The 72,089-nt window shown below is 42.9% G+C and overlaps 3 protein-coding genes across 5 annotated transcripts in view; 2 read left to right on the forward strand and 1 right to left on the reverse strand.

Moving 5' to 3' along the window:
* xpo5 (exportin 5) overlaps positions 1 to 484 on the reverse strand; it is an 18,773-nt gene extending 18,289 nt beyond the window's left edge. The window contains exon 1 of the mRNA XM_080017027.1: positions 314 to 484. Within this exon, the coding sequence (XP_079873153.1) occupies positions 314 to 415 (102 nt within the window). The 5' untranslated portion in view covers positions 416 to 484. The remainder of the gene's footprint in view (positions 1 to 313) is intronic.
* Positions 485 to 5,387: 4,903 nt separating this feature from the next.
* Positions 5,388 to 45,352, forward strand: tp53bp2a (tumor protein p53 binding protein, 2a). 3 transcript variants are annotated; one of them, XM_080016694.1, is made up of 21 exons: positions 5,388 to 5,442; positions 5,830 to 5,965; positions 18,632 to 18,779; positions 19,547 to 19,660; positions 21,810 to 21,880; positions 23,929 to 24,030; positions 25,618 to 25,792; positions 25,957 to 26,138; positions 27,430 to 27,594; positions 27,994 to 28,032; positions 29,798 to 29,845; positions 30,478 to 30,661; positions 34,205 to 34,327; positions 34,701 to 34,822; positions 35,000 to 35,405; positions 37,872 to 38,722; positions 39,792 to 39,929; positions 40,551 to 40,684; positions 40,873 to 41,039; positions 43,287 to 43,486; positions 44,047 to 45,352. In XM_080016694.1, the coding sequence occupies exons 2-21, from the start codon at positions 5,939 to 5,941 to the stop codon at positions 44,086 to 44,088; spliced, it is 3,438 nt and encodes a 1,145-aa protein (XP_079872820.1). In that variant the 5' UTR covers positions 5,388 to 5,442; positions 5,830 to 5,938; the 3' UTR covers positions 44,089 to 45,352. The 3 variants fall into 3 exon arrangements, with proteins under 3 accessions (XP_079872820.1, XP_079872821.1, XP_079872822.1); XM_080016695.1 differs by lacking the exon at positions 27,994 to 28,032; XM_080016696.1 differs by lacking the exons at positions 27,994 to 28,032; positions 29,798 to 29,845.
* A 6,172-nt stretch (positions 45,353 to 51,524) lies between these two features.
* Positions 51,525 to 72,089, forward strand: part of sema4ga (sema domain, immunoglobulin domain (Ig), transmembrane domain (TM) and short cytoplasmic domain, (semaphorin) 4Ga) — a gene marked incomplete at both ends in the record, with an annotated part of 31,060 nt that continues 10,495 nt past the window's right edge. Inside the window, 7 exons of the mRNA XM_080017028.1 lie at positions 51,525 to 51,642; positions 62,045 to 62,193; positions 64,071 to 64,133; positions 64,319 to 64,417; positions 65,333 to 65,426; positions 65,511 to 65,624; positions 70,233 to 70,387. Of these exons, the coding sequence (XP_079873154.1) occupies positions 51,525 to 51,642; positions 62,045 to 62,193; positions 64,071 to 64,133; positions 64,319 to 64,417; positions 65,333 to 65,426; positions 65,511 to 65,624; positions 70,233 to 70,387 (792 nt within the window). The remainder of the gene's footprint in view (positions 51,643 to 62,044; positions 62,194 to 64,070; positions 64,134 to 64,318; positions 64,418 to 65,332; positions 65,427 to 65,510; positions 65,625 to 70,232; positions 70,388 to 72,089) is intronic.

The following is a 72,089-nucleotide window of genomic DNA, read 5'->3' on the forward strand; positions in this document are numbered from 1 at the left end:
TGTCAACATGTCTGCTATGGAAATTGGGGTTTGGGTAACAACAACGCGCACTGGCCGGAACCGTGGATTTGGCAATTATTGAATATGCCAATTCACTGTGAACTGAACAATTTGTCTGCGTCAAAAAACTTAAAAGTTGTAGTTATTAGACAAATATTAGAAAGTCAGTGGGCGGCTACGCTGCTAATTGAACAGCTATGTACCGAACGGCGTGTGTAGGTACACACAGTGCGTTCCTATGGAAGGCTAGCTTCCCTGCTCCCGACACATTTACAACCGCTTGGCGAACGTTAGCCGGCTAGCGGTGTGCTACCTTCAGGGCCTCCAGTCGTATGATCTGGCTGGTTCCCGCATCCATCATCGCGTTCACAGCTTTGATAAGCTGCTCGCACATGGCGGCCACCTCGTCGGACATGATTTCAGCCTCTAGCCTCCGGGATTCCTGCAAGACGAACGGAGAGATGCCCTTATGCACGGTGCATGGAGGGGGACTGCACGCGTCTTCACCAGCGGAGCGTACGAAACGTGCCGCGGGGGCACACTGGGCCGTTTGGCTCGCCGTAGCTGGGGAACTCTGGGAGTTGGCGTTCCACGGCCGAGAGTCTCGTCAAGAATAGCAAGGGGTCCGCAGCAAATGTATTCTTATTCTTCTTATTCTTATTCTTATTATTCTTATTCTTATTCTTATTCTTATTCTTCTTATTCTTATTCTTCTTATTCTTATTCTTATTCTTATTCTTATTCTTATTCTTATTCTTATTCTTATTCTTCTTATTCTTATTCTTCTTATTCTTCTTATTCTTCTTATTCTTATTCTTCTTATTCTTATTCTTCTTATTCTTCTTCTTCTTCTTCTTATTCTTGTTCTTCTTCTTATTCTTCTTCTTCTTATTCTTCTTGTTCTTCTTGTTCTTATTCTTCTTGTTCTTATTATTCTTCTTCTTCTTGTTCTTCTTGTTCTTATTCTTCTTGTTCTTATTCTTCTTCTTCTTCTTCTTCTTCTTCTTCTTCTTCTTCTTCTTCTTCTTCTTCTTCTTCTTATTATTATTATTATTATTATTATTATTATTATTATTATTATTATTATTATTTTTCTTCTTCTTCTTCTTCTTCTTATTATTATTATTATTATTATTATTCTTATTATTATAAATAGCTTTTGATTGACAGGTTTTCGTACGGAAGCTTATTGGGGCCCATCATACAAATATTGATATTGCCATGTCAAAAACTTGATTTGACCTGAGGGATTGACGTCAGAATGCTGAGCGTTATGTCAGAAAGAAGACGTCAACTCACGCAAAGATGACGAGCAAGGCCGACGCGTTGCACGTCGCTAGCCGTCGGTCCGGTGCTGCCTTCAAGTCGTGTGGGAATTTTGGTACGGAGCGCCTGCTCGCTCGAAAGAATAACTTCACGCCCTTGTGTTTGAATTGGTGGTGCCACGCCTCTCGTATGCTCAGCTTTGTAGAGTTGCGTTATGAACGTGACTTTTCTTCGGCCCCGTCTTTGATTTTACTTTAATTTGGGTTATTTTGTCGTATGTGCTCGTTTGCTCTGCTTCCGGGATTCAAGCATCGAGTTAAGTAGTAGGAGTTAAGTCAAATACAGACGAAAAAAATGGAGAAATGCACTTCACAGAAGCCATTTTAGACAAGGATTGCGGTGCCAAAAAAAAGGGTTTATGTTATTAGATTAAATAAACCCTACTATCTTTAAATTTGTTAAATAATTTAGAATTTCTTTGTTTATATTATCGATTATCGTCACATGCTATTATTTTATATCACTATCCTATTCATTACATTAAGAGGAAACTTTATATCAAAATGTTTTGGCTATTTAAAATCTGTTTAAACTTTGTGGCTTTTTAAAATCTGTATTTATGAGCATGCTAAAATCATAATATCCTAACAAAAAGATAAAAATGTTGTATCTTCTGCGAAAGGGCCCAATTGTTATAGTTCACTGTTCACTGCCATTGTTATACTAATAATAATAACAACAACAACAACAACAACAACAATAGCTGCAGGCGGCAATACACAGGGAACATTTAGTCGTGTTTGGTACGTATTACAGTTTCCCAAAATTTTAGTTACAAAGAAAAACCTTTCCTGCATTCCGGTGAATTTTAGTGCATGTGACTCAGATTAATGAGCGAACAACTGCTTACTACAATATACTGTTGTGAAAGACAAATAAAATCGAAAGGTACATATCATTAAGGACACAGACAACAAAAGCACCAACGTTTAACCCATATTTATTCAATATTTACTAATGTACTTAGAAAATACAAAATAGAGGTTTCAACATCAGTTCGTCAGTGGTGGGTGCAGGGTCAGGGACTGACTGGGACTAAGAAATGGTCCTGGACTTTTTTACCCATACCAGTCCACCACAACCAGCCTGCGGATACTCCACCAACCCCGCTGCACATACAAACACACCAGCTCTTGATAGCACCGCTTCCAAGCATAATGGATACTCTAGGCTACTGTAACAAAAATATTTTAAGAGCAAATGTTTGTTGCCAGCAGGCCACCACTGTGAGGATACCATGATTGATTCAGGCGGTCAGTGTTTTATGAATGTCTTTGAACAGCCTGTATAATCTATTTCAACACAGGAAATAAATCAGATAATAATACCATTGCCAATTTGATCACTTTAACCTTGAAAGGTGAAGGACTTACTTTTCAAGGCAGGTCTATAAACAATATATAATAACAAACATCAAGTACTGACTACACATTTCTACTTTTAAGTGCAGTCAAACAATACATATTTAAATAAACAAACAAACTCTAAATAATATCTAAAATTGAACAAAAATGAAGTACTGTTCATTTTACTTGTACATATTTCTACTAGTGCTCAGGTATTGCTGGTCCATAAATTATAAAAAATAATATCAAAATTTGATATCTCTGACTACCTTTGAAAAAAATCCCTCACAACTTGGAAAAGCAAATGCTGTTGCGCATCGCTTACAGTGTTAAAGGACAAACCATTAATGTTGGTGCATATTCCTGGGATAAGGAGAATCCTAAACTGTGTGATTTCATTTCATGAATGGATAGCTACGTGGCTGGATTATTTGGAAGAGAGAATTGGTAAAAAAAAAAAGATATTTAGCGGCTGATTCTACGTTTTTTCACCACCATTTACACTTTTAATCGTATAAGACTTTATTAATCTATTAAGTATATGTTTATAGATTCGGATGCTCAAATCTGAGAATTTGCTGCTATTCTGTTGTGTCAAATCATCATAAATTATATATTTGAGGTTTTCTGTCGGTGAGACAAAACAAGGCAGTTCTAAAAGTCACCTAGGACAGTTTTCCCGACATTTTACAGAACAAAAAATGATTTACTTATTTATTGAACAGCACCGTGCACGGTGTGAATGAACATTCAGTACCACAACCTACGCATTTATAGTACATTGGATGAGGACGTCACAAAGCGTCCAATCCGTCTCAGGTTTTTGAACGTTGCCGTGTTGGTTAAGCATGAAGCACAAGAGTTTGGTCAAATTTAATCGGTTTTTCACTCATTTATAATCTGTATGTGGATCGATTTGGACAAAGAAAAAAACATGAGATGTCTGTGACCTACTGGTTCTATCGACACCTCAATCGTGGCCGTACCTTTAGCGATCGTCCTGTTCTGACAGCCACTGATACTTTTAGCCCAATAATTATTCAGAGTATAATAAAAATCAATAAAAATTGTTAGGATTTATTTTTGATGGAGCTTTAAATAATAATGAAAATAATAATAATAATAATAATAATGAATAATAATTCATTTAAATTATAATGCGCCTTTCATTGGGGACCAACCTCAAGGTGCTACAGGGGGAAAAAAATTAAGACTGGAACAGCAGAGAATAATTAAATAAACTGAGATAAAAAAAAAAGAATAAAAACAAGATTAAAAAAAAAAAACAGATCAGACAGCTATGCTGTAAAAAGAAGCTTTCCTCAAGGAAGGCTTTCAATAGAGTGCTAAAGGAATGAGGTATTTTTTTAGGCCAACATGGAAGTTACAGTAGCATTGCCTTGGTTCCCTCGACAAAAAGCCAGTGGGATTTTTCTATTGGATTTTGGATTATTACAGAAAATAAGCTCTGTGGCAAACAAATATTTATGACACTTACACTTTATTCAGAAAGATAATCTTCACAAACAGTGTGATGGCATTTAATGTCCCTGAAAGCATATGTAGTCTCATTTAGCCGCTTGTAAGCAACTGCCTTTTTTAAGACACGTAAAAGCTTCAAAATACACGTGTGGGATATTTACGTACGGCGTATTTCACATTGTAAAACAAAACGTGGAAAATCTCTTAAGCTTGTGTTAACCACAGACCTTATTTTAGGCATCAAACCAAAAACCCATTCAAAATCCCATTGACTTTCAGACCGAAAGTGCCAAAATTTAAGCTTATTTCCGGGTTTTAGGATTAATTCCTGCGGCACTCTACGAGAGTAGAGTCTTGAGGCCGGTCTAAACAGTCCAGAGACTGGTGTGCCCTTAGGTGCTCAGGGATGAGGTTCACAGGCGCGAAATATAGAAAGTCTAGATTGTTTAATGCTGTCGCGATAGTGTTCCACATCAGCGGCAGCCATCTTGGCAAGGTCCCTGAACGGCGATATCAGACCGTTCCTTGTCAGCGGCAGCGCTCTTGGTAAGGTCCCTCAACGGCAAAAGTGGATTCCACAGACCGTTCCACGTCAGTGGCAGCCATCTTGGTGAGGTCCCTTAACGGCGATATCGGGTTCAACAGACTGTTCCTAGTCAGCGGCAGCCATCTTGGGAAGGTGCACCAACGGCTCTCCACTGCATCGTCATCGTATCAAACACGCCCCATATTAGATAAACAGATGGAATCGAACCGACCCTGGCAAGGTCGGGGGTAAATCTGTTTGAATAGGAGGGCGGCCAGACGTATTCTGCAGTGCAAATGAAACAGGAGCGGCAGATTTGTCTAGTTCCCAGTTGCCGTTTCCGTAATTGCATTTGAATTATATTTATAACAGGTGCCTCAAACTAGAGGTCCGGGGTTTATTGTGTTTGTTGTGACCCACTACATAGTTGTGCAATATATAATTTCGTTGACTGCTGCCCACAAATGAATTTTAAAAATCACAATGCTTAATATTGTGTGATTATAATTTGAACCGTTTTTCCAAAAACAAAATAAATCACAACAAAGACCGAACGCTGCGTCCAAACCTGAAGCTCGTAGTTCCCATCTCTCCCGCGCGACGCGAACGCAGCGTGGGAGGAGGCGGAGCTTGCAGCCCCCCCCCCCCCCCCCCGGAGCTAAATTCTCCAATTCCACAGCGTTTCCTCCCACGACGTCACCGTGGGAAAGGCTCCGCGCTGCTCGGCAACACTGTCAACGGGGTTTCGGTCTCAAGCCTGCGGTAAGTGTTCCGAAACAACTACTCCCCTCCCACCCCCAGAAACGACCGAAATAGCGCCGTCGACCAGAATGTCCGAAGTTACTCACTGAAACGCGGACGCCGTGGAAAAGTCCGTTTGTCCGTGTGTGTGTGTGTGTGTGTGTGGGGGGACGCACCGTCGCTCCGCGAACTAAGCGATTCCACAAACAGTCGCCGCGGAAAGTTTCCTGCGAAGGCCGCATTATCCGTAGCAACAGGTCCGCGGACCGGGCTCGGGAATTGTGATTAACGGGTCTATTTTGTTTTATTTTTGTAAGCAGACGAATTTGGTCGAAACAAAAAAAACAAAACAAACAAACAAAACAAACAAAACAAAAAAATACAGCTTCCCTGTGTTTCTGTGGACAGGGCAGGACTCCAAAGTGGAAAGAGGCCGTTGCGGGTGCTCGGGCTCCCGGGTTCGAGCGATCGCATTCCCGTCGCTTTCGACGAAACCAGCAGCAGCGGGACGAGCCTGATGCGGTACGAAGCTAAGATGATGCCGGTGAGTGCCGATTTATTTTGTATTTTTACTATTAGGATGAACTTTTTCGGATGGGGGGGATATGTGTCTCCACCCCACCCGCCCACCCACCGCCGCCCTCGGCGCCCGGGTGAAAGTTAAAGCAGCCCGCGGTGTTGTTGTGCCTGGACATTTAAAACCCGACGTGGCATCGCGCTGTTTTGGAGCCCGGTCTTCTCCCGTCGCAGAGACATTTTGCTATTTAAGGTGTTTTTCCTTTTCCAATAGTCGTTTACATGTATGCTGTTTATTTTATTTATGCCTTTTATTTGCTGTGTGTATATTAGGCTAGAACCCTTTTAAAGCTGTATTGTATTTATTAATGGCCATTATTAATATAACTATACTATAGTTACTATATAACTAAACCTAAAATGTATTCTATTAATTTATTTATATTATGTGCATCTTGTTAGCTTTTTGGGATACTATCTGTGGTGTATGACAGGTGCCATACGAATAAAGATTATTATTATTATTATTATTATTATTATATGTGTGAGTTAAATTGGTGTTTTATTTGTCAAGGTCACTAATGTGTCTATCCAACCAGTTTCCAAATCTGACAGATAGTTTTGGCTCTTGCCTATAGTCATTGTCATCATCATGCATCGTATCTTATAGCTATGGCCTTTTCATATCAGGAACCCTTAATTTTATCCGCGTTTAGCCCCCAACCCCAGTTTATCCCCATTGACAGAGTGAGAGAGATAACAGTTGCACTGTGATCAAACAGTCTTCATTGTACATTGGTGAACGTTGTGTAATTGGAAATAATGGTGAAGTTGAACTATTAATCATTTTACTGGGGGCCACCTGAAACCTCCTGGGGGTCTCAGGACGGACTGCTTTAGAGTACGCAGAGGGGGTTGTTGCCTTGGGCTGATATTTTTCTAGCTCCTCAACTTATTCGAACTGCCTGCTGTTATGGAGAGCTGTCATTAAAAATAAAAGTCCAAGCGGAGTGAGTCAGGATTGCTAACTGGTTAAGATGTGATGTAGTGCTTAATTATTCAGGGTGGCATTCATTTGCTTGAGAGAATTGTCTGTGTCAGTTATCTGGAGGTTAAACCTTCCATTAATGCTAAAAACGTCTTTTTTGTTTTTGTGGGTGGTTTCAATTCATGTGGGATCTTGCTGCTTTGAAGTGTGCAAATCAGCACGGCGTAAAGCAGCGTGTTACATTCAGTTTCCATGGATTTTGTTCATAACACACTGCAAGAATGCCAAGTCTGATCCCACCCCTACTCTCTGCTAAACCCCCCTTTCCAGTAAAACGGCCGGATCAGTGAATTAATCATATTGCGGGAGAAAGACAGAGTTGCGTTGAGATGAGACCTGTCTGACGCATGGCCCAGCTCTGCTGCGATGACGCGATCTTAAGGACGTCAATTTATAATGTCGATGAAGGCATGTTTCTCTTTTAGATCTCTCTGTCAACAACACCAAGACCTTGGCCATTTAACCCCTCTACTCTCCCTGGATATTTTTTTTTTTTTTTTTTTTTTGGTGGGGGGGGGGATGCTATAGCTTGCCTCTTAAGGAGGAGGGGGTGCTATACCTTGCCTCTTTAGGATGTTGTGCTGTCAGCTTGATCAGTGGAAAGTGCTTCTGCTATAGCCATGTTTGACATGAGGTATTGTCTGAGCTTGTGTAAATATCCCATGACCCTGCTTGGGCGGAACAGAGGCTCACCAGGAATTAGAACCTTGGTGTCGTGTGTGTGTGTGTGTGTGTGTGTGTGTGTGTGTGTGTGTGTGTGTGTGTGTGTGTGTGTGTGTGTGTGTGTGTGTGTGTGTGTGTGTGTGTGTGTGTGTGTGTGTGTGTGTGTGTGTGTGTGTGTGTGTGTGTGTGTGTGCTGATAAGGGACACTATTGAACAGTTGCAGGCTACAACTCTTCTCAACATGTTTTGTCTTTATCTGCAGTCAAACCATCTTTTGTTCTGCTGTTGAGTGATGACTTAAACATTGAGAAATTATTTATTTATATATTTAGGGTTCTTTTTTTAGGCAGATAGTGTTGTTTCTGGGCTTCACTTGCAGTTGTGGGAACACACACATCTTTGTTATGCACATTCTTTGTTTTAGACCACAACAGTTTCATAGTCGAAAATTGCTTTCCTGCCACATATGGGATTTCCAACATAGAATTAGCTTCAGGTCAAAGTGCAATGACATGATATGCCAGAACATTTAAACTAAACCGAACTGTCAACAACTGATACATGTAGTACAGAACACCCAGAACTTGCAAATAGTGAAATTATAGACTTTGCGGTGGCATAGAGACAATCGTGGTGCACGATGCAGCTCTGGAAGGCTTTGCTATCTTTGTCAACACAAACCTGAGCAGGGTTTCTCTGTGGTCACCACAGGACTGGTATCGGCTTTTAAGATGAATGGATTATAAAACTCTCTTGATAACGTTCTGCTTATGTGAAAACCCATTTCTAAGGCCATTAGTCATCAGCAGCACTCTCTAGCAGTTAGTATCTTGTAACATTATTGTGGTGGTTGTGCAAGATTGGTAATGGAGCAAAGCAATTATCCCAAATAAATATTGTGAATAGATAAGTCTGTTTTCCATTACTCTAATGCTAAATCAAACCAGTTTCCTATGAGCCTCTTTTGAAGAGACAACATACCACTGTGTAACCTGAGCATGTATTCTTTTTACCTGTTTGAAAATATCAAGTAACTGAGAACCGAGTAACTAATTTTGAACTTCCAAGTACAAAAACAATTTAAATAAATAAAAGATCCAATACCAGCAAGGCCTTGCATTTACACAGTAAGGACATTGTGATAGTTAGGTCTGAGGCTGAAACATTAGTCCGCCCACGGGGAGCAGAGAGTCCAGCGTTGAGTCCACCATAAATGATCTGGGTATTTGTCTGAAAGAAGATGATACTTCTGTAAGATTAACAAGTCTCCCTCTATTCACCCTTACACCAGCTCCATGATTTTTTTTTTTTTTTTTTTTTTTTTTTTTTTTTTTTTTTTTTTTCTTCTGAATCTGATAAATTAGGTTTTTTCCAAATGTCTCGCTCCAAGGAATTTATTTATTCTGTTTTGGCCAAATTAGGAGTGTTCAAAATGTTCAGGTTAGCCTCAAGTTCACCTTATCTTTTTAAACCAACCTTATCTCTCGCAGAAACCCCATAGCTTAGGCTCGCAACAGCAGAATTTTAATATTTATAGATGATTAAATGCTACACCAAGCGCTGCAGTGCAGATAAAGAGAAGAGCATGTCCTAATCAAAAAGTCACCACTCACTGCAGATTCAGGAAAGCACACAGTTTGTGGAGCTCACTAAGTGCACCAGCAAAACTGTGTGCTCTGTTCCCCACAACGTTCCCTTGCCCGTTACCACTGACCCTTTCTCCCTCACTTCCTTAACCCTCTAATGCAGCAGGAAGAGCGAAGGGAGGAGATGAAGAGGAATAATGCATAAAACTGTGAGAGACTTCTCCGCTATCATGCGTATTTGAAGGACTGCCCTCCTGGAGCAGTTTCAAGTGGGCTGTTTTGAAGCCTCGGCTTTGGCAAGGAGGGCAGAGGCGTGCACAGGGGGAGCTGCTGCCGCAGTCTCTGGAGCCGCTTGTCTTTATAAACTCATCTTTATCACATTCAAGAGTGACACATTCACTTAGTTGACCCCAGTGCGTGCATGTGTGGACCCACAGCACAGGTTTAAACTCAATAGATTATATATTGTCATGGCGACAATTAAAAGTTAAACAGTTAAATTGCATATCGTTATATGCGTATACTGTATATGCTACATATCTTTACTTCTCATCCTTCACTCTTTCCCAGTACCTGGAAATCAAGAGTTCTGCAACTTGGCTTAAATTTAAGCACTGTATTTGCAAGAAAGATTCTTACGGCTCTCGCCCAATTCAGTACCATCCTACAGTTTACTAATTGCTAAAAGCTTGCAATGACTCTCATGGTCGCATCATTGCCACTGGTATTGATTTTTATTATCTATAATGGACTTTTCATTTAGTTGTTATCCTGAAGCAGCAGTGTAATTCTATTACATCCATGGTGCTGTGTTATTTCTGGCCTTGTGAAATGGGGATCTGCAGTGACACAGTGTTGTCCACTTTTCATTTAACTCAATGACGAAGCAATTGAGTTTGACCTTGAGAGACTAGACCAGAACAATTGACCCATACATGGAGACAATGAAAACAAGGGGCCATTCTATCCTATAATACAATAGGATATAACCTTTCCAAATTGACATACGTCTGAGTTTGTTGACCCACGTTGTTAGTTTTAATACACTTTTACATGCCAAACGCTTGCCTGCGGGTAGCACCACTCTTGTACACACACGTGCATATTATTGGAATAATTGTTGGTAGTGCCGTTAACACACACACACACACACACACCACTCAATTCTTTAATTGGCTCTGACTTAAATATATATCTTACTGTACTCAGTCGTGTCAAGCCTTTGCCACAGTTACCCAGAGACTCCAGAAAAACCTGTTTCCCCAAAGATTGCCCAATGGGTAATAGCAGAGAGTAAAAGCACAAGCATCTATCTCAAGTATTCCAGCAATCTGATGTAAGAGGGAAGCCAAGTTGGGGTTGCAGTGTCAAATTAATGACTGTTATTAAAATGACACTGTTATGAATCACTTCTTAAAGACGGATGACTTTTTGAGCTAGTGAAAGTCGACAGGACATTTTTGTCACATTTCAGTTTCATTGTAGTTTTTTGTTTTTTTTTAATTTTTTTTATTTGTTATCATTTAAAATTTACAATACCTTTCAGGATACAACTCTCAGGTGTTTAGTACGCCAAATTAGTAGTAATTATTAGTGTGTCCAAAACCATAGTATGTGGAAATACCAACATCACATGCTATAGCCGGTGATAATTTAAAGACTGCATACTGTGCTGTTAAACGTATCCCACAATGCAGTGCAAAACGGTTAAAGGTTTTTATGCAGTGCTGTCATCAACCTGCAACGTGCTGAAAGGAAATGGAGCGGCTATCCGATGATTTGATATGCCCAAGAAGCAGTCATTTTCCACTTAAAGGATACTTTTTACCCACATACTTAAGGACGCTGGATGATAGTATGAATGTGTAGTATGTAGTACTCCATTCTGGACAGATCACGGGACATTCTCTTGTTTCAGAAAAGTTAGATGGAAATCCAAACATGTGTTTGCTAATCTCATTACAATGGTTTTTGTCGAGGGGTGGGATATATTAGTAATACTTCTCATGAATTCAGTCTTCTTAAGGCCAGGCATGTGCAGTGGCGGAGGTTGCCCATGGTGACCTTTTCATCAGGCGTGTTGTTTTTATTATTTTTTTTTATGTGTGAATGGGCATTGAGGTAGCGGATTGTCTGGACAAGATATGCATATTCATGAGGAACGTGTCCATGGTGCGCCCGCGATATGCGCACAATGGAGCGCAGGTCGCGGCCATCCGTGATCTGCGCTCCACTGTGCAAAAAGAAAACTAAAGAAACCTCCCGTCTCCTGTCGATAGAGTGCCCAAATGCGTAAAACTGGAGCTGGGGGGTCCATGTGCCTTTTTTAATTTTTATTATTTAGTTTTAAATTTATTTTTATTCTAACCATCTGTTAGTCTCTGGACAGTCCTGCTTAAGGCAACATATAAATTACATTTTACAAAAAAAAAAGAATGGCACCAAATGAAAATGATGGATCCCAAACAAGAAGTTCAGTTACATAACACCTGCATTTTGCAAGAAAAAACAAAAAAAACAAAAAAAAAACAAAACAGCCTACCCACCCCAGGCCCTGGTGTTGTATAGAACTATGTTTCCCGGTCGAGATCTGTTTTCCTCTACCCCTGCCCTCGTCCAAACTGCGACGGAAGCGCGTGTTCACAAAAGGATGGTTTTCTGTCCTAAGTACACTATGATCGCAATTTATCCTTGTCTTAAAACCACCTCCATAACTGTATAGCAGGGAAAACACATCCTGACTTCTGAGAATGTTACTGTCAGATACTCTTTCCCCCTGTGTTCAATAAGAAAGGAAGCTCAACCATCTGTCAAATTCAGGTGTTTCCCCACAATTTTTTATATATTTATTTATAACTTATCGTATATCATATGAAACACTAGGAGGGAGCAAGAATTAGTGTGAGAGTGCGCGAGAGACGGAGAACTGAGTTTTTAAAATGTGTAAAATCTTATTTCATTGAAGAGCTACATGCATCTCACACACACTAGTGTTGTCACGGTACTGGAATTTCTAAAAGAAAATTGACAACATTGAGGGCATAACATTTTTATTTTTTATTAAAAGACAAATATAACAAGGCTATAACATGACACTGAGGTACGACTTTCCTTTTCTTGGCTGGTAGCAGGGAACAGTAAAATGACTGTAGTAAACATTAACAATAATTACAACTTTTTTTTACATTAATAATCAATATTCTTGGGGTAGTTCACTTGTTCAAAAGCCTCAGATTGTCAGTGGTCAGATACATTCAAAAAGCACCAAAGTGCAAGTAAAAAAAGCAGAGCATTCAAGTGCATTTTCAAGCAACAAATCAGTAAAAAAAAAAAATCGAACAGAAGTTATTACTATTCTTATATGCAGACCTGCTCTACAGAGGTGAGCGAGAGTGACAGCCATTTTCACCATCGTCCCGAAAAAACAATTTTTACCAGTCCCACAATCAAAAAAATTGTTGTTGTTCTCAATGTTATCCTTTTACTTTGTTATTGTCATCTATAGTGGTTATTTGCATAAAAACACACAATTAAATCATTAGGATTTTCGTTTATTTAAATTTAAATATTTGTGGGAGCAGCCAAAAGGAAGATTTTCTTTGATTTATAATATATATATATATATATATATATATATATATATATATATATATATATATATATATATATATATATATATATATATATATATATATATATATATATATAGATAGATAGATAGATAGATAGATAGATAGATAGATAGATAGATAGATTGCATTAGTAGTTTTAATTATGTATTATAAGGCGCTAAGAACTAATGTTGGGGAAGTTAAACAGGGCATAATTCCCTCTCAAATATCTATTTTATGTTGCCGTGAAAACATCAACAAATTTCTCCTTCAAACAACTATTTATTCAAGTTTCTCGCCAAAAACAACATTTTACAAGATTACTTCTGAACACACCATAAGGTTCTAATGTACCTTTGCCCAACACTCATTTTTACTCAATAGGGCTTGAACAGTACATCTTAATGTAACTCAATGCAACCTCCTCAAGAGAGGAGACGCTCAGTTGTAGTCAGCCCCTGTATTCGAAAAAAATACTATCGCTATCGATGCACAGTTGATCCAATTTGTAATTTTGTAAGTGATACGCAAATAATGATAATAAAATCCCTGAATTCCCCCCGCGTCCTGCGGGAGATCTCTATTCGTCCCAAACACATTTTCTGTTGTCTCTGGGACGCCGTTAGTCAGGGAGCCCTGGACAATACACTTATCAACAGCAGTTCAAGGGGCCATCTTGTTTAATGCTCCAGTGACCGTCACTAACCTGCTCGAAATTCTTTATATAGGGTGGCCTGTCGGTCCTTCAGGTTCTTTGCTAAGTTGGTTGTATTAGCACCTTTAGTTACTACTGCTGCACTGCTCTGTGGCATTGCTTGCGTATGGGCTTGCTTGTGTCTTTTGCCTCTCCTTCAACATTGGCTTCAAATGCAAAGTACTTCCAAAAAGCACTCCTGCTATTTTCCTTGTCAACCAAAACTGGTCGCGGAGGCTCTGCACTTGCCATCTTTAATTAGCTAACAGTGTACAACAAGCCGGAGTGAATGAGACGAGTGACAAGAAGAAGACAGCACTGTGAGTGAGGAGACGGGGCTATGTGGGCACTCGCTGTCAGAGAGAAGAGAGAGCGAGAAAGCGCAGCTGGTATCAATACTGCGGAAAATGAGTATTGAAACTGTTTCATATATTCAGAATCTATGTATTTAAAAAAATCTATATTTTTGCAACCCTCACACACACACACACACACACACACACACACACACACACACACACACACACACACACACACACACACACACACACACACAATGGACCCTGGTACCACTATCGCACCGGTTCCTATACGATCGGTATCTACCGGACTGAATCGTAACGCAGAGTTCGGTGCCATGCCGAGCTGCCCAATTAAAATATTTGCCCTCCAGTGCTCCGAAAGCACCACGGTGCCTTCATTAAACAGTATCATTGGAAGCGGCCCACTTGAAATCCTCTGTAATCCTCTGTATGACGCACCGCCGCTTTCCTCTCCCATCCGACTCGAGCCAAACAGCAGCGGCGCTCGTCAATGTCACATTATGGTCATTTAGCCAATCAGATAAAAGGTGTGTTGGGAAAGTTTTTACTATTGATAATGTCCGGTTCATACAAACTGTCAGTTATTTGTTAACATGTGAGAAGTATATAAAAAAAAAAAAAAAAAAGTGATCAAGGACAAATAGGTTTAGTTCATTAAAAAAAATTGTTTTCAGTCGGGAACACCAGTGCTACTAGTGGAAAAAAGTTAGTCTGGCGCCCTGCATTAGCACAATATCTTTTGTGAATCGGACGCTGAGACGACACAGACAAATTGGTAAAATAAATATATATATAAATTTTTTTTTTATTTTTTTTTATTTTTTAATATTATTCTTCCTCGGCCACCATCAATTATGGAGTCCAATGTCGACATTTTGATTTATATACAGTTGTATATTGTACACGTTGTGTGGCCCAACATACAGTGCATCGCAGTTGCGTGCTGTGTGTTGGGGCTGCGTAGACGCAGACCGGTCAGTGTCCTTGCTGACCCCTGTCCACCACTGAAAGCACCTACAATCGGTAGGTGAGCATCAGAACTTGACTATGGAGCAATGGAAGAAGGTGGCCTGGTCTGATGAATCACATTTTCTTCTACATCATGTGGATGGCCAGGGTTAGGGTCCGATCAAGCATCTGTGGGATGTTCTGGAACAACAAGCTCGATCCAAGGGGGCCCCACCTCACAGCTTACAGGACATAAAGAATCTACTGCTAACGTCTTGGTAGCAGATACCACAGGACACCTTCAGAGGTCTTGTGGAGTCCATACCTCGACGGGTCAGAGCTGTTTTGGCGGCACAAGGGGGACCTACACAGCATTAGGGGTTATTAGTGTTGGTTTTAATGTTGTGTGGCTGATCTCTAGAGATGTTTCGATCGGTAGATCTTGAGACCTCTGTGATTAACTTCCATATAAATAAAAACTAAATATGTATATACATGAACGTCGTTTTTATTTACATGGAGGATTAAGTTAATCCTTAAAAGTTAATCCCAGAGATATAGGTCTTATGATCAAGCCTCATAGCTGCTCTGCTATGAGGTTCTCAACAGCTTAAACTGCATTATTGTTCCCAGTGTGTGAATGCTGAGCTGTGACACTTTGTCCTAAAGCCAGAGAAGCGATGCTCCAGTAGATGAGTGTGTAAAGGAATTGACATTCAATCGCTGTGGTACACCGCAGCTGCAGCAGTAACCTGCGCTCCTTCTCTTTTCCCAAAGCTATCGCCTTAGACTGTTGCAGGTAGGAAGTGTGATTCAGGAGCTGCCTCCTCCGTGCACAGTTGCTGATCGATGTGACATGACTGCAGCACATTCTGCCCAAAACTTTCAAAATTGTTTCAGGCCCTTGTTGTTTGAAGCTGCTGAAGGTGAAGTTCTCTCGGAAACTGTCATCTTACTATTTCTTTTTGTGTGTGTCCCGACTTGTTTCTGTCTGGTCGGCTGGGCCTATGAAGTTCTTATTTCCTTTTTTAATTCCGTTGCTGTTGTGTCAACCGGGAACATTGAGAACGAGTGTCTGGAGGCTGTAGACTCTCCGTCTTGCTTAAAGATTCTTTATTTGTCGCATCCAGTTATACAAGTATGCTGCAGTGAAATAATAAACATTTGGAGGACAAACTCTGAAGGTTTTGCAAAACAAAGTAGGAAGAAAATAATCGAAATCAGATAAATATATTCATAACAATATGCAAGGAAGCAATAATAAAAGCAAATAAATGTACATAAACAAATTTACTTAAATATATTTAATATGTATGCATGTACTGTAATATAATTACAGTATTAAACCTAAAGAAAATCTTACCTTAAAGGGATCTTTACTGAATTTTCCCTGCAGGGAAAACGCAGTGTTATCTTATCTTAAAAGTGGCATGAGGGTCTGCAGTCAATCTACCTCCCCGGAATTGTTTTAATGGTGATCGTGGCAATAAAAAGCATTATTAAAACATAAGCTGAAGCGGTGACTATGAGCTTGCCTTCTGCTAATGTATTCACTATTCAGTAGTGTCTCGTAAGCAGTAGTTTTGTCGTTTTAGTGCACAGAGAGCGCCGGCAAGATTGTGCGTAAGGTGAGTGAAGGTCGGCAGCAGTTGCACCAAACTGCCAACTCATCTCGATGGAGGCTGGGAGTGGCCGATCGCAGCCCTGGATCATTAACTTTAGTGCTGAGTTGGATGTGCCTTTAACGTAGCCGATGCCTCCTCAGAGTCCCCATCCCCCCCTGCTTTGGCTTGTTGCTGTCTCTCTCTCCTGCTACTCTCTCACACTACTCTCTCACTTTGTCCCCTCTCTGGTTTCACCCCTTTACTATACAAATATGAACAGGGTCATTTGGATGTCCTACGTGTCCTGGGAAGTGGTGAAGATGTCAGTTGCTCTTGCCTGATCTCTGAATGACTTTTGTTGACGAAGCCAGGTTGTTTTTGCTTTTAGCGTGCGCGATAAAGGACCCGGCTTTCTCTCCCCAGCACACGCAATCTTACAGCAATAACGAGTTCTCAATCAGATTTGGCGGGGTGGGTCATTGTTCTTCGCGGTTGCCCTACTCCCCGTTACTATTAGCTCTCCCACTGGCCCTGAGGAAACCAGTGGAAGGGGAGGGGCCAGATCTATTTACAGCTTTTGTGTACTGTAGTTTACTGACCAGGATGACTCACTGCTCATTAACCCCACAGAAGAGATCAACCATTTGCATCTGAACGGGACAAAGCTGCTGCTTGACTCAGATCCTGTGACTCAGACCACCCCCTTTGTCTCGCACCTGCAGAGAACACTTGTCCACATTTATTGTTAAGAAGATGTAGGATCCCCAACTTGCTCAAAGTTCCATTGGAAGCCCAGAATTGAGGGACGCCGTCGAGGAGTGTTGCTTGCAGGCGCTTCTGCTCGGCACTCCCCGGCTTCTAAACTCTCCCGACTACCTTTGTTTACCCGTCATGGCTGCATGCAGCTGCTCTCCTGCCCGGCCCCTCGGCCCTTTGTGCCCGCGACCCCGCTGACCTGATGTTCCCAGCATAGCCCCCGTAGGCCTGGCCGTCCACGGCAGCCCACTCAAAATAGAAATTCTAACAGTCCAGTTTAGGGTTTGGGTCATTAAACAGGAAGAATTGACAAAATACCGACGACAACTTGGATTTTCGTTGTTTCGTTCTACTGTCGGGGCTGTTTTCTGTTTAGTTTTATTTTTATTCTTTAGTGTCTTCTCCGTTTTTAAGATTTCAAGCTTTAAGCCGTCACCACAGGCCAAGGCCTGGGGTGAAATAAGCTTGTTCCGTGCCCAGGGGCACACAGTTCATCATGTTGCTTTTATTAAAGATTTACCAAAGCTCTTCTTCCAAACTGAGGGACAGATTACTAACATGAGAATTTTCCAGTAGGCCTTCAAGCTTCTTAAACACACATGTGAAACACACAAATGGTTTTAGATTTAATGTCTAATTATGCAGTCGACTCCCCTGTGCCAATAAGCAATGCAAAGTCCGTACAGCGGTGGCGCTAGCTGATGGGCCTTCCCTTTTTGACTCCAGAGTTGTTGCTTGGAAGCAGCTGGATTTTTCACGTGATTCTACTTCTATCAGGGACGGCCTCGTTGAGATAGCCCGGTCCTCTTCAGATAGCTGCAAGTCAGTCGGAAACCATCTGTCTGCCAGTTACAGACTACTCTCCAGACGGGAGTCTGTGGCACACGCCTTTTTTGTGTGTGTGTGTGTGTGTGTGTGTGTGTGTGTGTGTGTGTGTGTGTGTGTGTGTGTGTGTGTGTGTGTGTGTGTGTGTGTGTGTGTGTGTGTGTGTGTGTGTGTGTGTGTGTGTGTGTGTGTGTGTGTGTGTGTGTGTGTGTGTTGACAGCGCACATTTGAGTCAGGCAGCCCGGGAGGAAAGGAATGTTGGGTTCCGATCCTCTGGTTTCTCCTGTTGACAGAGAGGAATGAAGGTTGAGACAGCGAGACTGATGTCAGTGAAACAAGGCAGACTGGCATGCTAGGGCTGGGGAATATATTGTTATAATATCGTGACATGAGACTAGATATCAATGGGATTTTTGATCATTGTGGTGTAGTTTAATGTTGTTTGCATTACAGTAATGTGTGTGTGTGTGTGTGTGTGTGTGCGCACCAATCAACAATATTGTGATATTTAATTTTGTTATAATCATATTTCAGCATCAAGGTCACCCTTGCCATTTAGCACTTACAACATTTTCCTTGCGCTAATTCATTCTTTTTTTTTTTTTTTTTTTGCTGTGTTACTTCTGTCTCCTTCAGGTGTTCTTGACAGTGTACCTCAGTAACAATGATCAGCATTTTACCGAGGTGCCCGTTACCCCGGAGACGCTGTGCCGAGATGTGGTGGAGCTGTGCAAGGAGCCGGGAGAGGCGGACTGTCACCTGGCGGAGATGTGGCGAGGGTCGGGTGAGTGTTGGCTGGGTTTATGAACCGCGCTCGTAACGCGCGCGCACAAGCATGGCTTGGTTTTGGCTTAACCCCAGTTGGTTACCCAGTGATTGGATTTCTGAAATAAATCGTGTGACGGACTGATCCTTTGCCGTCTTGCGGGTCTGCAATGCAAATCAAGTAGAGCGAAGAGTGTCGACAATTCAGGAACTCTTCACAACCTCGACTCAAGGAGCGAGGCTTTGCAGCTGTTTCCATGGTAATGCTGCCATACAAGAGAGAAGTGGAGTGCTATTTACTGTGAGAGTACGTTGGAGAAGGAATCATCACGATGCCTTTTAAGGAGGCTGCTGACTACTGGAAAGAGTAAATTTCACGCTCATTTTTACTGCGGGCTGTTATTTTTAAAATTTCTCTGAAACTATCCTAATTTGTCTCGCGTAATATTTGGATGTATTTCAGTGAAAGATGATGTTGTGCTATTGTCCAATTTTACTATGGGGTTGATGCAGTTCTAAAAATCTGTAATGAGGTTAATGAGATGTGTGTTTCATCAATGAATTTACGAGTTCTCTGGCTTGGAACCAGACGCTTTGACTGACGTCAGATCACAGCCGCTGCCTGAGGACTTTCGCTGGGAGCATCTACCAGAGACAGACGCTCTTGTAAATGAACCTTGTCGGAACGTAGGCCAGCTGAGTCAGGCTGGGGCGGTTGGACAAGATTCGCAAATGCTTACTTTGAATGGGTGTCGTGTGAATGGGTGTTGTGTGTTCCGACCGCAGAGCGACCTGTCGGTGACGGGGAGAGGATGCTGGACGTGCTTCAGCGATGGGGGCAGCACAGGGCCGAGGTGCGCTTCTTCCTACGTCACGACCGAGCCCCGAGCAGGGAATCGAGTGAGTTCCTACCTACGCAAGCACGCACACACACACACACACACACACACACACACACACACACACACACACACACACACACACACACACACACAAACACAAACCTGCAGGTGTAAATCTGAGACCACTCTTGCATAACAAGCAAAGCATGGGAGGGTATGTCCTTGGGGGGGAAAAGGTGGATTTGACAGTCTACTTTTAGGTTCTATAAACTTTGTGACACACACATGCGTGTGCACGCACCTGGCGGCAATGCATATGAGTGCCTCCTTTTGAGGACTTTAACCCTAGAATGCATATTTGGAGTCAAATAAAATTACCTGTTTTTCTTTTTTATTTATATATATATATATATATATATATATATATATATATATATATATATATATATATATATATATATATATATATATAAAAATGTGAACACATTATTTCATGTACAGTAGACGCTCAACATTATATATCAATAAAATATTGTTTGAAAATTAAACCAAGAAAACCATTATCCAGGTCATTTTTGACCCACTGTATGCATTCAAGGGTTAAACTGCCAGCCTCTTATTTCTCTGTACAGTACAAAAAGTGTAGTCCAAGACTTTAGATTTATATTAGCTCGCCTCAAATCCCCCGGCAAGTCTTATTAAGCCTTATCTCTGAAGGTCTGGCTCGGAGGCAGGGTGTCCCAGTCACGTCGTCATAAGCCTGTTACTTTTCCACTTTTCAACACAGAAAACTCTAGTATTTTGGTCCCGCGCTATCCTCTCAGACCCCGGTTGCGTAACTAAAGCCTCTTACCCCTCACAGCTTGAGTCTGGCACAGGGATTAGATGGCTGTTTGTCCTTTCCTGTTATCTTAGCCTACTCTTGTTTCTCACACCGCTAGCTTAGTCCAGCCCAGTCTTTAAAACATTTATTGCTTGATTTTTCTTCATAAATGTCACTATTGGTAACCCACTTCCCCCGTTGTTATTCTCATGGCTTGTGTGTTTTGGAGCTGGACTGTGCAGGTTGTGTTTCATAAACTTTGTATGTTAAGCAAACATCTTGTTGGATGTGGTGCTGTGCAACCATGTTCTTTCTACCAAACTAAATCTGTGTTTGGTTTGACTTTGTTTTTGTTTTTTTTGTTTTTGGTCAAGATAAACATCTTCACGGCTTTTCCTGCTAAGGGCTTGGTTGTCTTTTTTGCCTGACACTGTCCCAGTCCATATATGTAACATATGTCAAGGGTCGTCCAAAACCATTATGTAAAACACAGGGCTTTTGTCATCAGCCGCCACTTGTGTGATAACATCTGCTCCGTAGACTGCCTAAAGGCCGAATTCTACTTTCCGTGTCCGCAAGGGTCCGCTTGATGTAGATGTTGTCATCTATTCCCCTCTGCGCACCTCCCAGATTTTCTGACCACGCCTAACAGCTACTACGACTATGAAGACTACACACGTGCTCGAAAAGTAAAATAGATGCTCTCACCGGCAACTCTTACAACTCGTCTCTAAAGGAGTTTTATTTTTTCACTTTAACTGATGTTTTATGGTTCTTGAAAGTGATGTTCTTTGGCAGGCTTGTCGCACAGAAAACAGAATAAATAAAAAATAAATAAATAAAAAAAAGGGTTTTCTGAGTCTTGTTCAGACATCAGACAAAGGAGCTCTTGGTGTTATCAAGAGATCGCTATTTAAAATTCTCATTCGCATGTGTGGAATGCGTCCAGACACCAAAGTGTGGTATATACAGAACCCCACCCGTGGATTGTCTGCGTAGGCAACGCGGAAAGTATATCAGCGCCTTAAGACCCCCTCCTCCTCCTCCTCCTTGCATCATAGAAGCTTATAGCGCGGCTGACCATACACACACACGCGTACTGGTACACAGTTAATTGTGGGACTCACCCGAGAGGATTGTGCAGTGAGGTAAATATTGAGATTATGGCAAGTCACAAAGCGCCGCTGATCCCTCTTTGTCTCCAGGAGGGGCTAAGCTCTTCCAGCACCAGACGCCCCATTTCCCACTGACCTGTCGCGATGAGGCTGTGTGGCTGGGAGAAAGTGGCTGCTTGTTAGGCCCACCTGTGGCTGACTGGAGCAAGCGGGGGGGACAACCACACTGATGTCTGACTGGGTCTTTTGTCGTGTTGACGGTTTTTCAGGCAGCTCAAGAGGCTCGGAGCCTAAGAGAAATGGAGTAAAGGGCCCACCGGATAGAAGAATGGAGAACGGGGTGAGTTACCATGTCGGTCTGTTGCCATATTAAAAGCCAAATGTCCACGTCAGATCTTTTATTTATTTATTTTTCTTCTTGTATCCATGCCAACTCAACAATGAGGTTATTTTTGCCTGTGGTAATTAGACTTTTTAAGGAGAATGTGGTATTTAACAAATCAAAATACAACAGTAGTTATCCCGTCCTAAAATGATTGTTCTGTCGACTTTCTTGAAACTGTGACTTGTGGAATGTAAATACATCGTGAAGGGGAAATTAATCCTGAATTTGAAACAGCATGTGATATCCGGGCTGTCAACAGCACTGCAACTCCCTGGGATGGATTTATGATTCCAAGTTGCATTTTGTTCACAAACTGATAAACAAGTGGGGTGCAACTGATTTATTACTTAGACTACGTGTTTTGAACATAAATTTCACTGCACGTATATAATAATATTTTGACATTGAATACAAGTAAGAATCATTTTGATTATTCATATATGTTTATGACAATGATAGGCTGCTTTCCTTTTTAAATGGATACAATTTGCATTTGAACATATTGTTTACCCTTTCAAGACTCCACTTTACTTTCCTGTTGTTTAACCTTTTTTCCTGTGAGACTGACGGGAGAGTGTTGAAATGTCTGTCGCAAGAAAGCTCATGTTACAATTTACACAGAGACTCGACATGTGCTTTAGAATGACGACATTTACTTTGGCTGTTTTGACTTTTGGCTTGTTTGAATGTAGGGAGTCAAAACACGGTTTTCGGCACCTTGAATTTTAAATGACTGCGTCGCCTACATACACCTGCTCACACTTATAAAGTCTTAAAATGATGTAAATGAATTTAAATTTATGAGGCCTTAATACCTACCTACTACACATACCTGTTCTTCATGATCCCAACTCACTGCATACTAACCTGTAGGGCGAAATTCAAGAAAATCCTTATACTTACCTTTTTTTAATTTATTTCAATTCCTAATAACTTACCTTGCTTCCTTGAATGAAGCTGGTATAGTAAAAGTTCATTGAATAATCAAGTTCATAACCCTCCCTATGTCTATCTAATACTGACCTTTGCCCTGTATTAGGGCTGTCAAACGATGGTCCGATATTTGAATGCTAATGAAGTTGGAATCTGAAAATTAACATTTGAAAGAATGTTAGAAAATTTATTATGTTTATAAAAATGTTGCGCGCATTTGTCCACATACATCCTCTTGTGGGCAAGTGAACTCTGTGTCTTCCGTTAAAAAACATTTTCGGTTTGTTATTTTTTTTCTTTTCTTTTTTTTCTTTTACATTTTTTGGGGCAGCTTTCTAAAATCTCATAACAAAGGATAAAGAGCAGCGGAGCAAAATAAAAGGTCCAACCCCCCCGGTCCAGGCCTCGGCTTCCCGGAGGCCAAGGCGGCGGCTGGCGGTCGCAATTGGACGATTGAAATTTTGCACGACTGCACCACCTAAAGTTGGTCAAATTGTCAAAATGTATTAATCTTGTAATAGATATTACAATATATTCAAATTTATGTGTTTTTTCAGAAGGAATATTTTATTGGGATTTTTGGCCATTTTTTACAACCCTACCCTGTACCAAATATATAGTACTTACCTGCAATAATTTATTGAATAAGTGAGGGGATTTGTCAAAAAATCATATATTAAATTCTGTAAAAACTAGTCTTAAAAATGATTAAATTGAACCATCTGATACCAGCCTACACTGTGTTTTTAAACAGACAAACTAGTGCCAAGTGTACGTTGGCCAAATGTCGACCGAGAACGACCTTAAAATTCAGGGAAATGTTTGTGTACTAATTATGAACCCGATGACAATTCATGAGAAGGTAGATCCGTTATCCATGCAAAAGGTGAGAGTTAATCCTCCAGGAAAGTTATGGAACATCTGAATGAACGAATGCCAAACCTACATACATAACAATATCAGGGTACAGTGTGTATTTGTTGTTTGTTCATTTTTATTTATTTTTTCACACAACCGCGCACACGTGTGTTCTTCGCTGAAACCCAGAGTTTTGTTCTTTCATTTACCAGGTGGCCGTCCCCCGGATGGACATGACCCTGGCCGAGTTGCAGGAGATGGCCGCCCGTCAGCAGCAGCAAATTGAGGCACAGCAACAGCTACTGGCTTCCAAGGTACATAGAGGGAGGGAGGGAGTGAGGGGGGTGGGAGGGGAGCTGAGGGAGGAGCTAGGATCAGGCAGAGTTGAGCTGATGGCTGGAGAATGAGGTTGAAAGAGGGGGAGATGAAAGTCCAGAGAAATGGTTGAGAGGGAGATGAACAAAATGTAGCGTGATCGAGAGGGCAGTTAAGTCGACGGAGGAGAAAGTGGGCAGACGGCGCAGACGACAAACACAATAAAACAGAATTGGTGCCGCTCTGAAAGGAACGTGGAGTGGTGGGGGGCAGATGAAACCAACTGCAGAAAGCGGCTGGTTCTGTCTTCGCTGTGGCTGAGTTTTCGGGAGTCGGTTGCGTGTGCTCTGGTTCTTGGTGCCGTCAATCTGTCCGTCCCTTAACAAGACTTATTTCTTGCTAATCTCTGGGTTTACTGTGTCTACTGCGACATAACAGAAAACTGCAATGATATAATTTACTGTGTCGCAGCTCTTTTTCTTGTTCTTTCGCCCTACGTGTGTGTGTGTGTGTGTGTGTGTGTGTGTGTGTGTGTGTGTGTGTGTGTGTGTGTGTGTGTGTGTGTGTGTGTGTGTGTGTGTGTGTGTGTGTGTGTGTGTGTGTGTGTGTGTGTGTGTGTGTGTAATCCAGTGACACTTGGCTCTCTTAAACAAAACCTTTATTTGGCGTCAGACTTTGTCAATCTTATACTGGCGCCATCTCTCTCTCTCCCTGCTCCCACTGCAGAGTTGAGTTAGTTCACCCACCGTGTTGTTTAGCTACTCCAGCCGGTTTGAGTGCAGCTCAGCACACTGATCGCTCGTAGCCTGGGGATAAGGTAGCGAGCCAGGAATGTAAGCTTGAGCACCGATCTACACCATGCGCTGCGTAAACAAACAGGCATCCTCATCTCCACGCAAGACACCAGATAAAGACTGTATTGTTCTCACCCGGGGAAGCTGTTCAGTGCCATATGACACACACACAGCCGAGCGGCTTTGGGTGATACAACATGGGTTATGGGTTAACAACATGCACGGTCATGAGCAGCAGCAGCAGCAGCTGAGGTTGGTGGGTGGTGGTTGGCCGCGGCCCAGTTCTGCTACAGCTTTGTGTTGTTTGCCACTACTATTTTGGAGTAACTCCAAGGCTCCACATCAGTGTTTGTGAGTTCAAAAGAAAATTCAAACTTGAATGTCTGAAGTTGATGAATCAGAGACTTAGAAAAACTCACTTTGTACAAATGAAAAAACAAATAATACAAATAGTGCCTAATTTAAACATAATGGTAATCTGTCCAAATACTTTTGGTTCGCTGAAAAAGGGAGACTATGAAAGGGTTGTTAGTTATGAAACCAATATTCATTGCAATACTCCAAGTAAGAAATCAAAACTGGAAATCTGTACTTTAAGCTCATATTTAGTTGTTTGATTGTTAATCAAAACATTAAGAGTGCAGAGCCAAAACAACAGAAAATGTGTCATTGTCCAATTACTTATGGGCAGCACCTGTATATATCACTATATTGATATTGGTATGACGACTATTGAATAATTTAGCATGATGCTCTGCCGTAATGGTCATTCCGTTCCTCGTGTGTGTCCAGGAGCAGCGTCTGCGCTACCTGAAGCAGCAGGAGCAGCGGCAGCAGCAGCAGGCCTCAGAGCAGGAGAAGCTGCAGCGCCTGCGGGAGAATGTGGAGAACCAGGAGAGTCGACTGAAGAAGGTCCGAGCCATCAAGGGCCAGGTGGAGCAGAAACGCCTCAGCAACGGCAAGCTAGGTGAGCTCACGCAGAGGATGACGCCACTTCCACCGCTGGTTGGAAGAAAGCATGGGGTGATATTGTGCTGAGCTAGAAGCTATATGCAAGGCATCCCAACTATTAGGTAGGTAACGGAGACTTCACCGATAATCTTTCTCGTCTCTCCTGCCCTCCTTGTCCAGTTGAGGAGATCGAGCAGATGAACAACTTGTTCCAGCAGAAACAGAGGGAGCTGGTGGTGTCCGTGTCCAAGGTGGAGGAGCTCAGCAGGCAGCTGGAGATGCTCAAGAATGGAAAGATGGACGCCTTCCACGAGAACCAGAGCTCCGTGGCCGAACTGGACCGCCTGTATAAGGAGCTGCAGGTGTGTTTTTGTGTGTGTGTTTTGTGTGGCTTGAGGTACGTACATTAATATCTGAGGTCCAGCACAAGAGGAGATTAATTGATTGACTAACATTACAAGATTCAAGATGTTAATTTGTCATATACATTCATACATATATGAAGTAAAAATGACATTGCAACGCACCTGGAGATGATGCACAATAAGTAGCTAACTGCTCAGTAACTAACTGGCACAACACAACATCAGTAGACATCACGACTGTACACATTTTTCCTAACAAAGCTTGAGAAAATAGGCAATCTTATAATCCACCGTCCTTTGGTAAATAGATGAATAAAAAATGAAGACGTGGAAGGCGTTCCCTTGCCTGACGTTGTCATTTTTCAATGCGGACCTTCTGTTAGGGGCCAATCTCGCTGATAATTTGAGGACTGCCCAGGGCTGGACGGTAACTGTTGCCCTCAGCAACCAGATTGTCAATTAGCAACCATTTTGTGGCCTCTATTGCCTCCTTTGGCAACTTTTTTTTTTTTTTTTTTTTTTAATTTTTTTTTTAAACAAGAAATATGGACGGCAAACAGCAAAACTTGCACCCAAAAATAAGTAAATATCTTGCATTACTGATATTTAAATATTGCGGTTACAGTCGGAACCAGAGCGCTGCACATGCATTGGTGTGTTCACTCACGTGCACACCCACAGTCACCTGTTCTACAGACAATGGTGAAGCAAATGAAGTTGTTTGACTGTTGACCCGTCAACATCTCAAAGAATGCAAGTTTATATAACTGACAAAGATCCAGATGAACCCAAATGAAAAACAAAAAATAAATCAGTGGGGAGGCCTATCTGATTTGGTTCGACTGACAAGCTACAGGATGGATCAGTTAGCAGGAGGTAACGTTTGCTGTACTCACTTATGATAGGCTAGTTTACAGTCACCATCCGAGTATGTTATATGGTAGGGCTGTACCCCACTCAGAATATTGTCAGTAAAATCTGATTTGGCTGATCAATACAAAGATTAGGCTATTCTTTCCTTTTTTCACTTCAGCGCCACGAGAAACTCCTATATCAGCCTACACGAGCCTCATGTTTTACCTATAAGACTCACGTTCTAATGCCTTCTTCGTCATTTGTGACGTGAAAACATCAGATTTACACAGCGAGAAAGTAAACCCATGAGATTTTTCTAGATGTCTGACCTTTCAGAAAAAAATTAAATACAATTAAATTAAAAAAATTAAAAAAAACAACTGGTCTGCTAAAAATGTAAACTATGCTCTGTCCTGTCTCATGCCACGTCCAGTTGAGAAACAAGCTGAACCAGGAACAGAACACCAAGCTGCAGCATCAGAGGGACAGCCTCAACAAGCGGAACCTGGAGGTAGCGGCCATGGACAAGCGGATCAACGAGCTGCGGGATCGCCTGTGGAAGAAAAAGGCCGCCCTGCAGCAGAAAGAGAACCTGCCGGTGAGTTCCAACGGCGATATGCAGCTGAGTGCCCTCGCACCTCATCTTCAGTGGTGATCAACATTGCTCAAGGACCACACCGGTCTCAAAATGAGTTTATCCCATTTACTTTTCAGCACGTTTCACATTACCACCGATGTTTTTCCTGCTCATCGCTCACATTGTTCGATTTTTAATGTTAACCAATAAAAAAAAAAAAGAATACAGCAAAATGAACCTTTGACAAAACTATGTGTTACTCTAGTTGTCAGTGGGGCCTGGAGATCATTTTAAGCAAGTTTTCAATTTGTCACTTAACATGTCAACTTGTTTGGTGCTGCACGCTTGTAGTTTTGCTCAGAGCTCCCCTTAGAGGTCAGAGGGAATAAAGTCTGTTTGTCTCTGTCTGTTTACCACAAGCCTCAGAACTCCTGGCATACAGAGCTGACTCACACCCACGTAAGGTTCCTGATATCCTGCCCGTACAGGGAAAACCTAATGACCGCCTGACAGGAGGGGGGCGCCCTGTGATCCTACTTTTTCTATCTGTTTTTTTATTTTATTTTTTTATCTTTGATTTCTCCTCCCGACGCATCCGAAACGGTTATCGGGGATTGATGGTCGTTTTGATCGTGTGGCAGCGTCGATGCGCTAACTGAGTTTACACCCCCACTTCTTCTCTGCTGTGTGTGTACAGCTCAGATTGGCAAAAAAAAACAACTCCAAAAGAGGAGAGAGGAGCAGCGAAAGCAGGCAGACATGTCAGGAATACCATGGGAGATGCTATCTTTTCAGGCTGGGCTAGGAACCAAACAGGATGCTGATAACAACCAACTTACCCTAACTTACTTTTGTAAACTGAGCCTCTCTGGAAGACAAAAAAAATAATAATTTAATTGTAGCCAATGATATTTGGCTCTGGTTATTAAAATGATGTGCCTGGTGTCTCCCTGCTCCCTCTTCTCCCTGGAGTTGTTTTTTAACAGTGTTGCCATGGGATTACTAATTCAAAGTAAACAAACTCCTCTTCCAAATAGTTTGAAGAAGAGGAATTAACATAAACAACGTCATCCATTTTGGATGAGAATGTGTGGCGTTGTTTTCTCCTGTTGGTGAAAAATGTAGAAGAATGTGTAAAATGTAAAAGACACCGCAAATGGTTTTCTCTGTTCCTTCTCTTAAAGGATATGTTTTTTTTTTTTTTTTTTTTTTTTGTTTGTTTTTTTGCTTTTATTAAAATGGTGTTTCCCGTCACTTATAACTCTTCATGGGACAACCTCACTGAACTCTATACTATTGACAAACTTACCACTCTGCCGCAGCTTCTCACTGTGCTTGAATGCAGAGCAGTAAAGGCATCAATAGTGAGATGTTCGGTGATTGTGCTTAACATTTTAATAAGGCCAGGGTTGAGTGGCGAAAATATAATCGAACTAACATCACATATTTGATGCGTCGTCGTCTTCATCTCGGCCCACAGATCTTTACTAATTATTGACTTTCTCAATCGGATTGACTCCCTGTCAATCAGAACAGTGGTGTTTTTGGTGAACTGCGTCGTTGATTTGTGTTTGATTGTCGCCTCCTCTGCTTTACGATGTTATAGAACAGCTCTGCATGATGGTCTGCGGCAGAAAGCCCTTGAGCTGTGTTATACCTCACCCTGCTTTGTACGCCACGCCAACAGTTCATTAACGCAAACATCCAACTTTTTTAAGTGCCTCGCAAATTGAAACCCAAGTCCCGAATCACCTAATTGATATTTACATCACCTCATTGAAGCCAGACAGGAATTGTTTTTAACAAGTGAATAACAAAGACAAATGAGAAACCCGCCTTCCACAAAGCTCACCTTGTCTTTTGATGTGCCATTTAATGAAATTGTGTGTGTGTGTGTGTGTGTGTGTGTGTGTGTGTTGAATAGTGCCCCCGTCAGGAGGTGGTTTACCCAAACTCTGCCTAGAATCATAATGAGTGGGCCTTTTTCACTCCGGCACAAAGACACGCTCCGTCAGGGTCTCACTGACATCATCCAGCAAGCACGTAGAGCCCAGGCTCCCAAAGAACCAGAGGTGTTTCACTAACCCACTGCACTCGCAGTCCCACCGTCCAACAAACGAGCACATGGGGGATCGCACGAAAATGGGACGAGGGGGATTGTGTGGGATTCTGAACTGCCCTTGAAAAAAAAAAAATGTTGTGGTTTTTTTTTTTTTTTCTCAAGAATGGCTATCCTGTTAAAGAGAGGGCTCCAAAAGACACTCAGCTCCAGGTAACTAGCCTTGAGTTAGATTTTTCCAATATTCTCTCATGATCTGATCTGTGCAGCATGTCTCCACACGGCACAAGGGACTCTTGTTTTTATTTGTTTTTCGCGGGGAAGGTGAATCGAATTTGTCCTGTCTTAAAAGGCGTCACAGCTCGTCGTCTTAATCTTCTCCGCTGTGCAAGATGAATTCTGTTAAAGTAAATAAGTTCTGTATTTGTTGTTGTAGTTCTGTGGGGGGGCGGGGGGGTAAGTTATTCATTCTGCACATAGGACTTAAGGGGTGGGTGAAAGTAGATTTAGTCTAAATTGTTTTGTCTTCACAACTTTATTTACAATACATCTTTGTATTGTTGCTGTTTCTGCTGTCCACTGAACTGTCTACATGATGGCAGTTATTTTTCATTACGCTCAGTCAGAAGAAATCATTATCATAGGAAGTGAGTACATACTTGCAGTTTTTGCCAACTCCTGCATTTTTAATGCAAAAAAAAAAAAAAAAAAAAATTCAAAGGTTCACTAATTGCATCACAAGTTTTGAGAAAAGCCATTGTGAAATTGAGCATTTTTCGTAGCAACAATCCTATATAAACTCTGAAATCCTCGTTAATAACATCTCATCCTCTCTGTCCACCCAGCTGCCCTCTGACGGCCCCGTGGGACAGCAGTCGGGTCCGTCCCGTGTGGCGGCGGTCGGTCCCTACATCCAGTCTTCCACGATGCCCCGGGGTCCAGTGAGGCACGAGCTGCTGGTCAAACCCGCCTACCCCGACGGCACGGCCACGCTACCGGCCCATGACCCGCAGAGCAAGGCCAACGTTGGTGAGAAAGCACTTGAATTGAGTTTTAGCTCATTTACTCGTCGGCTAGTAACTATTTACATGACCCCCATTTTCCTGTTGAAGATTTTTAATCGTGTCACCTTTTGGAAAGGTTCAAATAATATGGTGAGAAATTTACCTTAGAGAATTAGATCTGTATTCGATCACCCACAAGCTGGATGGAAAGGTTTCTCGAGCACAAAGTTACAAGAAAATGATGGTGTGGATTTCAATATCAGGGCGATTAACTATTCCTGAAGCCATTTCTTTACTTTGTTGCCACCTGCTGTTTTCATTCCTCAAACAGTATTTTTGAGCGGTCTCTCAACAGAGAGTTGTGCCTGTTTCCCTAATGCTGTGTTCGAAGGAAACTTGGGCGTTCGGACGACAACTTGCATGTTCAATGCAAAGCTTTTATTTGAAAGTTCAACTGGAGGGATGGGAAAACGACTTGAAGAGATTGGACGCACCGGGCCAAGTGAAATTTAAAATTTCTCAAAATAAAAGATGAGATGTGGTAATGAAGCACAGCCGTCATAGGACGTTTAGCCGAAGTACAGTCTTTGCCGAAGTACAGTCTTGCTTTTTCTGCAGCACAGGAGGGATTAAACCCATTAGGGACTACAGTGTAACTTTCTTCTGTGTTTGGGTGTTTGAGTGCGCATAAACTGTCTTTGCAAACATGACTGGAGTGCCCCGTTCCCCATCAGGAGCAGACGCGTCTGGGATACCCTCAGGTTGGGATGTCACACTGAGCTCAGAAGGTAGTTAGTTGCCCTCTCCTCTCCTGGATACTGCTGTGGATATACTTTGTCTTTAAGGAAGCAAATACTGAATCTAGACGAAGGCTCTTGTAGTTCCTGACTTTCCCATCACACTTTGTTTTGCAGTGAGTTTTATTCTGAATTGACTGCTGTGGTGGGTGGATGTATTTGGGCCCTTCATTTCTACTCTTTCAAGTTTCATTTAGCCATGCGAGGAAAAAAAAAAAAAAAAAAAAGTATAAATGCCCCAAGTAGTGTTTCACTGAAGCTTGTAATGCCCTATACTAGCACCAGATGGGGATAGAATGCTAGTCACTTTGAACTGATAGTAGCTAGTAGTGGTAGTGGCTGTTTAAAATCACATTAGGCGTTACAACCTGATGCACACATACCCTTACGGGCCTGTTTGAGTAAATTTTTATTCCCAGTAGAAATTGCGAAAATTTGCAAATATTGCAAGTTAAAAAAAAAAAAAAAGTTTTTGTTTTTTACCTCTAATCAATGAACGGAGCACATATGATGATACACTTTCTACATATAACTGAAATAACCTTATTTTCTCTATAAAAAAAACAAAAACGTGCGCTCAAAGTTACCTGCAAAGAAACATCTGTGCTTTTGCCTGGGTTTTAGAAGGAAGTCTCTGAAGTAATCTTTCAATTCAAATAAAATCTTCCAGTGACATCGCCTCTGTTCCTTTTGACGATGAGTTTAAACAGTCTGTTGGTTTTGGATTTTAATACAGAAAAGTTTTGGTTGGGTTTGGATTCACTATTGCGATTGCAGAATTACAAATTCCTCCTGATGGAGGAGAGGGAATCCTGGGTAAATGGATGCAGCAGTAGAGTAGAGGAACATCCTATTTAGAGTCTTGATGACATGAGCCTCGCTCACAAACTCATTCTCCAAGCCCTCTTTAAAAATAACTCCCCCAGTGGATAGTGGGCCAACGAGAGAGCCTGTCTTCACCAAAATTAGTCATTACAAAAATGACCCCATGCAGGGTTCTGAGGGGTTGAGAGGGGGCTGGAGTAGATGGGGACCTCTTCTCTCTCTTCCCCCTAACACCTCAGAATCCCATGTATTCCCTCTCCTTATTTTGCATTTCCACATCAGTTAGAAGCGTAGAAGTAATTTTTTATTTTTTTGTTTTTTTTGTGGTTTTTTTTTTTTTCTGTTCTGCTGTGATGTTGCATGCAATCATTTCCGCTTGATGAGGCGATATGCAGTGGGAGAAGAGGCGGAGAGGCTGGGGGTGTGGGCAGGGGACTTGGTTGCCGAGTGCTCCCATCCCCAGCTCCTCTCCGGCGGGGCGGCTTCATAAGGCGTCAGCCGGGTTTCTGGAGGCTGCACTGGTCCCTGCGTGGCCCCTTGGGGGGGCCGCCGTGCCCGGGCTCTGCCGACCTCCACGCCAAGAACAAAAGGGGGCGATCCGGATATTTAACACTTCTTCTTCTAAGGTTTTCTTGTCTCGTGTGCGCCTTCTTCAGAAGCCATGTTCTTGCTCAAGCCTCTGAAAGAGCTGCGGGCGAAGAGAAAAGGTACACTGTCGGAGTTAAATGCTTTGCGTGTTCGCCGTATGCGTGGACTCTCCAATCCTGTCTTTCACGTGTCCCCTCTGTTTGCTATGAATCATTTCTGCATTGTATCTTTCAACTTATCCTCTGACAGGATTGCAATGTTGTGTGTTGATTTCTTCTCGGGTTCTGTGTGTTTGTTGTGCTTCTGTAGGGTCCTGTGTGTTTGCTAAATGGGTCAGTTGGAACAAACACATAAGCTTCAGTTGAGCTGACGTTCTATGTGGATTCTGACCAGCCCAATCAAGTCTCTCGTGTGTGTGTGTGTGTGTGTGTGTGTGTGTGTGTGTGTGTGTGTGTGTGTGTGTGTGTGTGTGTGTGTGTGTGTGTGTGTGTGTGTGTGTGTGTGTGTGTGTGTGTGTGTGTGTGTGTGTGTGTGTGTGTGTGTGTGTGTGAGATTCTTAAGAGGAAGGACACACTTGGCTGCAGTGCACTGAAGATGAAATGGCAATCTTAAAGTCGGTATAAAGCAAAAATAAATGTGTTCTGAGTTTGTCACACCAGAGAAAAGTGTGTTATCAACCACCCAGCCAAATTTGAATGACTAAAAAAATCTTCAAGTGTACAAAATTTGGTTTTATTCTGAAGTCGTAGCATGGTGGCTGTTTCGGCTCGCCCGGGGAGCGGGGGCTCTGTTCTGGCTTGCCCGAGGAGTGGGGCGCCATCCCAGCTCACACAGAGCTGGGATGCCATCAAGCCACCATTTCAGACCCGCCCAAAAAATCCTGAACACAAAAATGGTGAAAAACTGTTTTAACTCCATGATTCAGTACTACATACAGTAGATTCAGTCTTTTTACATGTTTTTAGCAGTGATTTTCTTACATGTAGAATGTCTTTAGAAACAAATTGCTGAATTAATACTTTACACATACTTTAAATATACTGCTTCCCTAGAGCGCCCAGCACATCCTTTTTATTTTTCTGTTATCTTGCTGCACAGACAAGGCCATTTGTTTGTGTCATGGGAAAACAGTTGCTGAACCAAGAACAAAATTAGCAAAAAAATAAAAATTTAGAATCCGGTTCTGTATCCTCTGCTGCTCTTTGCACCATAGATGCAGGTGAAAGCAGAAACTTGTTTTTTACATTTAGTATTTGGTTTCCCCTTTGTCTCCACGGGAGATCCAGAGCCACCAAGAAACTTCCACACATCAGCTGCGTCCCTCCGTCTTTTCTGACCTTTTTTCTTTTGTCCATCAGGCCTCCAGTCTTCCAAGATGGCTGAGTGGGGAACCTCAGGTCCAGAGTCCAACTCCAGTGGCCATGGACCGGCCTCCACGCTGCCACGCAGGACCTCTCACCTGAATCCCAACCCGGAGCACGGTAACGCATGCACACACACACACACACACACACACACACACACACACACACACACACACACACACACACACACACACACACACACACACACACACACACACACACACACACACACACACACACACACACACACACACACACACACACACACACACACACACGCATGCGCATGCACATAGTGCTCATGTGGTTATAGTTTACTGGGTTTAACATATTGTTTGGCATGCAGTTCGGATTGAACTGAACTGAATTTATTGATTTTATTTTTTTTTTTCTCTCCTGCACAATTAATGTTGTTTTTTTATTGCATATTTTTCTTTTATCTTAACTACTGTGTGCAAATAATGAACTAAATGTCAATGTTTTTGGTCAGATGATGTAGAGCTGAAGCGGGATAGGAAGGTTCGTCCGTTTTCAATGTTTGAGCCCACTGAAGCGCCTGCCACCTCTCTCCGCAAGAACCAGAGCAGCGATGACCTTGTTCGAGATGCACAGGTGAGTGAGTGAGAGAGAGAATAAGAAGAATTATTACAATAATACAAACAACAATACCACTATTTTGTAAAAAAAACATTTGTACACGTTGTGATCAGATCTAATTTTACTCATGTTTTGTGGATGACCCCAGGGTCTCTAACTGTCTGTTCTGATCTCCTATTCCAACTCCTCCAGGCTGCCAAGGCCCCCGTGAAGGTGCCCCCTCCGGTCCCCACGAAACCAAAAGGCCCTGCCGGAGCACCCTACTGCAAACCCGCCCTCAACACTGGTACCTTCCCTAAAGCCAAGCCCTCTGGCCAGCAGCCCCAGGCCGTCCAGGGCCGCGGGCCGCTGCCCCCCTCTCAGAGCCAGACGCTCCCCCTTCCCTCGAAGCAGGAAGCACCTCCCGCTGCCACGGTCAGGCCCTTCACGCCTGAGCTGCCGTCCTCTAAAGACTCCAGCCTGAGTAAGCCCCAGACCCTGGCTGCCAGCTCCATCTACTCCATGTACACCCAGCAGCCCGGCCCAGGAAAGCCCTTCCTGGTTGGCGTGCAGGGGGCTCTTAACAGGTCGCAGAGCCGTGGCAACGGATTTATCAGCGGTAAGAAGATCTTCTTTCTTGTTTCTGAACTCATGTTTGTGTATAATTTATGATGCTGTACCACTTACGTCAGGGGCTGGAGGTGGGGACAAGCAAGCCTGAGCAAAACATTGTGACGGCCATTTTTTTATTACCGCTTCAGCAGTACGGAATTAGTGGGCGTAAAATCTGGTCCGTCGAGCTCTCAAGTGGACAAATCAAGATGAAATATTGTAAAATATATTTATATACAATATATTTTATTAATTTGGAGCACACTTTTTTTTTCTTGGAATTATTAGAACGCATGACCTGCGAGCCCACTCTAACTCCTGCAGTCTGTGGAGCCCGTCGCTCCAGCAGCTCGCTCCAGCAGCTCGCTCCAGCAGTGGTGGCGTTGCCTGAGCTCCAGGCTCCGGACTGCCGGAATTCGAGCCCACTCCTCCCCTGGTTTTTAACCTTCACTACTAAATTGTCCTGGTTTTCACCACAATTAAAATAATAAAAATAATAATATTATACTTGTTTTCAGCGCTTACATAGACCATTATTATGTTCTGTCCCAGTCATTGCCTAATCCAATAAGAAAAAAAACAAAACGGTGCACCAGGAAACATAAGCCATAATAATAATTGTCCCCCATCCTGATGAAAAGACGTATGCAGACGTCTACAGTGACGTAATTACGTGGCTCTTGGACCCGTTTTTCTTGTGGAAAAGCAAATCGGTTCTTAAAAGATTTGTGAGTGGAGTGCCTGACAAGCCTCAGATGGTGCAATTAAATTCATTACGCCCAGCGGTGATGCTGCTATCTTTAAATAATGCATTGAAATGAAAAGCTTGCATTGTTCCACATTAATTAACACTCCTTTAGGGTGAGGTGTGAGCCGTGTCATGCACACATTCCTCCAGATTGAAGCCTCTGTCATGAGGAAACAGTGGAGTTGTCAAACTGCGTTCAAACGATGTCCAAATGTGCACACACTTTAATCCCATAACCAGTTTCCCTCCTATTCCCCCACTTCAGAAAGCTTTTCAGTTTGCTGAAAAGCAAATGGATCGGTAGAAGATGTGGAAGATGATTATCAGGGCCCTCGGCAGTATTTGGCAAACTTCACATTACATTACAGATTCACTTTTTTGCAGAAACATTGCTTAATGCTGCTTTAAAATAAATGCCTCTTGTTGAATATACACGTAGATCTATTTATATACCGCTGAACAGACAAGCTGTTCAATTTGCCCTTTCCCATGTACTGTTGTGGGCTACTGTAGATTCTGGAATAATTCCTACTCTTGAGTTACTCCATGCATATGCAACATGATGATGCTAATTTGCGCGTGCCGTTCTGATCTGTTCCCTCAATGGGAAATGCTTCGCTATGCCATCCTGTTGCACGTCTACAACACAGAAAACTGTTCACAGGCCGCTGAGCAGAAGAGCAGTAGGAAGGGCTGAGCCATCTGTTCAGCTTCCCTTCTCACACACAGCACATGCAATTCTCTGGCTCAGTTGTGGATATGAAATGGAGAAGACATTTTCTCCAGCCCTCAAGGGCTCCAGACTGCGACCATTTAGTCGTATTTTGCGACCATTTTTGGGGACAGTGCAACTCAATTTTATAACTAGGAGCACCAGTGTGACTTGCAAATATGTTTCTTTTTTTTAAAAACCATCATTCAGCACCATTCAACACCAATTTTCACCCCCATCTAGTGTTTCACATGATATATCATGTGAAACACTAGGAGGGAGTGAGAATTGGTCTGTGTGAGAGATGGAGAGCTAAAGCTTTCGCAGTGTCCACAATGACATTGACCGCTGTCTATTGATTTTAAATTTTTATTTATTTTTTACATTTTAAATGGGTTAAATATAATTTCATTGTAGAGCTGCGTGCATCTCTCTCACACACACACACACACACACACACACACACACACACACACACACACACAGGTATTGGTGCCATGACGCGCTGCCACTTTCCTCTCCTGTGCGACTCGAGCCAAACAGCAGCGACGCTCGTCAATGTCACATTATGGTCGCTTAGCCAATCAGATAAAAGGCGTGTTGTGAAAGTATTCACTATCGATAACGTCCGGTTCATGCAAACTGTCACTTATTTGTTAGTATTTGTTAACGTGAAAAGTATATGAAAAGTATTCAAGGACAAATGGGTTCATAAAAAAATCTCTAAAATAGCGCCGATCTTAATTAATTTGAAAAAATGTAATTAAATCGTATCAGAGTATAGTTTTTATCTATTTTTATACCCAGCCCTACTCTTAAATTATAAATTAAAAGGAGTACAAAGAAGAAATGACACAAATTTGTCATAATAATGACTGTTATAACAGATCCTTGTATGAGTTTCTTTACGTTCAGGCAACTTGTTTTCCAGAATTCCTCAGTGTTCTTATCTTCTTCTTATCTTAGTAAGTAAAGAAAAAGTAAAGCCAGTCTGTTTGCCTGTCTGTCCACAGTATACGGCAAACCAGTGATCCCCGGGGGTGGGTCCCAGCACCCAGAGAACCCCTACCTGGAGCGTCGCTCCCCAGCCCCAGAGTCTGAGGTGGATCATGGCGGGGTCCCCCTGGGGGGTCCCAGCCCGTCCGAGGGCCCTCAGCCGGAGACAGAGCGCATCCCTCGGCCTCTCAGCCCCACCAAGCTGCTCCCCTTCATCTCCAACCCGTACCGCCACCAGAGCGACGGAGACCTGGAGGCCCTGAGGAAGAAGCTCTACAACGCTCCGAGGCCCCTCAAGAAGCGCAGCTCCATCACAGAGCCTGAGGGACCTGCAGGGCCCAACATCCAGAAACTGCTCTACCAGAAAACCACACTGGCCGCCATGGAAACCACAGTGGTCACGCCCACCACGCCTACATTCCCTGGGGAAGCGGAGAGAGCGGCGGAGGGATCAGGGAGCTCAGTGGTTCTGGCACCGCTGAGCTGCCTGGAGATCAGCCACTCAGAGGGCAGAGAAACCCTGGAGGGAGGACAGGCTCCAGCAGAACATGCTCCCGGTCCCAATGTCCCCCTCCCGGCCCCCGCCGCCCCGGCCTTGGCCTTCACAGAGAACGAAGACATTACCCCTCCTCCTCCTCCGTCCCACCCGGCCCCCAGGCGAGACGATGCTCTGTTCCCTCCGCCGCCCCCCGCTCTCCTGGAGGAGCAGACGCCCAGTCTGCCCCCTCCGCCCCCAGAAGGCTTCTTGGAAGAGTTCCCCCCTTACCCTCCACCCCCATATCCCAGTGGAGCAGAGCAAGAGAGCTTGGGGGAGGACACCTTCAACATGAAGGCACCAGAGGTCACCGGAATGGTCACTCTGCCCCCGGTATGGAGCATTATGTTTAACCACTGAATGAGTATATTGGCTCCTATAGAGTGTCTGCAGGTCCTTTAAAAAGTCTTAAATTCGGTCAAAATTAAGTTCTTCTGCATCAGTCATTTCTGATGTTCTAAAACCCAAAGCCTACCACTGAACCTAATGAGCCTTTATACAACCTGCTACACTGACTGATTTATTATTTTCAGGGCATTAATTTGTCTCTTGCAGGCACGGCTCCAGTACTATGCCCTGACACCACCAGTAGAGATTAGACTTGTGTAACACATAACCTTTCTGCTTATTTAACTGCGTCGGGGATCATGGCCTGTTTTGGTAGCCAAGGTTCCAGGCTACAGAGCCTCTTTTGTTGATTAAATGTTGGTCAACAGCGATGACCTGTTCTGATGTTATGTAATAAACTAATCCCCACTAAGTGCTGCTATTGTTTCGTTAAAAAAAATAATAATAATTGAGTCTGTTGAGCTTTTACTAATCGGATACACCTCTACGCCCAGTTTCTAGCATGCTCAACTTTATCTGCTTTCTGTGTTAAAATAAACACAAATCTAAAAGAAATGTGGAAACACGCCCCCCCCTCTCTCTCTGGACCATGAGGCAGTTAAATTTTGAAGTGGCAGGTCTCGAGAAGGGTTTGACTAATGAGAGGTCCTTGTTCTGGCCCATATTTGTCCTTTGTGGTCCAGGCCACTTAAATCCCCTTAAACTCATTGAATTGAGACTGATTTAAGATGTTTTTTTTTTTTTTTTTTTTTTTTTTTTTTTCTTAAACCACTCGACTATACGGGAGCCAAACTTAATCGGCTCATGTTTTGGTGAAATCGAATATTTTCATATAGTCTGCAGCACTAAGTGGGATTAGAACAGTATTGAGGGGTGGAGAAACTAGACCTGATCTTCTGTGTTGGGACCAGAGTGAACCTCACTCCACCACACAGGCATGGAGGAATCTGCTGTTTTTTTCAAATTTTATTTTATTTTTATTTTTTATTTTTTAAATCGCTGAGGAAAACAATTATTTTGCTTAGCTGCTGTTTGTTTATTTATTTTATTTTAGGGCAAGCGGACCAACCTGCGCAAGACTGGTTCGGAGCGTATTGACCACAGCATGAGGGTGAAATTCAACCCGCTAGCTCTGCTTCTGGACTCCTCTCTGGAGGGAGAGTTTGACCTAGTCCAGAGGATCATCTATGAGGTGAGACACAGAATTGAAGACTCTGTTTAGACTCCGTTTATTATCTGTAATGGCAGGGATGCACCAAAAGACATTCAAAAGTGTGTGTGTGTGTATGTGTATGTGTATGTGTATGTGTATGTGTATGTGTATGTGTGTATGTGTGTATGTGTGTGTGTGTGTGATAATGTGGGAGGACTCTTGAAAATAAAGGGATTTATTTTAAACATACATGTTGGGCTTGGTTAAAAAAAATCTTTACTCTAATACAATTCTATTTTTTCAATTTCTCAATCAATTACAGCATTGTAATAACAATAATTCCGAAGTTATGCCACCAGTATTCGTCACAAATGAATTTAATTTCTGTATTAGACTAAACTGAATTTTTTGCATGAAATATTTTTGTGATGCTCGTCAGAGGAACTGAAAGGTGGAAGAAATTGTCATTATGTATCAAATGTCAATATATCTTATTGAATCGACTCCTGACTCTTTGTATTGAAATGGAGTCGTGAGATACTGCCCAAACCCCACCCCTACGTATTATCTTTCGTATAAGAACCAATATTGGTCTATAGTGGGAGGGGAAAAAACACCCGAGGATGTATTAAATCAAAGGGTTTTACATTGTTCCGCCAGGTGGAGGATCCCAGCCAGCCCAACGACGAAGGCATCACCGCTCTGCACAACGCCGTCTGCGCCGGTCACACGGAGATCGTCAAGTTCCTGGTTCAGTTCGGAGTCAATGTCAACGCTGCCGACAGCGACGGCTGGTAGGTTCCCGCCTCTCAATCGGCCTTTTGTCGCCATGGCGATGATGAACCTACAGTACAGTGACGGGGCAGCAAATGGTCCCAGCTGCACAAAGAATGGATTCTCTCTGTCCAGCCGCAGCAACAATGCATCTTTCAATTCAGTCTTCCCTCACCCTCCTCCGCCCTTCTCTCCCCCTCTCCACCAGGACGCCGCTCCACTGCGCCGCCTCCTGCAACAACGTGCAGGTTTGCAAGTTCCTGGTGGAATCTGGGGCAGCGGTGTTCGCCATGACCTACAGCGACATGCAGACAGCGGCTGACAAGTGTGAGGAGATGGAGGAGGGCTACACCCAGTGCTCCCAGTTCCTCTACGGTCAGTCTGAGGCTATTGAAACGCTTTGGACATGTGCATGTGTTGGAAGTGAAATGTGGATCCTTTGTTTTTGTTTTGTTTTTATGATTTTTCTTTTTTCTTTTTGTCTTTTTTTTCCTTCTTCATCGGTGGTATCGACTCATTTATTTAATGAGTTCAAAGTTCAAAGTGTTTTATTTGTCAAGTGTACAGTACAACACAAGGTCATTCGGTACAATGAAATTCTTGGGGCATGACAGGCAACAACTCCGTAGCGGACATAAAAAGATAAAATAACAAGGCAAATATAAGGAGGAAATATTATTATTATTTTTAATAAAATAATAGTCGAATTAAAAAAAAAAGTGTGTGTGTGTGTGTGTGTGTGTGTGTGTGTGTGTGTGTGTGTGTATATAAAAAGTTATACCTATGAGAATCAGGCAATTTTTAATTTAGCTGATTTATTAAATCTAACTTGCATCATGGTTAAATATTCAAGGGGGGTCAAATTTAACTGTTTATTGAAATTAATTTGAAATTCATAGTTTGTTTTTTTTATCACTAAATATTCTCTTTTATAAATATCAATAAGTCAGCAGCACTTAAGTAACAGAGTACAGTGTGAGATATTGTGCTTAAATTTCAACCTCTCCTGGGGGGAGGAAAAAAAAAAAAAGTAATTTAAGACTGTGCATTAATGCTTTGGCTTATTACATGCTTGCACTGTTCAATTACTACCGATCGAGATTTATTTGCATTCTCATTCATTCATAAACAAACTGCACCTTCTCCGATGTGTTCCTGAACTCAGAGTGAGTTTTTGGTACGACATTGAGAAACGTCATTATCATTTAAAGAACGGACGCGCCCACTCTTGGTAACAAATGATAAAAGGAAAGGTTTTGCAATGTTTTTGCTCCCACGTCTTTTGACAGACGCCTCATGAATAGAGGACAAACCTCTACACAACATTTGAAAGCCTAAAAGGCTGTAGAAAGAAAGAGAAAACCTTTTTAATGCCCGGGTGGGGATTTCGGGTTCTGTTTATCTCGATTGCAGATTGACATCAATGACAGACTATTTGTTTTATACTTTATTTTTTATATATCCGTCAGAAAAAGAATGCAGGCATTGAAACGGTGTAAGTGCGGTTTACTGTGTTTTGAAACCGACCCCACGGCTCTGAATCGATCAAGGAGGGAGGGAGGGAGGGAGAGAGGGGGCAGAGGGAGAGAGTGGAGAGGCTTTCTCTCTCGCTTTCTCCACTCCGCTCAGAGCTCTTTTGGAGTTATCGATTATTTGTAGTGTTCATTGTGTAAAAGTGTTCTTGTATTGAATAATTGATGTTTTCCCTCTCTGGAAGTGTGTTGTCTGAATAAACTACGGCCACAGAAAGGGAATGTGAAGACTTAAGCGGGCCCCACTTCCCCGCTATACACTATATGCAAATCTAATGTATTGTGATTCTAAATATAGCAATATACTGTAGAATATAAAGTCATAGAGAAACGTTTAGATGTATTTCTTTTCCTTAGTTTCCTACTCTTGTGGAAAATGAAAAACGTAAACCGACTCAGAGAACTGTTGTTTCTGAGCCAGTGTTTCTGCGCACTGCCCGGGTTCCTGACTCCCCGTGCCGGTTTTCTTGTGTTTTTATTTTAGGTCTGTTTATTTTTGTTTGTTTCCAACATGAAACAACAATTTTGAACACAACCGAGTTAAGGGACTGTCCTGTTTCGTCCCCTTCCCAAAATAACCTGTGTGTCCTCAATGTCCGGTGCCGCGCCACACAAGTCTCCGCGTTGCTTTCCATTGCTATGGGACTAGAAAAAGTAGATGTTTTTTGTAAATACTTGTAAATAATAAATCCTGCACTTCTGTAATGGAGACCGCATTTGCCAATATCAATTTTAGTGTCAATATCTCACTAAAACAATTTTTTCGAATTCAACTCTTCAAATATTTCAGACCTCATCACGTGATATGTTCTTATCATTAATGCAGACTTAATACAATGCAAACATTTAATGCAAACATTGTGTATCAATATTTCATTGTCTTAATTTTCCTGATGCCACCCCAAAATATGATAACTGATAGGGGAGTTTGGTAATGGGATATAGTTAGACGTTGTCATGGCTGCATTACAGTCAAGTAATGCAATTTTCCCCAAAATCATGTTGGACGTTGTACCTGAGTCACTACCCAGTCCCGTCCTCCAGTGTTTGTACTGAATACAGCGTGCTTGTGTGTTGTGCCCGTGTGCAGGCGTGCAGGAGAAGATGGGCATCATGAACCGGGGCGTGGTCTACGGCCTGTGGGACTACGGCAGCGAGAACCCGGACGAGCTGACGTTCCGTGAGGGAGACTGTATGACGGTGGTCCGCAGGGAGGACGAGGACGAGGTCGAGTGGTGGTGGGCACGCACGGCCGACACCGAGGGTTACATCCCCCGAAACCTCCTGGGGGTGAGCTGCTGCCAAACAGCCTTTTCTGGCCTGTCCTTTACTCGGGAACATGTGTTGTCAGTCATGAATTGTGTTCCTTGGGATCATCTGTGTTGGGTGGATTACACGAGAAGTTCCAGAATTCCATTCCAAACTGCAATTTATTTTTAATTTTTTCCTCAACATCCCGGTTTACCTTTCGTCTTCACTCTATGATGGTCAAATTCTTATAGCCCAGGTTTGTTGAAAATGTTGAGTTCTCAAATTCACCAGGGCTAACTTTCACTTATGCGTGCCCGATCTTTGCATTCTTGCCAGGAAAGGCGGACCCTGCCCCCAGTAATGGAGATGGCATATAGAGGAGCACATGCAAAGCACAAATATACTTATTTCTTGAAAAGTGCCACCTAAATAAACAATCAAATATGATCATTTTTAACAAAATAGTCTTAGCTTAATTTTTTTTAATTTTTTATTTAAAGAGATTACAACTTAAAATGTCATTTATTTCAAAGTATTATTATTTTTTTCAATCTTTTAGTGTTGTTTCTTACTAATGCGTCTTTCTGTTTTCCTCACAGCTGTACCCCAGGATAAAGCCCAGACAGAGAACCCTGGCGTAGTCACCAACTCATCCAGGGAAAACGATCTGCTGTGTTCGTGGAAACTCTTTAAACCAACATACTGTTCACCTACACACTCTCTCACACACACTCTCTCACACACACACACACACGCACGCACGCACGCACGCACGCACGCACGCACGCACACAGACACATGCAGAGGCGCTGGCTTTAACAAACTAGCAAAGAAAAAGCCAACAATCAAATGAAGGATGGAGGACAGACCAAACTACATGAAGGATCTCCAATGAACTATGAACTACAAATGTTAAACCCTTTACCACGGATGGGCCTGTATTCTCAAACTGTCCGGCTCAACCTGCACTTTTTTTATCTCTGCGGGAGAGGATTTCCATTTGCTTGATTGCTTATTTTTCCGCACCACTCTGTTAAGACACTAATGGCATTATTTTACTCTTTTTTTTTTTTAATTTTTTATTTTTATTTTGTCATAATCCATTTATAGCGACCGAAACGCCATATATTTAAGTGGCCGAAATTCACATGTTGGGATGTAAATGGAACGAGCAGTATTTTAATGCTGGAAAGTGATTTACACTACTACTTTAAAGCCTGTCACATCTTCCCCATTGCGCATTATTTCCCAGTCTGACACGGCTGAGGCTTGACCTGTTTGATGTGGTGGCCGACATTTACTATTACTGTGTGCTTTTTAAATGCTTAGTTCCTGTGACCGTGACCATGACCATCTCTTTTCAGTCACGATGCCTCAGCATAACTGCAGCCGATGAGCAAAGCTTGAGCTCTTTCAGCAAATTGAAAAATTTTTTTTTTTTTTTTTTTTTTTTTTAACAGACTGGCAATGTGGTCGAGATGCCATAGCGGCAACGTCCAAATGTTTTATTGTTGTATTAAAATGGAAAACAAATTACACAGTCAAGATACAGGTTTTTGAAAATCAAAAGTTGAATAGAAACCTGTCGGAAAAAAGGAAATGTGTGATTTAATGACTTTATTGCAGCGGTTCCAGAAAGAGAAGATGAGCTGAGGAGGCCATTGCCATCCTGTGTCTTTTAGGTGTAAGATCACACAGAGCAACGTGGTTCGTAAGACTGTTTGGTGCAACCTGTCATCGAGTCATTCATGTTTTTCAATCTCTACTTAAAGCATATCACTGTCAACGCAGATGTATTTATTTTTGTTACCTTTTACTATTTTTTTTCTTATTCTTTTTGTGTTAAAACAGCATTATAACCACACATGTAGGATTTTCAGATATTTACAATAAAATAACTTTGTACTAAGAGTACAGTCTATTTGCGTGGTTTCCCATTTTGAAAGTGTTCTCCCAGTTATTAAAGTCTTTAAATACCAGTTGAACCCTGATACCGATAACAATATATTTTTAGGAAAGTGCCTTGGAATCTAAATTGCATTGGAATTTGTTGGAGAGGGTTAAATGGGTTTCTTTGGGGCTACTTTATAAGCAGGTCATGGTTAATTCAGAATGTCGTAAGTAAATAGATGAGAGGATATCGCCTTTCTCAAATAAAACTCATTTTAACAATGGAGAAGGTCTCAAGGGAAACAGAACGACCAGAAGTTCTCTTAACGTCAGCTTGGATTAAAACAAAGTCTGTTAGAGTATAAATAATGCATAGCATGAGGATGACTGCAGCTTTTAGAAGTGCATTTCAAATTTTTCTACTTTATCAAGAGAGTAGTTGCTGTCTAGGCCGGCAGTATTCATACAAAAAATAAACAAGTCAGTTGTACAGTTGTTACCCAAACAAACCATGATGATCCATGATGCCGCTGGTTGCAGTGGCGGGAGAAGTTAAAAAAAAAAGTAATTTTAAGTAATTTCCCCCTGGGATTATTAAAGTATTTCTGATTCTGATTCTGAAAAGGGATTGTTAATGAAATCCCCGACTCAGCATTCTAAAGGTAGTTGGTTCTGTTTGATGGACTTGGTTCATTGCCACAAGACACACCCAAACAAAGTGTGAGTTAATATGTTGAATAAACATTTCTAAACTGTGCAAACTACTTCAAATAAAAAGTCTTCAAGGCAGAAACATTTTTGAAAGTACCACTGCAAGATGGAAAATGTAAATTGGCCTGCACACAAAAACACATGCACCATATTGTTTTATGTGTGTAAATTGTGATCAAATGAGCTTCTAACGGCATTCTTGGTTTCTAATGTCTGAAGTATACTCTAAAAAGATGAACAGTTAAGATAGGACTTCTTTACAAAATCAGGTATTCCTAAAATGGGGTCCGCACCCCCTAAGAATTGCAGTGGTTTGAAGTCCAATTATTTTGTATATTGTTTTTCTTCTTATTATTATCATCATAGAATTAGATCCTGAATCTCAGTGTAAATATATTTTGTGCGAAAGACAAACAGACAAAAATCTCACAATAAAAATCACTGACAAGTGCAGTTGAGGAAATATACCCATAAAGAAATTGCATATAAACAAGATATAATAAATATTTTTTTCCATATGGAATTTTTAAAACATTAACAGTATAAACTGTACAATATATGTTTAAAATAGAAAAAAAAAAAAATCATATAAATATACTGAATATTTTTCTCTGTCGCCACAGGGCAGTTTGCTGCGTAGTTCCCATAATAAACAGTAGGTGTCAGCGAGACTTCTCCTAATAATGCAATGGGGTGGTTCACGGTGCACTTTGCGAATATCACCCACAACAACAGGCTTGAGCGTCTCCGACACAGAACGCGCAGGAGTCCTCGGGGAGACACCGGGTGCCGCTCGGTACAGCGGGTTAAAAGGCCTCGCCCGCGGGGCTCCGCGAGGTTTGCCGGCGAAAAGTGAGCGTCGTCCGTGAGGGGAGAACCACCTGTGACGGGGATGATCCCGAGGGACCGGCGGCTGTCCGGGTCCGCGGTGTGGACCGGCTGAGCACACGCTCCACGTCCGCTTGGGAACGTGCGCGTAAAGAGCGCAAAGTCCACTGGGATCGTGGCGTGACCGGTGGACTTCCCCACCCGACAGCAGTGCCGTCCCACACCTTGCCCGATCTAGGTAAGACGCACAAAAGAACATTACGGTGATGTATTGTCTGCGTATATTTTTTTCCCACCAGTTTTTTTCCTAAAGGTTTATAATAAGTAAATACCATGTGACATATACACGAGGCTGTAACTGCGCTCGTAAATGCATAAATGATTTACTTGAATGTCTGCCCGATTGTAAACCGACTGAATGGCTTCATTAAATGAACATAATGCTTCAGTGGCATTGGTATTTAGTCTAAAACGCGGGTTCCCAAACTGTGGTCCGCGGCCCCTTATAGGGCTCCTGGCAGGAGATGCAGGGGGTCCGCAGCAAAAATCTTATGTTATAATAATATTAATAATGTTGAATTTATTTCCCCCCCCCCTACATATTCTCATTCAGAATCTAATTCGAAGAGTGAAGTCAGAATTACCCTTTTTTTCCCCCCCTCAGAATTGGGGTTGGTATATGGCCATAAAAAAAAAAAGGGTTTAGGAACCTCTGGTCTACAATATGGTCTGTGAGGTATGTGACATTGTGTGTTATTATCTTAACAATACTTGAAATGTTGACACAGCCCTTTGCGAAGCTCAGATATGCAGCGATGTGTCTCGGAATTAGTATCTCAGAAATGCATTATAATGAAGAATAGGCATCTCTGAGTCACCAAATCCCTAAAGGTGCCCTGGTGTTTCATATAACAGGGTGCTGGGATTATACAGGAGGTTGGCGCGGACGGCTGCACGGTTAAGATGTACGATTCATATTAAACTCTGTCGAGCGAGATGCCAGTTTGGCATCAGTGATTAAGAAAATCAACTGTTGTCCGCCGTCGATGGCAGAGCCGCTGTTGACGTTTCTTACTCACAGAAAGGCCGTGGATTGGCTTTGTCTGATCGAATCACTTTCGATCAGATTAGTCCTTTGGATAGCAAATCAAATGCTCCATTGAAAAGGAGATAGTATTTGGTACCGTCTTGAGCAGCTGACCATTCATCGCTTGTCCTCGCCATGTTTCGTTGATAAGAATCAGAATGGCCGCGTTGTGTGTGGTCAATTGAGGGGAGAAAAAAAACAAAAAACAGTGTTGGGTTGACAGCCATTTTGCTGTGTGCTCTAAATGGGTTTTGGGAGGTGATATAAAAACAAAGTGAATATCTGAGCGGAACAGTTAGAGTTCAGCACCGAGTCAACTTACTTTTGTCTGTGTGGAACAAGGGCTTCACAAAGGCGTCAGTCTTCCTATTGAAGCGCAGTTCAATGGCTTGGACTGTCCGACCTTTTTGCCATCTATCTCTCTTTTTCTCCCTCTCACACACAGCACACACATGCACGTACAGTACATTCAAATGCATATTAAGACCAATAAAAGTGCGCGCACACATTCACGCGTGTGTGCACAAGAAGCGCTGCTGAGCTCACTCTAAATGGGACAAGACAGGCCTGTGATGTCTGGGTTCTAATGAGCGACGGGTGGAGGTGCTTGTGGTGCTGGGAAGCCGTTATTTGGGCTGTCGGAGCCAGCAGGGAGGTTCTCCACTGTGTCCCGTACATTTAAGACCGTAGATAAGGTGAAGTGTCCCGATTAATATCAATTTCTAAGAATAAAAGTCAGGGGTTTCTCAGAGCTGGCATTGGGAAAATAGCCGAGAGAGGTCAGAAAGGTCCACGGGTGCATCAAACTGTCATTTCTGCGGCGTCCTCCCAGTTTGACTTTGGACACACCGCATGTCTTTCTGGGAACATCCGACGTTTCCCCTTCTTTTGACCGGTGACACACGTGCACGGCGGCAGATTTGAGAATTTCAAAGCCAGGCCCGTCGGGAACGAGTCCAGGGACGAGAGGACGACGTTGAATTAACCGCGCTCGGCGATAAGCGCTTCCTGTCTGACGATCCCCGTTCCCGCGCCGGCGTGCGGGAGCGGGGATAAATGACTCGCCGAGCGCCGTGACGAGACCCGGAAGGCGCCCCGGCAAACCTCCGCGGCGCTCCCGGGGGCGCCCTTGAAGGGGCAGCGAGCTCGGCATCGTCGTTTCCCCGCTGAACCCGGACGACGCCTGCCGTGCATCTCGAGTGCAAATTTGTGATATCTAAGTTGATATACAGGTCTCAAAGTCCTGATTCCAAAAAAGACGATTCAATCCACCAATTTGTAATGATCACGTCACCAAACCGTGCCAGTACTTGAGTCTCAGTGGCCCTCGGGGCCGCTGGGGCACTTTGGGGCCGTTAAATATCTGGTCCAACATCATGGAGATCAATCTCATGACTTTTTTTTCCCCTCCTTACGAGGCAAATTCTTTCACCGCTTTTTTTTGTCACCCCTGCCCGCCCAGTCCAGCGTAGAGCATTTCGGAAGCGCGGCGTCGCGCGGCGAGAGGATGAGAGAAGGTGGATCGCGAGCGAGCCCCCGTCTCCATGGTAGCGGTTGATGTTGTGTTCTGTTGCTGTTCTGTGCGGCAGATCCGCCGTCGTCTCCCTCAGGAGCTGTTCCCACGGTGCCGTCCGTCTCGTATCTACACCTGTATGCCTGGCATGGGGGCGTCCTTTTTTTTGCCGGGGGGCGGGGGTAATGGCTGCCGTTGCCATGGCACCCGCACTTTGGGACAGCTGTTACTCACACTTGAAATAGTGTATTTGATAATCCTATGTATGAGTGTATATTTCTGTGTTCGAGTTAAGAGCTAGTTCATTGGATTCACTTGTAAGTTTATCTATTGCAGTGGTCCTCAACTCGGGGTCCGGGGACCCCTCAGGGGTCCTTCAGGAGGTTCCAGGGGGTCCCCAGCAAAATGATTATTAGTTAAACTCGACCGTTATTTGATTCACAAGATGTAAGCACCACTGGAGAATGTACAATGATGACAGTTTGGATCCTAGTGTCACTGTTAACTCCCCTAACTACAGGATAGACATTCAATCATATCTAACAATAATAAATCGTCTCACATTCAGGTCCCAGAGACTAAATCTTATCAGATGGGGTCCGTGCCCTAATGCGTAGCAAATCGAAGATCCTTGATGTGAAACGGTTGAGAGAAACTGATCGTCTAATGGAAAGCACATAGAGGGACATAGACATACAAAGTGTGCGTGTGTGAGTGTGTGTGTGTGCGTGCGTACGTGTGTGTGCGTGTGTGTGTGTGTGTGTGCGTGTGTGCATATGTGTGTGTGTGTGTGTGTGTGTGTGTGTGTGTGTGTGTGTGTGTGCGTGCGTACGTGTGTGTGTGTGTGTGTGTGTGTGTGTGTGTGTGTGTGTGTGTGTGTGTGTGCGTGTGTGCATATGTGTGTGTGTGTGTGTGTGTGTGTGTGTGTGTGTGTGTGTGTGTCAAAAAGCAGATAAGAGTTTGCCTGTTTGTGTGGGAAAAAAAGGAGATCATTGGAGTGCCGGAGTGGAAGGGTCAAAGAGCGGGACGGGGAAAGATTGAAGCAGATGTCCCCAGTCCTCGAAATCAAAGTGGACAACCCCCCCATCCATCCATCCATCCATCCATCCATCCATCCATCCATCCATCCATCCTCTCTCTCTCTTTCACCGCCTCTCTTCAATGCTCCAAAGGAATGTTCTTTTGCTGGAAGAGCATTGGCATTCATAGCATACGTCTTATAAATATCGCATTATCTTTCCTTTGGCATGCCTGTGCCGGACGAAAGACACCACAACGTGTCTTACCTTCTATCGCCCTGTCTCTCTCCCTGTCGCTCTATTTGATCTCTAAGCTTTTGCTGCCGATGCTCTGTGGGTGAAGTTATTTCCAGCATTCTGTCTCTACAATGCGGCCGCGGCTCAATCGTAGGTGGACGAAGCGGTTTGCTGTTTGTTTGTTTGTTTGTTTGTTTGTTTGTTTGTTTCCTCTGTTGCTGGACCGGTGTGATCTAAAAGCTGCCGAGATGTTATTAAGTAAAAAACACACTTTGGGTTTCATCTATCGATCTATCTAAACGAAAGGCATGCTATCAGACCAAATACTGAGGTTCATTTCAGGTTTCATGATTTATTTAGACGACAAAACGATCTATCCATTTGCCACTTATTCGTGGGGAGGTTGCGATCTTGATCTTCACCGCAACTCGATACCGCTTAACGACGATGAACAACAAAAACAACAACTCATTATCCGCCCACATCTGCACAGTGGGTGATGTTTCCCGGCGTGCACAAGGCTCACACTGTTCCTTTTGTGTGATTCCCTTCTGCAGGAACCTTTTTCCGCCTCCCCACCTTCGGCACCGTCCCAGAGCCAGAGACGCACCAGGCGGGCCGGCCTGCTCTTCAGCGCGTGTGTGTGTGTGTGTGTGTACGTCTTTTTGTGTGCGTGAGCGTGTGCGCTTCTGAAAGTGTGGACGGGCGGCTGCAAGAGGGTGAACATGTTTGTGTGAAACCCTCTGGATGCTGGACGTGCGGCCGGTGAGTCCAATGAGGCGCGCCGCGGCGATGCGAGCGGCACTGCTGTCCGCGCTGCAGTCCCTGCTGCTGTGCGTGGTGGCCGGCCACCCCTTCAAAACCCCCCTGGACCTAGACACCACGCCACGCGTCACCGTGACAACCAGCGGTGAGTAGGAAACGGGCACGCCGGAATTCCATCGGTACCTGGACCGAAGTAGGGGGATGCCGTCACTTCTTTGCTTTCAACTTTAAAGGAAGGTTTTACAAATTATAATGGTGGCGACTGGTCACCACCGGTGGTCTGCTTCAGTGATTCCCAACCCCTGGTGCCAGAACCCCGCAGGGGGGTCGCGAGAGATCGAATGATGGGGCCGATTTGAGGTTCATGTTTCCTAATAGACAAAATCTAGGTTGATAATTGATAGGGCTGGGCGATATGGCCAAAATCTTCAGGTAATCATATATCTTGATGATATATCACGATACAGCACGTTTTTTTGTTTATTCAATTAATAAATAGTTTATATAAAATAAACACATGGTAAAACCTATTCAGTTATATAGTAGAGGCAATTTCATAGTAGAGGCAAAACAAAAAATAGCCCTGCATTGCCGGCTCTGCGCCCCGATCGCTCTCTCTCTCTCTCTCTGATGTGCCAGCGATGGGGCGCCCGTGATCAGAGCGTCACAACAGTGTTTTTATTTTAGATGTAGGTTATTTTATTTTTTACTCTGTTTCCTTATGGTACGAAACAAGCACCATGCGTGATGGGGACACAATCTCATCTCGTACGCATGTCCCCCCACTACAATCCAGAGCCCCTGCAAAAAGCCCTGTGACGTAAAATATTGCCGTAAAGCAGTTCTGCCACTGATTCGTGACATAGCGATGTGAAATGTGATGCGAAACGATGTGTAACAAAATATACAGTACACCGGTCAGCCATAACATTAAGATCACCACTAATAACCACTAATATTGTGTAGCTCCCCCTCGTGCTGCCAAAACAGCTCTGACCCGTGGAGGCATGGACTCCACAAGACCTCTGAAGGTGTCCTGTGGTATCTGGCACCAAGACATTGGCAGCAGATCCTTTAAGTCCTGTAAACTGCGAGGTGGGGCCTCCATGGATCGGGTTTGTTGTTCCAGCACATCCCACAGATGCTCCATCAGATTGACATCTGGGGTATTTGGATCCCAAGTCAACGAGCAAGCTGCGATGCACTGTGTGTTCTGACACCTTTCTATCATAGCAGCATGAACTTTTTCAGCAATTTGTGCTACAGCAGCTCTTCTGTGGGATCGGACCAGATGGGCTAGACTTCACTGCCCATGTGATTAATGAGCCCATGGGTGCCCATGACCCTGTTGCCGGTTCACCGGTTGTCCTTCCTTGGACTACTTTTGGTAGGTACTAACCACTGCATACCAGGAACACCCCACAAGACCTGCGGTTGTGGAGATGCTCTGACCCAGTCGTCTAGTCATCACTATTTGGTCCTTGTCAAAGTGGCTCAGATCCTTACGCTTGCCCATTTTTCCTGCTTCCAACACATCAACTTCAAGAACTGACTGTTCACTTGCTGCCTAATATATCCCACCTCTTGACAGGTGCCGTTGGAACGAGAAGAGCAATGTTATTCACTTCACCTTAACCTGGTTTTAATGTTGTGGCTGATCGGTGTACAGTATATACGGTGGTCATTTTTATATATCGTCATATCACAGAGCCCTAATACTTGGTAAGTTCAGGCTCGTCTGCCAACGCTGGCCATGTCGATACAGACAGCAGTAGTGAGCATTGTGGACGCTATAGACATGAAAGTTGGTGAAATGTTCCTTTAACACTTTAATTTGAGTCACAGAATTGATCAACAATCTCTTTTCTCTCTCTTCGGGGCCCTACTGTATAATTGTGATGCAGACATCACACGCACGTTAACACCCACAAGCTGTTTGATTGAATGGTGAATTATTTTTTCAACCGGGCTCCGACTGAAGCCTGGCACCCAGACAGAGGAATGTTCTGGATGGGTTCTCCAAGGAACAGGCGCTGGATCGCGCCGAGCGCTCGCGCACGGATCACTGCCGCGCACCCAGAGACCTCCACCACACGGTGTGAGGTGGAGGAGAAGCTCTGTAACCATGACAACCGTTGTAGTAAGGTTATGGTAAACAGTGGGGTTTTTTTCCCTCTCCGTTTGCGTGTATCTCTGAAGACCTTGGAAGTGATGTTGTTGCTTTTCATTTCATGCCTTAATTTATGCAAATGTATGACTTCATTTGTAATGTAATAGACCATATAAAAGAAAAATAGTCAATGGCAGCAATTTAAAATATATATTTCTTTCACCGCACTCATGTTGCGTTTGTGTCATGTGTTTTTTCTTTCCTGTGGTATTTTTGGTTATACACATTTTCCCTCTCTCTGTCTTCTCTGTTTCTCATTTTATGCTTGTCTTGTGTTTTTATGCTAAAAACGCCAAAACAAATTCATTGATTGAGCGGTTTGGCATCAACAGAAAGGGTCTTGAATTTTGAATATTTTCTCCCGCCTTTTCAACGGAATCTGAATTTTGTTCAGCTTTCACCCATAATTAGTTGTTTTTTTCTTGTTAATCTGGCGGTGAATCAATGTCACTACACACTGGAGCACACTGAAGTATTCGGATGGCTCGGCCTCGAAGCGTAGTCGCGTCTGGAGACCCGCGAGAAGGTGATGGAAAATACACACGAGCCAGACTTTGCTCAGCGCTCGCGCGTTTATTTGCTATATGACTCAAAAAATTGAGGGACCAACTGCGCGAGGGTAAAACTGTGCGTGTCCACGTTAAGAGAAAGACTGTATGTAAAACACCGACTGTAACAGAGATGAATACGTGGAAACTCAGATCAAATGTTCCCAAGAGAGAAAAAAGACTTGAGATCAGAACTCGCCGTTTGGTCAAAGGATAAAGAAAGTTATGTCAAAGTGCGACTGCAGTCGGGTGCAAATTGGTATCATGCTGTGCGTTTACATGCACTAACACCCAGAGGAAGCTCAATATTCCGGTTAAGATAAAAAGGTGTTTACACGAGTTTGGAGCAACACGACTACTAAAAAAACCGGAGTTGGCACGGCGAGCGGTGTTTTGGCCGATTGGAAAAGCTTGCCTCCTCTACGATCCCCCACTTCTTGACACTTTCGCTCTCGCTTCCCCGCTCAAGGCGTGCGTGACTGGCGGTCGTCGCGGCGACCGTTGTTCATCCGTCCAGACAACCTTTTTCTTGTGCATCCCGATCACATCCGGGTTGAGGTGGTTACACGCCACGATAAATGGAATGACGGAGGAGAAACCCGGCGCTGTTCATCGGGTGGTGCTATTTCCAGTTTAACTCCATTAAGATAGTGGGGCTGAGGTGTTTACATGACAGTTGCAATATGTGTGTGTCCCTTGTCGGTATACAGTAAGTCTGTGTGTGTGTGTGTGTGTGTGTGTGTGTGTGTGTGTGTGTGTGTGTGTGTGTGTGTGTGTGTGGTGTGTGTGGGTGGGTGTCTTCTTGCGCCCTTTGCCCTGTCATCTGATCGCAGATTCAACCTCCACTATTTGTTGATGCGGCGATGCAGGCGTGCAAACACTCATATTCTGTTCTTTCTTCCATGACGTCGACCAAAATCTTCCACCGCGCACAACTTCAACAAAAAACTACAAATCCTCCTCCTCCTTCCCTCCTCCTCCTCCTCCTCCTCCTCTGAAGGTCTCTTACTTTTCTCATATTTCTCCCGTTGTTCCTCCTTCTCCTCCGCTACCGTCGTCCCAAGTCTATTCGCCTTCCAACTCCACCTGCCCTCCGCACTTTCTATTTACATTTCTTTGTTTTTTTTCCTTCTCTCTCTCCTCTTCTCAGCGGCGAGGACGCCCGAAGAGGTGCACATTTTCGGCTAATGCCAGTAATCTTTGTGTTTCTTAGCGAGTCTCAAAAAAAGCCTCAAAAAGTACGTGCACGGCTGGGGGTGAAAACACACGCGCACACACACACATACACACACACACACACACACACACATGCACAGTGGTTTTCAACATTTCAACAATTATGGTTCTACAAAAACATTAAAAAAAAAAAAAAAAGAAATACAGAAAAATAAAAAACAAACCCGTGGGAGGGGGAGAGACGAATGTTGAAGAGTGTGAGACAGTGAAATGGGAATTTGTCCTCGACCTCAGACCGGGGCCGTTCAGCTGCAGAGTTCCAACTGGTTTGTAATTTCGGGAAACCAGGCGAACGCAACATGTACCTAATCCTCTTTATTCAGAGAGTGGAGCCACGGCTGTAAGAAGCGGCCAACAATGACATACACATAGACCAAATCAAATCCCAGGAAATATTATAAAGCGCTGACTGCGTGTGTGTGTGTGTGTGTGTGTGTGTGTTTGTGTAACAATTGAGGCAGTGCAACTCGCATGCCTCAAAGTTCTGTGGTTATATTTGCGTGTGTGTCTGTAGGGCGGGAGGGCTGCTCATGAACACCGTGTTCTATCCTGATCACCTGAGGTCCTTCAGCATGTTTGCTCAGTAATAAGCTCGTCTCTCTCGTTTCACTTTCTCATTCTACACCACACTTTAAACTCGCATTTAACCCATTTGGCCGGGGCCACAGCCACGCAACGTGAGTTGGATCCGATCTAGATCTAAGAGAAAGGTTTTAATTAAAGATTTTGGATTAATGGATGTGGGCTCCAGGTCGATTTCAGACTGAAGGAGCTGACTTCGTGACCTTAGTCTAGGACCTCCTAGTCTGGAAGTAATTCATCTTTAATTAAGCAACGTCTCAGAAAGGCATTTTTTTTTAATGCTGGATTAATTGAAGTAGGATTAGTTGAGTTCTGATTGAGACTGAACCCGAAACCACCCCTTAACGTAATAAACGTAATCATCACCCAGGATTAAGTCAAACCCCCGGTTGATTCGGCTGCGTAGTTCCTTCCTCCGCCCTGTGCCGCTCGGGTGGGGTGGGGTGGGCTCGACATGTCGCCCGGCGTCGCCCGGATGCTGCCACCGCCGCCACTGCCACCGCCGCTGTGGCCGCCGCCGGTCCTCCACCGGTCCTCCACCGGTCCTCCACCGGTCCTCCACCTGCCAAGCAGGTAGAGCGGGTTCATGATGGGATTTCGCGGCAGGAAACACTCATGTTTCGTTTTCACTCTCAAACCGACTCCCGCTGTAACGCTGGGGCAGAGACATGAGTTGAGGATGCGCAAAATCTATTTTTTTAATACTCGTCTTGTCACCGGAGGGCATGAATATCTAAATAGAGATTAGAGTTGGCTTGCGCAGGCAAAGCAACTTTGGAAAATGTAGGGCATTGTCATTCATCTTTTTAAAGGCCACGTATCCTTAATTTTTTATTGTTTTGGTATAAAAAAAAAAAAAAGCCCGATTTTGTAGGCCACACCGATATAAATGCCATGACATCATGTCCGGACCACAAAAACGAAAATGAAAAATGTATCAAACCGCTCAGAGGAAGCTCGACGGAGAGCCTTTTTATTCCACCGAGAGTCGGTGCGCCGCGGGAGCGAGCTTAAAAGGGCGGCGTGCCGAAGACGGATTTCTGGAAACGCTTTATGGCTCTGGCTTTATCTTCATTGCATTCAATAAAATAATGGATTGAGATTGAGACGTTTTCGTTTCTTTCTTTCGCTTTCGACCGGCTTCTCTGCTCCCCTTCCATGACCACCTCTGTTGACCTGTGACGGGAGAATCTTGTTATAGAGATCCCATTGAACTCATGCATTAATCAAATATTTACCAAAATGATGGTTTTAAGCCCCGTACAATGGGTATAAAAATATCTTCATGCATTTTTCCAAGCTGTCCTCCGCCCGCCTAACTCCAAGAAAAATTAAAAGTAAAATAAAAAAGTGTACCACGTCTCCCGTCGAGTGGAACGGGATTGACTCATAACAGGATGTGGCTTTGAAGCTGGAGGGAACAGAACGGGTACGAAAAAAACGCGAAATCTTGTTTCGCTGAGAGCGGCTTCCCCGCATGTCATTTCCTGGCAGTAAACATATCCCAGGAAGCAATTAAGTCGGCGGTGAAATATTAAAACCGGGACAGAGTGACTCGCGACCGAAAACTTCTATGGATAAGTTGAGATGGGATGGAAAGTAAGGTAATCTATGGACTCTATTTAAAGGAGGTCGTTGGGGAGGGGGTGGTCATCGAAAAAAATATGATAAGAGATTTTTTTGACCCGTCGAGTATTTGAGAGAGTCAGCGTGGACTTTGCTTCTCTGGGTGCAGATGCAATCAGTGTTGTGTGGCTTCACTGACGGCGGGGGAAAGGATGATGCTGCCGAAATCGGCGGAGTGGACTCGGCGCGGAGGAGACCTCACAGGAGTGGATAGGAATCTTAATGACGGCTTATTTGATAACCGCTCTCTCCAGTCTTCGGGGAGGGGGGAGGGTTTTGACTTGAGAACTTGAAAAAAAAAAAGAAAAGAAAGGAAAGAAAAAAGAAAAGAAAGGCACTGGCTGATGAAAACGAAAGTTGGGATTCTGAGCCAGGGCGCGGCGAGTTCCCCTGTTCATTTATAGGCATCGGAGGTAGCGGCGTTCCCTTCCAGATCGGCTCAGTTTATGTCCTTAATTGCTTTCTATCTCACACACACACATGCACACACACACACGCACACACACACACACACACACACACACACACACACACACACACCACACACACACACACATACACACACACACTGTCGCTTACAGTGACAATAATAATAGTAATGCTGCTATTTTCTTAAATCAAGGAAGAGCCTCCCAAGGTAAATGAGCAAATGTTTAAATTATTGTAATGGTATTTAAACGACCCACTTCCTGTTACATTCAGGTTGTGTGTGTGTGTGTGTGTGTGTGTGTTGTGTGTGTCTTTTCTGCTTTTCGTCCTCCTTCTCTTTGCTGCTCCACCCAGCTTGACTTCAGAGTAGCTGGTATCCAGCCCTAACACCCAATTCATCCTTGCCAAAGCCTCGCCTCAATCCAGATCAAATGACGAAATTTCAGGCTCCCAATTTCGACGAGGGCGGAGGCCCAAACTCCCAAGTCCTCTGCCTTCCGCCCTCCTGTCTCCTCCATCCTGTGTTGCTCCTTCTTCTTACATACCTCTGGCTTTCATCCGGAGCCATAAACTATTCTCTTTAAGCTTATACTCCTACTCTGCTCTTCGATTTTCCCCCCCGAGTGTCCTTTTTTTTTTTTTTTTTAAACCAATGAGGAATCCAGCTGCTTCTCAGGGACCTATGGATGAAACTATCCCCAATTTGAGCATTGTAATGTCACAGTATAATAAATTGAGAGACTCTAAGCTCCGCCTTTTTTCATAATGCTCCTATCACACCTACTTGACCGTCGCTACGCGCCATGAAGACCGAATAACATTTTGGGAACCAGTATGCGGTTCCCTCTCCACCGACGGCAAAGGCAACGGAACCGATTGTAACTTGTTCTTAACTTAACATCTACAGTGAGATCTCCAATTGGCTTTAGAAGTTGCACTATTTGAAAGAATGTGTGAGAAGTGAACCCGGCTAAAATGATGAAAATGCTTGTTCTAGCCGAGAACAAGCCCAACTTTATTTTTTTTTTTTTTATTTTGGTGAAGAGCTGAGATGCGATTCCTCGACCCATGTTTATAACTTTTAATCTGTGGTCACGGGTGAATTTAGATATATTTTTTTTATAATTTCACCCATTGTTACACCATATTTGCCCGTTCCACCAAGCCCTCGAGACTCACAAACCCCAAGAATCGGTCCAACTAGATTGGACAAGAGGCGTTCCATTAGTGCTGGCGGGAAGTCGTGTGCATCACTTCACGCCACACAGGAGGCTCTTCATTTGTTGCTCCATCCTGAAGCAACTATCTTCAGTGGCGGAGCTGAATAAACTGCACAAATAAATAATCTGTTTTTTCAAATAATGCTTTTATTTCTAGCGGTGATTATCGGCCTCATAGCATCAGTCCCTTTTGTAATATTACTTCATTAAAGTTATTTGTCATATCACAGCTGCATGGTGTGTTAGAAAGTGATCAAAAGGCGTTTTTGCATCGAACAGTTTTGCGGACTCCCTGAGGGGAAATAAGAAGTGGGGAGGTCCCCCGAGAACTAGATACTGTCATGGGATTTTTCTCTGGTTGTGTTCGCACTGGAACTCTGAAGTGATGTCAGCCAATGGGGTCTCAGCACGAATTCCGTGTTGTATTTACTGATTTCACCTTATCAGTCCACCAAAATGTGTTTCTGAACAAATCTGGATTTGAATCTTCACTTATATTCGATCTACAAGGTGTAATTTAAAAGTTTGCTCCGACTTTCGTAAGTCACAGGCTTGCATCGGGACACCGCACGGGGATTTTTTTTTTTTTCATTCGATAAACATCAGAAAATAAAATAAGTCAGATAAATATATCTACAATAACACTACTATTTTTATTGGTATTTATTTTTATCAAATATTTTTTCATCACCGCTGAGTGTACCTGGGCTGGTCCCCACCTAGAGCGATGCCTCCAGCTGAACTGTCCTCAGTGCGCCGGGCGAGGCGACCATGGACTTACGTCTGGACCAATCACGTGCACTTACGTCACTGAAGGTTCCTCTTCAGGAAGAACCTTCCTTAGTAAGAGCTAAAAGAAAGTCCCTCAAAAACGGCGTTCTAAGAACTACGATCGCTCCTAGTTCCTGCAGTGCGGCCCATAAATAGGGGACGGTACCTCCTCAAAGTTCATAGAACTATGAAAATGTTCAGGTGGTGCCAAAACGCCTTGTATTTATACAGATAGACTGTACGCTATCAGCAAATGCTCACAAACACTTTGTCGTGTGTGCACACATTGTAGTTCACATTTAGTAAATATTTTACTAGATAATAATATTGGTTGTGGGAACGTCACTGTAAAAACAAACCTGTGACCACACACGTGATTTAACCACAGGGTGCAAGTTCTTTTTTTTCCTTTCTTTTTTGTTGTTGAAAAAAGCTGAGTTGTTTGAATAAGTTGATTTGAGTTGACGCTACTTCATGTGTTTAGAAGTTGCACAACCAGGAGAGACTTAAGTGATTACACTGCGAAAGGAAAGTTTTGACTCGCTTTGTAAGTGTTCTAGCACTGTGTGAGTGTTTGTGTGTGTGTGTGTGTGTGTGTGTGTGTGTGTGTGTGTGTGTGTGTGTGTGTGTGTGTGTGTGTGTGTGTGTGTGTGTGTGTGTGTGTGTGTGTGTGTGTGTGTGTGTGTGTGTGTGTGTGTGTGAGAGCCTCATTAGTATGGTGCGCTGTCAAACAGCTCTGTCCAAATATAGCCTGGAAAAGAACGTAGATGGGGACCAGCAAAACTTTGTAATGTAATTGCCTTCAAGCCAAGAAATCTGCACAGACTCCCGACTATTGTGTCTCTGAAAACAAATGCATGGCTAAAGGCGTGAGCCAGACAAAAAAAATAAAAAACAGGTTGTTTCCATCAGGTAATTTTTTCAAATACCCAGTTCCCAACCTTAAAATTCCTGTTGCTCGCCCAGTTTTATTTATTTATTTATATATTTTATTATTATTATTATTATTATTATTATTATTATTATTATTATTATTATTATTATTATTAATAATAAATAAACAATGTGGTTATTATTATTATTATTATTATTATTATTATTATTATTATTATTATAACAATACTATAATAATAATAATAATAATAATAATAATATATATTTTTTATTAAGACATAAACCTTTTCCTTTTCCTGACACCATTGAAAGGATGTGATGAAAGATTTGACGACACTGACTATGAACTGCACTGAGGTATTTTGGGGTTGCATACGGTAACATTTCACACAATCCGTGCACATGTTTTGGATGGATTAAAGTTGAAAAAGTGCTTGGGTGGATAAAAAAAGGCATTAATTACATTTATGTCATCAACATTTCCTCGCAGTGTAAAATTAGGCATGAGCTCCTAAGAGTGATTTGTGAGTTTTTTTTTACTTACTTACTTTTTGGATTTTTTTTTTGGGGGGGGGGGGGGCGTATTGTGAAGGGATTGATGAATAACACATCTCTTCTTCTCTCTTCCTTCATTTCTCTCCTCCTCTTTTATCCACTCCTGCTTTTCTTTCTCCTCTCTCCTCTTCTCCCCCTCTCCTCTCTCCTCGCCTCACTCTCAATCCATTCCCTTTTGTTTCTTTCTCCTCTCCTCTCGCCCCGTCTCCTGTCCTCTTCTCTCTCCTTCTCTACCCTCTCCTGTTCCCCTCTTCTCTTCTCCTTTCTCTTCCCCTCTCCTCTCCCCCCTCACCCCCTCCCACTCTCCATCAATTCCTTTATCTTTCTTAACTCCCCTCTTCTATTCTCCCCCTCCTCCTCCTCCTCCTCCTCTCCCCCTCTTCATTATCCTCTCCTCTCCTCTTTCCTCTATTCTTCTCCCCCTTCTCTCCTCTCCTCTCCTCTCCTCTCCTCTCCTCTCCTCTCCTCTCCTCTCCTCTCCTCTCCTCTCCTCTCCTCTCCCCTCCGCTCCTCCAGGTCTAGAAGGCTGCAGGCGGTTCTATTCTTCGGCGTTGAACTACAACACTCTGCTGCTGCGAGGGGACAGCGGCCGTGTCTTTGTCGGGGCCCGAGGGGCCGTTTTCTCCCTGGACGCCTCTGACATCTCAGCCGCCCCTGCCCCGACTGTGAGAGACTCTGTTTACACGTGTCGAAATATGTCCAATCCCCAGCACGCCGTCATTCGCATTCCGCAGCGACGTTCGAAAAACCCAAAACTCTGACACACAGGCCTCAATCTCGCAGTCTGAGCGGGGCCGGTGTTTATAACAGCGCGGCGTCGATCGGTCCTTTATCCTCGCGACTTGTTATTTCGTCAGCGTTTCCTTTTTCCTCATTACTGTTTTTCTTTTTTTTTGCCGACATGATTTCACAACAATAACATCCATTCACGCATTTCAATTTCTATAAAATGTTGCCCGCCCAATATCATTATTCGATTGCAGAAGCGTCAACAACTAGTAACCACAGCACATTGTGCATGTCATTACGTCTTTTATCAGACCGCTTTTCTGTGAGTTACATTAAGTGCATTTTGTCAGTAGTAGTCAAACCAACTGTATATCACAGTTACAGATAACCCTTCTATACTGTAGGAATAAGTAACATTACTAGATTTACGCAATCTTTTTTAGTAAAGGGAGATAGAGATCCTCATGAGATAGACAGGGAAGTGCAGTTTTTCAACGATTCAACATCTTTTAACCGTTATTATTATTATATGATTTTGATTGATTGGTTAAATCAATGAATTTCATTAAACCTACCAACAGACCAATTTTCAGGTGGTGATCTGTCAATCTCCCCCGAATATTCCTATTTCATATCATGGCCATGATGCATATGAACACATGGAAAAGGTAAGGGAGGGAATTGTTCGCATCCAGTCAATACGCCACTTCATTCCCACCCGCAGGATGGAGAAAATGCAGAACTAGGCATCGCAGGATGATAACCTACCGTTTGACTATATAAAAAGATTTGCCCCCTCGCCGTTTTTAACTGCCCCCTCAGTCAGGTTGTCCTGGCGCCGGGCCTGTCCTGATGCGATCCTACGAGGATCTGGTTACAAAAGCCTACGCAGTGTGAATGCAGCTCCCAGGTGCAACTGCTGGCGTCCCAGCCAGCACTGTAAACAAATGTGTGTGCTTTGTCAACTTTGTGTGTTACATAAGAGCTTCAGCACATGACAGTTGACCTTAAGGGGCCGTATCGGTGTGAGATTGATTTTTGAGACCGTTTTCTAGTCGGCACACGCGCTCTACATGACGCCCCCGACCATTTTGCCGGGTAAGAAAAAGATTAGAAGGAGATTAAAAGATTCTCGTTATTCTTCCCGTGACACACACACCACAACACATGCGCCCATGTGGCGACGCCACCAACACACACACACACACACTGGATGAGGGCTCACACGTTCAAGCAATGTGGTGAGAAACCAATTTTAAAACGATGTCATGGGCTGGGTGACAACTATAGCGACGGTAACGTATTTTCTGCATAGGTTTTGCCCGTATTTTGTATTTTTTATTTAAAAACAGGCACAAGCGCCATTGCATTAAAATACAACAAAATTCTGAAACTTTGACAAAACTTAAACACAATTTGATTCCTGTCGGTTCCTTTAAAATAGATTCTAATTCACGATTCATGATTATAAATCTTCTTAAACATAATGTTATTATTATTAAAAATAATACACCTACTAATACAATTATATTATTTATAACACTTCATCAAAATTTTCAGATGTTTTTGTCCAAAGCGACAGTATGAGCAGTGTAATTGCAGTGTATGAGCAACATGGGGTTAAGTGTCTTGCTCAAGGACACTACAGGAGATTACTAGACAACCACTCTGCCTCCTGAGTGACTGAGCTACTGCCCCCTGTAACATAAGACATTTTCTTAATTGTCTATAAATATTTTCCTTAGAAAGTAATTGGTAGGAAACAACTGTTTTGGTGTCTGATCTCCAGCTGTGTGTGTGTGTTGTGTATTAGATCGAGTGGGAAGCCTCCCTGGAGCAGAAACAGCAGTGCCTCAGCAAAGGAAAAGACAATAAGGTATAGAATTAATAGCCTCTCCCGTAGTCCTTTTTCTTTTCTTTTTTGTGTATTTTTTTGTCCCCCTGTGCATCAGTATTCACCCCCTGAAATTAATTTATTGTCTCTCTCTCTCTCTCTCTCTCTCTCTCTCTCTCTCTCTCTCTCTCTCTCTCTCTCTCTCTGTCTCTCTCTCTGCCTTCTAGACGGAGTGTTTTAATCACATCCGCTTCCTCCAGAGGTTCAACTCCACTCATCTCTATATGTGTGGGACTTATGCCTTCAAACCGCTGTGTGCATACATAGTAAGGCTCTGCAACAATACTTTTTTCTTACATGGATTATTGTGTCGGTTTACAGTGTGTTCCCTGAATACATTGCTGAGCTTTGTACCGCTCAAACTTGGGATGGAAATAGTTGTTTGATTTTTTTTTTTTTTTTTTTTGTTCCACTTTTAGTATTTGCTGCCTCCCCTGTAAGCTAAAAACCATGAGACAGTCAAGAGCATTGAAAAGACTATAGGTTCCAAGGCCGGGATGAGCCTAAATTCACAAAAATGTATTTCTAAATTATTTTAATCATTATGACCATTAACGACAGTAAATATGTTAGATTACATTTTAGGGGGAAGGTATTTTAGAATAGAGGCCTGCTGCCTCTGCGACCCAGAAAAACGGCCTGAGAATGGATGGATGGACGAATGGATGGATGGATGGATGGGTGGATATTGGATATTGGATGGATGGAAGGAAGAATGGATGGATGGATGGGTGGATGGATGGAAGGAAGAATGGATGGATAGAGGATGGGCAGATGGATGATGGAGGATGGATGGATGAATGGATGGATGATGAATGGAGCGATGGATGGATGGAGGGATGATGGATGGATGATGGGTGGATGGATGGATGGATGATGGAAGGATGGATGAAGGGATGATGTATGGATGGATGGATGGATGAAGGGATGATGGGTGGGTGGATGGATGGATGGATGGATGGATGGATGGAGAATCATTTACTATGTGGAATACTTTTCTCCGCTGAAGTTATATAACTGGACTTACTTATAAAATCTTGGCATTCTAGTTAGAAAACAATTTCAAGAGAGCATTACGTCTATATGCAAGACTGATCACCCTGTTTTATCACAAATTAACCCCCTTATTTGTGATAATAACCAGCTAGCTGTACGTTTTCCCTTAATGTCTCCCCCTCTAGGACGAGGAAAGGTTTGTGATGTCGCCCCAGACCGAAGAGGGCAAAGACAAGTGTCCTTACAGCCCGACGACGGGCTACACCGGCCTCATCGTAGGTAATGACAGCTCCCCCCCAAAACTTATACCGAAGCACCCGGCAGTATGTCGGCCCTGCTGCACTGACAGCTGTTTCCCTCCAGACCAGCAGATGTACACAGCGTCCCAGTACGAGTTCCGCAGCTTCCCAGACATCCGCCTCAACGCTCCGCCTCCCGTGCTGAGGACCGAAGACGCCCCCACACGCTGGCTGAACGGTGAGTGTTTCTGAAATCCACTCCTCCTGTTGGAATTATGGGACGGGATCGTAAATCTGCAGCAACGTGGGCTCCGGGCCCGCATCCACCCTTCCCAACGTTCCTTGGAAAGGGCCTTGAGTTTATACTATTTCCAAAAGCCAGCGTTGTGTGCTTTAGTCTTGCATTCCAGTTTGCAACATGGGTTCTTGTTCTAAAATAGAAATGTAATTATTATTATTTGGGTTAGGTTAGCTGCAGATACTGCCTGTTTCATATTCATGCAGTGACACCACACTCAATATATAAAGCAAAAAGATAAAATCATTACCATAGTAATGTGGTTAACCTGTTATATAATAAAATTTATTTGTATAGCACTATAATTAACAAGGTTACAAAATGCCTCACAGGAAAATACAACAGATGATAACAGCACAGAAAAATGATCAGCAAACCCAGTAACTTAAATCTGTCAACGCTAAAGAATTTTTCAACACTTTCCTATTAAAGAAAGTTTTAAGAGGGGATTTAAAAGATGCTAATGATCTAGCCTGTCACCTCTGGTCACAAGCCGGGATAGAGGAATAACCTGCAGAGCTGCATCCACCGGTCTCAGGCACATAGGGAGTCAATAAATCCTTTATATAATTTGGAGTGAGGCCATTTACGGCTTTAAAAGTGATCAATAAAAATGTTAAATCAGTATGAAATAAAAAGTGGCAGCCAGTGTAAGTTGGCTAGGACAGGGGTAATGTGTTTGTATTTCTTGGTGCCTAATAAAATTCAGGCAGCAGCATTCTGCACTTGTTGTAGTCGGTGAAGGGAGCTCTGACTGACGCCGGGAAAAAGTGCATTTTAGTAGTCCAGGCGGGAGAAAATAAAGGCATGAATAACTTTGTGCAAAATCATTGGGAGACTAGAATGATCTGATTTTGGACATTTTCTTAACCGAAACAAGCAAGACTGGACAACATTCTTGACGTGACCCTCAAAACAGAGATCTGCATCGAAAATTACACCAAGATTTCCGTCAGCCTGCTTGTTATTATTGGTCAGTCTAGCAAGCTTCCTGGTGGAACGTGTTTGACCAATGTCTATGACCTCAGATTTATCATCATTCCGTTTTAAAAGGTTCTGGGACATCCGACATTTTAGAAGGAGAGGAACATATAGCTGTGTGTCATCCACATAACTGATGGGAAACACCATGGTTCTGGATGGTCTGGCTGAGGGGAAGCATGTATATCGAAAACAATGGAGGGCCAAGAATGGGCCCTTGAGGAACACCACAGTTGAAATCATCAAGGTTCTGTTGGAAAGGTATGAATGTAGGCGTTGTAGGGCAGTTACCTTAAGACAAACCCATGTTTCCAGATGGTGCAGGAGGACAGCGTGATCAATTGTGTCGACCGCGGCGCTAAAATCTTAAAGCACGAGGACCAAGTACTCACATCTATCTGCTGTTAACAGTAGATCACTAGAGACCATTACAAGGGCTCTCTCTGTGCTGTGGCGAGCTCTCAAAACTGACTGAAAGCTGTTAAAAAATATTGTTATTGTTCATAAAAGCGATTAATTGGGTTTAAATGACTTTCTCCAGTAACTTAAATGAAAAAGATCATTTCGAAATTGCTTGGTAATTATTGAGTGATCGAGGAATCCAGATTTGCTTTATTCAGCGGTTGATTGTATGTTTGACACCGTTTGGAAAAATTAAATAACCGAGTGGTGTGATGTTAGTAGTTTGAAACTGGCTGAGGGAAGCAAGGTTATTGGTGAATGCTCTCTATCATCCCGATAAAATGAAAAGCAAATTTCTTCTGTCCAATCATTTCTGGTTCCAGATCTGTTCTGCCTGATAACAATGAATAACATTTTGGGCCTATGATTGTTTTTAGACGTTGTGTCTGAAAGGTATGCTGATCTCGCGTCTCTTACTGCTGTCTGATAGTTTGCCATAAATTAACTGCGGGTGTTGTGAATGATTGCTGATTTAGTTATTTTCAAATTGCGTTCATATTTCCCGCAGAGGCGTTTCAGGGATCGGATGTAATCATTAAGCCAGGCGAGGGTGTTTGATTTGGGCTTTCTGGTTCTCAATAGCGCAATGAGGTCCAGAATGGAAAGACGGTTACTGTTCAAATAAGTTAATAATTCATCCGGAATTTTGTGGGAATGTAGTGGGAATAAAACAGCTGGAGAAGGTGTCACGGAAGTTGACTGCAGAGTCAGCAGTAAAAATGTTAGATCCTACAATGGAAAAAACAAAGAAGAGGAGGATAAAAGAGGTTTAAAAATTACAGCTTTGCGGTCCGATACAAAGACATCTAGCGAATCCACATTCTCCGTGCAGAAACCAGATGAAAGTACCAGATCAAGGATATGGGCACTGGAATGTGTGGGTTCTTTAACTGATTGTAGCAGGTTGAATGATTCAACAAGGTCCAGGAGCTCACCAGGCACGGGGTTGGAAGGGCAACATACATGGATATTAAAGGCCCAGAATAAGCACTTTGTCATACTTATATAAAACAACGGAAAAGAGTTCATTTAATTCTGCGATAAAATTGTTGTTCCTACGTGGTCAATAAACACACAGTAGAGGAGCAGGACCTGTTATAAGTAAAGCTTAAAACCTCAGATGAAATGGAATTACCAAAATAAATAAGAGGGCGCTTAAAACAAGTCTTAAACAAAAAAAACAGCCAAACCACCGCCTCTCCTGCAGCGTCGGGGGGTGGGGGGGGGGGGTGGAAATGATTAAAAATCCGGGGGCGTGACCTCCACTAAGACAGCAGAATCTGTAGGAGCCAACTATGTCTCAGTTACCATCAGAAAGTCAGAGTTATTCGAAATAATCAGCTCATTTATTATGACTGACACAGTGACCTTGCGCTTCGGAGGCCAGCGTTCCTGTGTCACGTCTAGAGACGAGGGGCAGTTGGGCAGATGCCCGGCTGAGGAGACACAGGTTGGAAGTATTACAGTAGCTCCCCCCCGAGGCCTTCTGGGGCAATAGGGCCAATTGTTGCAGATTACCGGAATTGCAGAAACGACTGACAGGTGGGGCTCAGAGCCCCCTTTTTTAGGGGGGGGTCGGAGGTCGGGGGGTCAGCAGCTGGTGCCACATACAAGTGCCTGACACCGTCAAAAAGCTCCCTAAGAAATCTTTGAGATGCCGCTTGACACTGTATGTCAAGCTTTTCCATCAATTACCACGGTTTAAACATATTTTGTATTGTGCATGATAAAATTATGAATATTTTCAGTGTAAAGGGATTTTGAACATTACACTCATGCCTAATGACGGCCGTTCCCATGCTCAACTATGTGTGATTAGTTGCTGCACCGAGTTGTGGGTTGATACCATTAATTACACAGCTTTGGTACACCTTCTAGTCATTTTTGCCACCACTCGAGAATGGGGGAAAAGGGTAAAAAATACTCCCAAAGGACCACCTGATGACCTCATGACCTTGAAAACACTGTGATGCAGCATTAAGTGCATCAAAATTTGAGATTTGTGTGATTTTGATGATTGGATGACAAGCACTATTTTCTGAAAATGGCTCAGAGAAACCCACTTGTCTTCACTGTACTTGGACATCCCATACATTTTCTGATTGTTCTAGGTGTTTAGACTCTGGGTCTAGTGTTTCATGAGGCTGTGATTATCCTAGAGGTCACTATAGGTCATTTTATACAGTAAGGTCAAGTTTAAAAAAATGCTGTAATCACATTGAAATGGTTAGGCTTTGGATTCACAAGAGTCTCAGCTTTGTAACCGTACACAATTCCTACAATGACTGTTTAGGTACCACAGTGTGCAGAAATAGATAAAAGGAAAAAAAAGCCCCAAACAAAACATATTTTCACTGCGTGCAGAAAACGATGTGTTTAGGACCCTGAAGCGAAAAATACCCTATGTAGCTGACATATGTCAGGCATGGCTAAAAAGGTGAGACTCTTCTGCGGTTCTAATGAGCCACATCAAGATGTCTGAATGAAATTCAGACATCTTGATGTGAAAGGTGAAGGGACCCCTTTGAAAATAATCATGCCCATTTACTTTTGTCAAAATATTGCAGAATTTGGAGCTAGGTTACCCCCACTTCTCAGCATCTGACATGCAGTTACAGATTCATCTGGAAGTCTGGTTTCCAAGAATACTGGAAGCTTTAAAACTGAGCTTGCAAGAGCCAACGGCATTCATTTAGTGTTTTATTACCATTTTTATTTTGATCCCTATTTTTTTTATTATTTTATTTTATTTATTTTATTTCCATTTCTATTACCATTTAAATTACTATTTTGTATTTATATTGCCACTTTCATTATTTATTTATATTGCTGCTATTATTATTCATTTCATGCACCTTTTTCCGACTTTTTTCTTGAGCGAGTGTTGTTTTTTCTTATGCTATCTTATATTATGTAACCTTTCCTATGTCACGTATTTTATATTCACACACATCTTATTACTACATGAATACATGAAATCTCTGACCCTAGTGTCACTTGTTTACGGCTCCATATGAATTATGCCCTCATTGTCGTGCTAATTGGCTCAAGTGAAACCGATGGAGTGAAAGCATCTCAAAGCGTCCTATTTTTCCGTCCGTCCAGAGGCGGATTTCGTGGGCTCGACGCTGGTGAGGGAGAGCAACGGAAGCCACGCCGGAGACGACGACAAGATTTACTTCTTCTTCACCGAGAGAAGCCACGAGCAAACGAGCAGCCACAGCCACAGCAGGGTGGCACGCGTGGCACGCGTCTGCAAGGTGAGGGGACAGACAGGAAAACACAGATGGAGACAGAGGGGGGTCCACCCCATGTTCCATCAACATGAAATGAAGAATAATGTCCTTTTTATATATATATATATATATATATATATATATATATATATATATATATATATATATATATATGAATAAAGCTATGAATATAAATATATACATAAATAATTAACACACACACACACACAGAATAAATAAATAAATAATTAGATAAATAAATAAATAAGTACATTTAGTAAAAAAAAATTATAATTTTAATAAAAAAGAAAATCCATGAATTTCCATACCTGTGGTATATACACAAAAAATGCATGATCTGAATGTACTTGTTAAGTGAAATGAAATGGCGTTTGTGGACAAGTTGCTTCCAGAGCTGCCCTCTTACTCAAACACCCTTGTATCGTACATTACAGTGAATAAAAACAAGAAATTCAGGTGTCACAGCAGCAAAAGGCAGTGCAAGTGAAGAAAGAGATAAGAAGTTAGATGGAGATACAAAAAAAGAGTTAATTCAATTAAATACATCAATCAAATTAAGGTTTATATAATGAATATATAATTATGCAGATCAGCATGTTTTATCAGACAAGATTAATTTTTAATAGGCACCCAGAACATACGGTCGATACACTTGTGACAACGGGAGATGGAGGAAAAAGAAGGAGATATTTTTTTGGTGATGTGGAGCAATACATCACACGTTTGGGTGTTGGGTGAAAACCGGGATGGCAGCGGAGGTAAACATAACAGATGAGGTCAGCAAGGAGGAGGAGACAGATCTTTTTTTTTTTATTTATTTTTTTTTTTTAGTAACTGGGCCCCGGAGGTGGTGCGAAGAGCAGATGCTGTGTTTAATGAATGGCCCGAGCAGCCGTAGGTGGCTACAAGTGGGACGGATAAATGACTCGCTTTTCCCATTATCCCAGGAACGAGTTGCTCCTCGCCTGGTTAGCAGCACCCCTCCATCCTACAGGGCTTTAATGTCTGACTCCTGGTTCTACTCCACAGACTGTCTATCTGTCTGCTCCGAAAGCTTGTTTTCCCTTCTCTCTGCGGAAAACCCCTCGTGACTGCAGAAGAAATCATGTTCGCCATGAAGCCTGCATTAAAGTTTGGAATCAAAAAAGGTGTCAAGTCAAGTCAAGTCAAGGTTTATTTACAGTATATAGCACATTTCATACACAGGGCAACACAATGTGCTCTACATAGAGTAACGATATAATCAAAATACAGGTGCAAGTGCACAATATAGATATCAACAGTTGTTTGTGCAACTACACAAAGAGGTAGTGCAAAATATACAAATCTCATCACACAATCTCACACATACACACACACACACACACACACACACACACTAAGAATATAGTAATGACTGTAGTGAAAAGTAAGGGTTTTTTTATGTGGTAAAAAAACCCACAAAGAAAAGCTGACATCAAAGAACTTTGCCTAAATAGAAGCACCTCATTATGTCCTTTCAGCTCCGCTACACCCTTTGTCATCGGCTCTCCAGTGGAATCGTTACCTCAGGCCACATTTCATTATGAGCAATATGTCTGCTGTCACTTTGTGTGTCAAGAATGGTTACTTGAGCTTTGTACACTGTGTGCGCATGTGTGCGTGCGTGCGTGTGTGAAAGCACACTTTAAGGTTGAAAGCGCTATGCGTGGAAAGACTCCCGACA

This window comes from Zeus faber (assembly GCF_960531495.2).
Source record: "Zeus faber genome assembly, chromosome: 16".
NCBI lineage: Eukaryota > Metazoa > Chordata > Actinopteri > Zeiformes > Zeidae > Zeus > Zeus faber.

Excerpts from the sequence above, each read along its gene's own strand:
- tp53bp2a (XM_080016694.1), top strand. The coding sequence starts at position 5,939 with ATGCGGTACGAAGCTAAGATGATGCCG. Across the intron at positions 5,966-18,631 it reads ACGAAGCTAAGATGATGCCG|GTGTTCTTGACAGTGTACCT; the intron begins GTGAGTGCCGAT and ends TGTCTCCTTCAG. Across the intron at positions 21,881-23,928 it reads ATAGAAGAATGGAGAACGGG|GTGGCCGTCCCCCGGATGGA; the intron begins GTGAGTTACCAT and ends TTCATTTACCAG.